The following is a 71,699-nucleotide window of genomic DNA, read 5'->3' as shown; positions in this document are numbered from 1 at the left end:
ACTTAATGGCACATTTGCGAGACATTTCGCCCAACTACATAGGAGAATTCAATTCCAGCAGCGCATTTCGATATAACCTTCAGCTAATACAGTGTTTGTGTTTGTCTAGATTTTTATGTGTGCTGCCTTTGTGTGTGTGTGTGTGAGGGTGTGTGGGTGTTTATCTTATTATTTATTCATTCGAATCTATGTCTACGTATATATCTCGGCGTACATATATCTTGCTATTTACGCTCTCAAATCTATTCACACATACGATCTAAATATGGCTGCCTTCTATGATATATACATATAGTATAGATATATCTATAAGTAATAATACTTATATGTGTGTATACCTGTGTGTATATAATAGACATAGCCTGTTTTACAAGTGTGTGCGAAAAATTCCACTGAAGCATGCTGAGGTCATTGCAAACGCCTACTTAAAAGATAATCAGATACATCTAGATGGATGCAGGCGCATGGCCAGAACTTTGGTAATTAAATGGAAATAAGGAAAAACATCTCTGGCATTTTGTAAGCAACACTTTTGTTGGCATCTTTATTTATTAATTTATTTGAAATGGCATAAAATGCAGGTGTGATACATCGCAAAATTATTGGCAATGGCCTGCAACAGCAGCAGACCAGACCCGCATTCTGAAACTGAATTTCACGCCCCCATTTAATTTGTTATGCAGCTGACAAATTCCTTAGCTTGCTTTTTGATTTATTTATCATAATTTTCAACTTTTGTTCGTCATTTTTTTCGCGTTTCACATTGTTGCATTGTATGTGTGGTAAATGAAAAATGTACTTAATTAGTTTTTGCTAATTGCGAGCGCGACTTTTCTAAATATAATTCGCTTAGTAATCAACATTTCCACAAATTGACTTGATTAAGTGAAAAAATATAGTTTATTTTTGGTGGGTTGACGAAAATAAAGTAGCTTGAAAGATATGTAAATGTTCTTCTTTACCAACTTTGATATATTTAATATTTAAATACAATTTAACATTCTTTTTTAATTAGCAATTCTTATATATTATTATTCCACCGGTTTTTCAGATCCATCTTAATTGTTCATTTCACTGACAAGCTATACTATACAGATACTATATTCTTTTACCAGTTACCCGTAGGGTAAAAGGGTATTAAATTTTGTGCCTCCAGGAAATGTATGAAGAAGCAGGCATTTCTGATCGATAAAGTATATAAGACGATTTAGCCATATCCATCTGTCCGTCTGTCTGTTTTGTATGAATTTTGTTGCGATCTAATAAAAATTGTTAAGAAAAACTGTTGTATGGCTGACAATCTGTTTTTTTTTTGTACTCTATAGTATATTTTGAAAGTAGTAAATATCAATATACCAAATATAGCTTTCGGCATATAATTTATTATATTGTAAGAATAATACCACATTGTTTTGCACTTATTCAAAATGGCTATCGGGTATCTCGCAGTCGAGCACACTCGACTTTAGCTTTCTTTCTTGTTTTTTAGTTGGCATGCCAAATTTAAGGCATCCGCCATCAAAACAAATGACAGAGGGACCGACGACAGAGACGACTCATTAATGGAGACAATTTGAACCGCATGAATTATAGGGTATATACTATATATTCACGATCAGGAAGATAGGCAGTGTTATTTTTGCTTGTCTATTTATATTACTCATGGGTTTATTTATATTATGCTATACTTATTTAATAACAATTCAATTTAATTATTTTATGAGCCGAACATCATGTTAATGCAGATATGAAAATAACTTTAAATTTTAATCAATATTAATCACACCATAATAAGATTTTTTGGTATGATATAATTCCATTTCGGAATTATAAATATTTATTAGACTGCGTAATAATATTGTGCGCGTGGCACCCTTTCAATTTGTTTACAACTTGATAATCATATTGTGCGCAATTGTTTACAAATTTCCAAGGCAGAAATGCACAAATATATATACGAAATTTAAAAATATTTCCCCTATGCCATGTATATGCATAATTTATATAAATAAAAATTAACAACGTATTTTCCTGCAATTAATTATGATAGTGTGTTAAATATATAACGGAAAGGAAAGACAAAACCGCTAACATTCGAATATTTATAAGCAAAAAAAGAAAAACAAACATAAAGTATTAAACTTGACACTGAAAATGTGGAGATATTTCTTGTTTGTTCATTAAAAGATTTGCTGTCCATTTCATGGCTAAATAGTAAGATATGTTATGTGTGTGTGTAGGTTGGTTTGATAAATAGCAAATCATAATTTTAATTTTCATTATTTATTTAGTTTTTTGTATTTTGTCATACTCAACATAATTAACTTTTTTTCTATACAGTTGACAATGAAAATAGAAATATTGCAATGCTTTTTTATTAGGTAATATAATTTTTTAAAAAATCTGTCACCAAATGTGGCTTGCTCTTCAGTTCTTTGTGCCTTGACATACTCATGACATTTTACGCCCAAGCAAATCTTTGTGCTTTAAAACTGATTGATGGCTTCGCAAACTTATGACATTGATTAATTTTTAATAAATATGAAAAGAAAAGCACATACCAAAGCACACAAACACACAATCTCGTAAAAAAAAATGGCTGGCAAATATTTTGTTAGGACACCAGGTGTCAGTTGATTTCCATAAAATGCTGCAATGCGCGCCGTAATTTGCATAAAATGTATAAACTTCAAATATGCGAACAGTTGCCAGACAAATACTTTTTTTTTTCAGCTTTGGCGCTATTAAAGTTATGACAACCACAAAAATGAAAGCGGTTGCAAAAACCAAAAATATAAGCTGGGCATTAATATTGACTGAGAGTAGTTGAATTTTAGCGCAGCTTAAAAGTATGCAACGAAATCAAAGCAAATATTTAAAGGTTGTATGAGCTGAGAGGCACTCTCAAAAGTAGGCAATGAAATCTAATCAAATATTTGAACTTTGGAGGAGCTACTCTGTGCTCGTTTAGTATTTTTAGCGTAGCCCTGAAAGAGGGCAACGAAACCAAAAAGCAAAGATGCCGTTAACAAGCCCACTTGCCGTCTTGAGTTTGCTTAAGTAAATGTAACTTATAAAATTCAATTAATCAGGCTGAGTGAGTATAGAAGATACTATTTTTTTGTTGTCTTTCGACGTTCGACTTTCGACTTCGACATTTCTGCATACCCATTAACCCTTTGTGTCTGGGCCAGGGTATATGAAGCGAGGCATCTAAATTGTATATTCTGTTAAATTATGCAGTAGCTTTTCATTTGAATTCGTTTCGTTTCGTCTCGTCACTTGGCTTTTTGATGTTTCTAACTTATGCAATGGAATATGTATTTGCTTTGTGCTGAAGTGGCAGGACATTCATCAGGGGAATCAATTTCAATCATCGCATTTTATTTTTGGGAATTCAGTTATGCTGCGTAAGCTTTAAAACTTTTCCCAGCTACTTAACGCCATAAGCCAAGACTGTTAAATATTTGCTTTTAATTTCGCCAAATGCTAAACCAATTTCTCGCCCACCTTTTCAGCTTCTCTTACTATGCTAATATCTTATATCAATTTTGAGTCCAGTTGCGTTTATTGCGCGTGAACTCGAAAGTGTTGGACAAATACTTATAAAAGCAGCGGCATTTTTGAATGGCTCTCCAGAAATGTTTTAGGAGTTCATTTGAGTGTTGAGTATGCCGTTCACGTTCCTCCTTATCATCAACGACGCCGAAGCGGATTAACTGGCATTTGCCTGGTGTTAGCCTGGTCAACAGCCGGCGTCTAGCCGGCAATCGCAGTTAATGCTCGCCAATCCATTCAATTTATACGCACTGTGGTACACACTTTGACTTGATGTTGACACAATTTAATTGCGCGCTGCGTCATTTGAAATAATAAACAATGTTTCATCATAGGTAAGCATAGAATTATTCACACGCACACACTTTTTGAGTTCATTTGAGTGTTTTCAGTTGTTGTTTTATTAGTGTGTCAGGTTTTTGCATACGTCTCGTCGATAATCACGCAAATTGCGCGTTCTGTTCAGTTGATCTTCGCTGATCTCACTTATCTGCCTTATCAATTTCGTAGAGAAACAGCTCAATTTGTATTTATTATGCAAGTCAAGTTGAAATTTGCACACACAGACTGCTAAGGCAGTGCCAGTAAATTGCGCATTCCGAAATAAGTATGAAGCAAAGATTGAGCAAACCAAATGCATACTTATTTTGGTCACGGCACTTTGTATACTCTTTCAATAGTATTGAGCAAAAGTACCAAAGAGAAAAATGTATACAGTAATTGTTTAAATTTGTCACACTGAAATAATCATAGAAATGATTGTTGATAAAGTGAGTGTACTTTTAGTTAGTGTATGTTGCAAATGATTTTGGGAAAACCTGCCAGCAAAGAGAGACTGAAATTCTCGATATGGATTCTCTTTGCGGCTTGAATCGGTTGTAGCTTTGCAACTCGCTAATCGATGACGCTTTAATTAGACTTGGGGCATTGTCAGCTGTGCTTTGATGTGCCTGTCATCAACCAATCGTAAGACTCTTCAGACTGATAATAAGTGATGTTTTCGTAAGAAACTGTAGACAGCGCTAGCAGTCAGTTCAAAAATACAATTCGCAGCGCGAGGTACACAATACAATACAGCAAGCACATCAAGGATGCGTTCATGGATCTTAATAGTTGCACTGGCAGCCGTAATGCTGAATGTGGCATTTACGCTGCCGGTGAATCTCGAGGATACCGAAGACACTAAAGTGAGCGACGAAGAGTTGCTCAAGCTGTTGGAAGGCCACAGCAATGAGATCGACACCGACACCGACAGCTCGGACCTCACACGTCGAAGGCGTTCAGCTAGCGATGGCTCAAACAGCAGTTCGGCTGAGAAAAAACAAGGAGCAGAAGAAGGAACACGATCCCAACGATACAAGCAGTGCATCAACTGAGGAGCACACCGACGAACCTGCAAAGGCCCATTCAGCGCGTCGCAAGCGTGCAGCCCCAGAAGGTGAAGAAGCTCTTGATGAAACTCTGGACACCAAGGACGCAAGCAATGTGGATGAGGCAGATGAGCTGCATGTGGAGAATCCGGAGGATTATGCCCAGGGCTGTGAGGTGCTCGAGGTGAATTCCAAAGAGGCCAACAACGAGACCTTCCTAGAATAGGGTTAGCCATAGCTTTAATGAATCCCTGAACACTAGCAATAATAAATAAAAATCTTAAAAAAAAAAAAAATAAAAACACAACTTTTCGTTATCTGCAAACATGAACAGAGCATCATCGTCTTCATTCTCGCCGTGACTTTTTATTTCCATTATCTGCATATTTGGGATGAAGAGAGAGGAGGGAATTGAATTCCAAACGACGTGTCCGGTCGATAAGGAGACACGCTGCAGATTTTTCACCTGCTCCTGGGGAATTGCCTTCGGCTTGAAGATAAATTTTCAAAGAACTCTTAAAGTTTATGCGCTCGGTAACCTTTTGTCTGACAACTGTCAAATATGGTGCACCTTCATCTTGCAGACATCAACGAGTCAAGGCAAAGTTTAAATAATGAAAGTGTCTTTCCTCTTAAAAAGATTATCGGCAAATTTAATTTCGAAATGTTTTTCAGAATTCACAATATTTCCACGAAAAGAAAAAAACATAAACAAATTTATAACCTTTTGACACCAAAGAGCGATAGGGGCGACACACTTATAAAGAAAACAAATTTTGAGTTCAAATTCGAAGAAAGACATTAATCAGCAGTAAACAACATGAATAATAATAGCAAATCACGTATTTTGCTGACAAGACAATTTACCTTTTCTAGCAAAATAGTTGCACTAACGCTTGCAATCTATTGATGGAATCTCCACGTTTTATTTGTGGATTTTCAAACATTTTCTAGGGGCAGCAACAATCTTCGCTGTCAGCTAAAAAAGCTGAGTAAAAAACGCAATATCAAAAATAGAAACTAACAAAAAAGTACAACAACAGCAACAATTTGTAGCCGGCAAAAAGTTTTCTGGACCTATCCCAATAGACAACACGACGATAACGCGACGAGAAACAGAATAAAAGGCCGAAAAAAGCATCAGGAAATGATGTGACGTGGGTAAGCGACTTTAATATACCCAACATACAAAAGCAGTGATCAAAATTTATAAGTACAATTGACAAAAAACTATTGAACAAAAACACAAAAAAAAAAGAAACTTATTAGCATAATAAACTAATCAGCTTTACTTAATTGATATGTCAATTAATTAATTTACAAAACTACAAATAGATTGTATATGTTTTAGAGTCTCTAGCAAAACATATATACCCTTTTTTGATCTAGGGTATTATAAAAGCAGCATCCGTCGCCGTGTGGCGACTATAAAAAAGCGAATGCACCACAAAGGCAAACTTCTCGAAATTATTTTAGCGCTTTGCCTTTTAGTTTTAGTTGCCCGAGTCGTGTGCAATCGTGTGGAAGCCAAAGAAAGAAGAAATATTCGTGGACAAACGCAAAGCTTCAAGCTAGATAGAAACTAAAGAAAAAATAAAGGGCGCACCCTCATTAAGTTTTTGCTTGATAATTAAGCAAATATAAAGTATAATAAACTACGAATGCTGTACTAATCGAATTGGAAATAAAAACCCGATAGTTTCATCGAAATTTTATTGCATTGTGCAATGCGTGAATGAGGATTATATAAGCCAGAGCGACAGTTGGCAATTGTTAGCAATTGTGGTAATGAGACTCGTGGCCAAATGCGATTGATTATGCTATTTGCCCAAAGTCATTGGCCAACAGCACGCTAAAAGCCGGCAAAATATAAATAAATATTGTTTTTTTTGCACGGGTTATTTTCTTTTTTGGCAAACTGAATTTTGACAGCACAAAAAAAAGAAAAGAAACGAGGAAAGAAAAACAACGAAGAAAAATATAAAAACTGTTGCAACCAAGAGAAAGAGAGAGAGAGAGGGAGAGAGACGAACAAAGAGCACGCGAGTGTGTGAGAGAGCGCAAAGATTTATAAATAAATCGAGCAGATACGCAAAATAAGAGCATACGCAAAACAAACCTCTACAATAAAACCGAAAAAAAGACAGAAAAAAACAGAAATATAAACAAACAAAAAGGAAAAGAGCAAAAGCAACGGCCATAACAATAACAACAACAAGAAAATTACAATATGCCGGAGCCAGTGGGAATTCTGTGGTCGATGCCAGAGACAAAGAAGAAGGCGCCCATTATCAAGGTATCCTGCGGCATTGGCGATACGGATGGCTTTCCCGCCTTTGACGTGGAGTCCGATGCCTATGACTCCAAAGATGACACGAAATGGGGTTTCCTGATAACCGGCGGCGCTGAATTTCATATGCCCTTAACTGTCTTTCAGGTGAGTGTTCCGTTATCTTCTGTGTTGTGTTCTGTTCTGTTCCTTACGCCCGGTTAACTATGCATAAGGCATCGTGTATTGGCACTCTGAGAGACCCAACAAACTGCCGCATCATGCGGCATGTGGCAATGTGGCAGCTGCAACGTTTGTTTCGTCATTGCTGTCGACTCTTTTGGTCGGTGGCCAAAAAGAACACGCATTTCGTTGTCGTATTTCAAATTATTCGGCTATGACGAAATCAACGAAATGAATATTTCACTTTACGCTGTCGCGCGCTGCTTGTTGGTCCGATGGGGCGTATGAGCGACAATTGTCAAATGGCAAGACAAATATAAAGACCCGGAGCGAGGCACAGAGCGTAGAGCGCCAAAGAAGCAGGAGAGAGACCGAATGACACTTTGTGCTCGATTCAATTGCCCCACACTTGAGCCGAGGGAATGTACAATATTTGGGTTAGCTCTATGTATTTCGCGTATTGCTATCCATTTTGACGTCTGTCTGCTTTTTTCAGTTCAGTTTTAAAACAGCAAAACGACAGAGCGGCGAAGAATACATAAATTGTTATTTTTCGTGGCGTGTGGCCTGCGCTACCATTAAGGCATAGATGACTTGACAGAACGCTGTAATGGGTCTTGTCATTGTAATTGTAATTGGTCTTGTAATTAATCAGTTTGCTATTAATTATTTAGGTGGGAAATTAATTAGCATTGAAGGAGCAAAGCTATTTAGTAATGTTTATGTATTGATTCCTTATATATTTGGAAGCTTACAGTACTTCTAATAGTACTATTAAAGTTGAAATTGTTCAGAGGCAATTAAGCTAAGAAAATTACTTTAAATGTATGACGAAAGTATTAAATTTGATTTTTATACTCGCTACCCATAGGGTAGAAGCTTATTATAACATTGTGCCCCTCGCCAATGTATGGTATATATTAAATATAATAGTATATTTATATACAAATATAGCGCTCCGTATTTTTCATTGTTAGCGGAAGAAGCGTTTTATAATTTTGTGCCTCTAGCAAATGTAACGTATATTCTGAATGTTATAGTATATCTATATACCAAATAAAGCCTCCAGAAAATATATGGTATTTTGTAAATATGATAATATATTTATATACCAAATACTGCCTTCAGCAAATTTTTTTTTATATAATAGTATACCAAATATAGCCTTCGGAATATTTCAATATTTTTTTAATATTTTATAAATTTTCAGAATACTACCTTAATCTATCGAGCAAAGATTAAAATACTTACAAGATTAGTTTTAAATTGGATTTCCAAATAACATATAGAAATATGTAAATACTTACGAAAAATATTGATTTTAAAACGTACATTTCATTAAATTAATTTTATTCATTCTACAGCCTATAATTATATTTATTTTTGAATTTTTGTACGATATATTATATACGTTTATATAGTCATTGCATGAGAAAAGTTAATATACTAAACACATATCTTTGGCAAAGTCAACTGCAGGGTACACATTAAAAGCAGACAGTTTTTGAAATACATAAAAGTATCTCATTGTGTTTTGGGAGCAAACTCTTGTATCTATAGGCGCACTCGCTATATCCATCTGTATCTGTCTGTCATATATCAGCGAGTGAGCGAGCGAGTATATAAGCATTTTGCTTGACCTAAACTCGAACTACGCAACATTCGCGATCAATTGCGCCTCGACTGTTGCCCCGTTCGGAGTAATCGACTGCGTTTGTTGGTGTCAGTAAAAGTGAAACTGAAAGTGTAAAACACAGCTGCATCATTAAGAATCTTAATTGTCTGCCTGCAGGTTACACCCGATGGTCTAGCTGACAAATCGGGGATACGTCTGGGCGATATCATACTCGAAATAAACGAAGAGGACGCATCGCAGCTGACACTGGCCCAGGCACACGAGCGCATCAACGCGACCCCAAAGAAAGTGCAGTTCCTAATGCGCAAGTAGGTCGACCCACTTAACAATTGCAGCGTGTGCACACAGCTAGCTCACAGAGCCTTCTCTTTCATTTTTGCTTATGTAATCTGGTGGCAGCATGGAGGAGGATGATCCCACTGGAATGTTTGAGGCCGGCGAGGAGAAGTCGATTGTGATGCGAGTGCCAAAGCCGATGCCACCGCCGAAAGGTTAGTTGTCAATGATCAAAATCAATTCAATTTTGCATGCGATAGATACGAAACACAAATGTATACACACCATAATACCCGGCATGAAATGTGTTGCATGAAACAAAAGAAAAACAAAAGAATTTAGCTGTATCTTTTTGTAGACTTCACCCCAACCCCATTGCTTGGCTCGCGTTGTTGGCATCCCATAATGTGGCAAGAGCCACCAGAGCCGCCCAAGCCCAAGAAAAAGAAAACCAAAACCCAAATCGATGAGGAGGGCAACGAGGTGATCATTGAATTGAGCGAGGACGAGTCCTCCGACGAAGAGGAGCAGGTGAATCTCTCTCACAATGCCAACAACATGTTGCAAAGCGATATTAACTGCATCTCTGTTCTCTCCCCCCAAACAAACAAAACTTGCCACACCTCACGCAGGAGTTGCCTCATCATCGCATTGTGCGGAACATTCGACGCTTCTTTGCGGAGGTCGGCGATAACAAGGAGCTGCGCAGCAGCACCATTGAGAACATGCTGCTGGCCCTGCCCACGGCATCGAAATCGAAGTGATGTCTCAACCATAGCCATAACCATAACTATAACCACAATCCCGCTACCACTTCTTCCCCCACCCCTTATAACCTTGTGCATCAGCAGTTAACCTCTTAATGCCCGCATCTATTTGCTATTTCTATTCTATATGTATGTGTATGTATTCGCCTTTGTGCCTGCGTGTGTGTTATTACAATAAAATCGTATTCTATCAACCATAAACACCTGTGTGAGAGTCCAATGTGCCAAATGCTTCTTCGTGCAGGCCGCGTGCTTCCCAGTTCCATTGAACTGCGTCTGCTGGAGATGCAACGCAAGCTCTCCGCTATTGCTGAAATACCCAAGATTCTCAGTTCCACGCTGGCAACGGTGTCGCAATCCTTTGACTCCTTGGAGGCCGAGGCGAGCTATAAGCGTAAATGTTCCTACGACGAGGATGCGCTCGACTATGAGTTACTCGAGCAGCCGGAAAGTGAGTGTGACAGTGAACTCGACGAGTCGGACGATGCTGAGGATGATGAGGAAGATGATCTGGTACAGGTGCAAGATGACGATGACGTTGAAGATGCTGTGCACAAATTCAAATCAGAGTCACTGAAGGATGCGACGCCGGAATCGGATTATGCATCGGAAGCCAATTATGCGTCAAATGAGACAAGTGATGAGCCACACAATGGCAACGACTACGAAGATGATGAGTTCGGTGATGATGAGAAGGCTGTTTTTTATCTGAAGCTGCCTGCAGGCGCAGACATCGACGCCGACACCGACAACACAACACGGCACACGGAAATAGCAGCAAGAGCAACAGCTCAACTCAGAGCAGATGCTGTGAAGAATATAAGTTCCGAGTGCGACAGCAGCGACCTGGATGAGGATGAGGATGAGGTTGCCAAGGATAATAATGACAGTGACTTCTTGAGCACCACTTATACGTGGAATCTGCGAAATGTGCCCAAGCAGCGCATAAACGATGCCGAGGGCGTATGTAATTTGACGCTACTGAGCCCGCAGCTGGAGCAGCACAATACGATTGACGACACTTCAAAGGTGCGAGCTGCGACACCAACGCCAACGCCAGCGTCAATGTCAACGTCACCGTCAACAACGGCGAGAACTTCAACGGAGGAGGCGGCACACTCGCAGTCACAAAAGGTAAGAAGCAATCAATGTGTCGCCTCATTAGGTACACACAATATTATCACATTGTCACATTCTGCAGCTGCTCTTCAAACTGGATAACCTCGAACGCTCCTGGCCCTGGGCAGATCGCGAGAAAATCATCTACAAGTGAGTCAAGTAAACAGCGACAACTGCCTGTTGATGTTGTTAATGTGTCTTTCGTATTTTGGCAGGCAATCAACCTGTCATCTGGTGCCACGCAAACCGCTGGGAATTGTTGGCCAACGCATTCAATTGCTCGCCAAACAGGAGTTGCAACGCAAGGACAAAACGCAATAGTCTAACGACGAGAAGAGCACAACTCCAACAAATATCAACTTTATTTTTTATTTTATTTTCCATATACATATTATATTCCCTTCTCGTCATTAGTGAGGTGTCGCCTCAGACTCGCAGACTCTGCGCTTGGCAGGCAACCGAACTTTTAATTGAGTTCATTATGCAATGCGTCAGCCGCACACTCCACTTAACAGACACAGGAACAAGTAGCCCGAGCGCACGCACACGCACACGCACAGGCACACGCACAACAGGGCGTATGCGCAACTTTATTTAAACTCATATAGGATGCAAGAGTAGTCTTCAACTTTGGCTCAACAAAAGCAGCACACACTTCTGCCGGCTGTTTTTAATTAAAAAAGTGCATCGCAAGTAAAGCCAAAATCTGTGGCCAACAATTGCCAAGATAATTTCACACACATTATCCTTTCAATTAAACTTTTTAATCAATTCATTATTGAATTGAATTGTAAATTATGAAATTTCAGCTTTCAAACGTTCATTTTCTATTTTTAAATACTAAATGTAGAATTAAATTGTGAACTGTTTAAGAAATATATAAATTTTATTTGAAATTTTATTCGAAGTAAGTGTTTTCGTTTTTTTTTTTTGTTACTCGTGAAGCATTTGCAGAAAATAGTTGAAATGCTTTGTGTCTCTCAAGTAGTGCCAAAGGTGTCCAGTTCAGGCCGCTTGAGTACGTTTTGAGTTCTTTTGTGATTGCTGCACTTGAGTTCTCAGGCAAAAGAAATGCGCTCTGAAAATGCTGCTGGCGCTTAAAGCTTGTCATGCACTTAACTTAGACACACCTCACAAAGGCGAACACACACTCTCTACATTCATATTTGCATTTTCCAACAGACACACACACGCACACGCACATAACAAACTTTCACACACACTCACTCAATTAAGCAGCTCATTTGCTTGCTTCCTGCACGTTTGATGAGTAAAGTTTTGCTTGTCGGCATATGTGGCGTATGAGTAATGCGACTGCCTTGCAGCAGAAGAACGCGGAACAATTTGTAAAATATGTAAACATCAGCAACGGTGCGTCGTGTAGCTCGACTTAACACATTTTGAGCAGCAATAAAAGGCCACTTATCGCGTAACTTTACACGCATAAAACATGCACGCCATAACCTAAAGGCCCATAAAATGTTGTGTAGCAGCTGCTGCATTTACTTGCAACTGGCAGCTGATAAACTGCGAACTGTGAACTGGCAACTGGCATGGCAACGCAGTTACATCATTAAAATCACATCAACGCGGTTGCCACGAGGCTGTCAAATGTCCGCTGGCTGTGTGCTGAAACAAAAGTCAACTTCAACAAATAAGTTTCAATAAATGTCAAACAAAAAGCAATGGTGGCTCTTATTTACCCTTTGTTGTTGTTGTTGTTGCCGCTGTTGTGGTTGGTTACTGTTGCGTTGCCGACAAAATTAGCGCGTTAATAAACAAAGCGGCAAGTCCAGCAGAATTTATCATTCTTAACAGCGACAGCGACAGAGTGGAAGCAGTCTGAAGTGAGCTCTCTTCAGCATTCATGAAACGAACACAAAACTTGGCTAATTAAATGTCGTTTTTGCCAGCCACCAGAATGGACAAAAACATGTTTATAATTCACATTTATATATAGTATATATATATAAGTATATATTTATTTTCTTTATGATATACACAGATTTGAAGCATACTCTTGTATAATGGCGATAAAACGATAAAGCGTTTGGTTTGGTTTTAAGTTTGTGTTTTTTTTGTTGAAAATGTTAGAAAGCTGAGCTTACCACATCGATTTAGCCAATTTTTCGTTTTTTTCTTTGTTTGTTTGTTCGTAGAGACATCTAACACTTAGGACAACAATGATATTTCATATCCACATAAATTCTTACATTCATATACATATACATATATATGTGTGTTGATAATAGTAATAATAATAATAATAATCATAATTAAATATGCATTAACTTAGTTCGTGCAAAGTTGACATTTCACACTAACACTAACACTGACAACAACAACTTTTGTGCAGCATACTTTCGGGCGGCATTCAAAATGCCAAAATGCATGCAGTTGAGAGCAACAACAAGACGTGAAGCGTGAGGTAAATAGCACATATTTTGGAATTTATCATCTTGATAGCGCTCCGACAAAGTATGCAAGCCCTTAAGTTGTGGCATTTCCCTGTGTTTTGTTTTCTGTCTGCTGCTGAAATGCAACTTTGCCATGATATTTGCTAGTTTTACTCCGTTCATCTCTGCCCTGGGAAAATCGTTGGTGGGGTGCTCTGTGTGTGTGTTTTTGTGTTTTGGTTTGTTTGGTTCTCTATTACATTTATCTAGTGGGCGGGTAACTACCATTCAGTAATCGTACTTAAAATTGTTTCGTTTTTGTTTTTTGCTTTGCTTAGATTATGAGATTTCGTTACAAGCTTTTGTGACTTCCTCAAAATGCGAGGAATGGGACTATTTTGCTGCCTCAGTTACGCTTAAAGTGCCTCATCTGCAATGTTCTGTTGGCCTCCATTCGCATCGGCATCCATGCTGACAATGACTACACCCCTGCCCATTCCCATACTCATTCCCATTCCCATGCCCATTGCCATGCTTCGGCCATTTCGTTGCTGGTCAGTTGCATCATTCATAGTAGTCGTCGTCGTTGTTGTTAGTGTTGTTGCTGTAGTTGCAGTTGCAGATGTTGCTGCTTCGGCGGTATCCTCCGCAATTGTCGTCATCAGTGTCGGTTTGGCTGCGGCCTCCGTTTCTGTGTCCGCCTCCGTCTCCGCTTCCACCTCAGTATTGGCTGCCAGTTTCAGTTGCATTGTATTGCCAGCTGTTTCCTCCATGAGCGGCTGTCGTTGGTGCGCATTATCGATAGTCTGGCGACGCAGGAAATGCATTTTATTGCGCCATCCATCGATAATACGCGACGATGTGGACGCTGAACCTGCCATTGCCATGCTTTGGCTACGTCCACGCTGATGCTCCTGCTGCTGTTGTTGTTGGTGTTGCTGTTGCTGCTGATGTTGTTGTTGTTGGTGTTGCCGATGAGGCGCTGAGGAGGCACGCCGCTTGGCCGATGACGACAAGTCCTTTAGTCATACCTTCTCCTCGCCAGGCATTGGCGGACCGCATCGTACGAACTACAATCAAAAGAACTGAGAATTTGCTATCATGATGGTTGGCAGGTTTGGAAACGGTGCGCTGCATTTGTTATCGATTTGGAAATTTTGATATCAATTTGTTTGGTCTATGTGGCGTATGCTTAACATGCGATTATAAGCCAGAACCATGTCGAGAAGCCAATTATAATGCTAATGTGCGTGTGTGTGTGAGTGTTTGCAGTTTTGCGTTATTGTGTGTGTGTGTGTGTGTGTGTCAGTATTATTGTTGTATATTGCAGTCATTAGCTTGCATTACTCATACGCGCCGTAACCCGTAATATAGGCAAAAAAATAACAGAGAAGAATAAAAGCATGTGAAGCTCATTACAAATCTTACCGAGACCTGAGTGGCTGTATAAGAGTTGGTTCGTGGCCGATTGCTAAAGCAGAGTGTCCGCCACTTGCGCTTCACTTGGGCAATCACCTCACCGTTGAAGAAGCAGAACAATGTCGCCACACACAAACCCTGCAAGACGAGTACAAACACAGTAAGGGAAAATTATTACTACAAGTATCCAGAAGACATCACAGTTGGAGACGCAACGCAGTGTGTCACAAGTGTCTCCTCCTTATTAGATTGCCAGCCAGCCGGCAAAAACGGTCCTAAAACCTAATGCAATTTTGTTTATTTGCTATTTCGGCAGGCTCAACAGTTTCCAATTCATTTTGCCTGTCTCATTTCGCTGGCATTACGAGATGGTCCCCCCTCTCCATTCTAAGTAGACAACGTGTTCTGTAAATGTAAATGTGTGTATTTGTATCTTTGTGTCTGTCAATGTATCGTTCGTTCGTTTCACTGTTGTCTGTTGTTGGCCACTTGAGTTGTTTTTGTCATTTGTCTTTTCTCTCTGTCTGTGTGTTTGAATCTGACTATGTGTATACGTATTTAATGCATAGTTGCGTACGTGCAGGATCTGTTGCCTGGATTTCATATTCACACATTGCCTGCATATAAATGAAATTGGTAAAAGGCTTCATTTGATTGCCAGTGCACACGTCGACACCCTCAGACACCATCATCATCATCATTGGCCAAAGACATACAAGTAGATTCGCAAATGTTCTACCGTAAATACTGAGAAAACTTTGTTATTCTTTTGTTATACTTTTCATACATATTGAATACGTTTTATGAATTTTCCAACCAACTTACAATCAATCTTTTACAAGCATTTGGAAAGCACACTCTTTTCTAAGAGCCTTGAGTATATATTGTATTAAGTCAACAGCTGTAACTAGTTGGCTACAATTTACATTTCTTTTAAAGCATTAAAGAAAATTGGTATATTTTGATTTTGTGCTTGCAGAAAATGACTTTAGCATGTAGAAGCAGATATCTCCGACCCCATAAAGTATATATATTTTTGATCACCGTCAGCAAGCGAGTCAATATGGCTTTATCTCTCTTTCTGTTTGTCCGCCAGTATGAATACTTAGATACTATAGCAATTTAAAACTGTACTTGTTATGTTTGCATGCAAATCCAATTTGTATTCAACATTTGCCACACCCATTTCCGCCTTTGAAAATCTAATCTAATATTGAATCTAGAGTCACAAATGTTTGGGACAAACAACAATAACTACAGTATTTATGGTATAAATACAGAATATAAAATGGTAGAAATTATTTTGGACAATGTGGTAAATTGTAGTACTCTATATTATATTTTGAGTATAATGCTTTATTTATATACCAAATAGACTTTGGCATATTTTTATATTTTACGTTATATTGGTTTTAAATTTTCTACGTTCACTAACTCATTTCATAAACAACAATTTAATGTTAAACATGAGTTTAATTTGGTGCTGTTTTTGGCTAACTTTAGTCGTAAATATAATTGAGAGCTTCTATCTACAAATCTCTGCAAAAAAAATAAAATGTAATGCACATTTTTATTAAAGCTTAAAGTGTCAAGATTACAGGGGTCAGAGTGCTTGAGCCACAGCGTAGCTTGGGGGTTTGTTTATTTGTATTTATTCGCATGCCTTTTTGTGGTGGTTGCGCATTTATAAAGCTTTTCTCCCCACTCGTTCGTGCTTTGCCGTTTTGCTTTTATCTGCTGACTTTAATTCAAATAATTCCAGCTGCTGTGTTTACAGAGCTCAACTTACATTAAGTTGAAGTGTATTTAGCTAGTTATTATTCAGCATGATGTTGGCCATCACTCAACTGACAACTGGCAGCTGGAAGCTTTGTAGCTGTAGCCTAGAACTAAAATCCTTATAATACCTGTAAGTAGAATCTGCTCGAGATTTGCATGACTTTGAGTTCTTAACACTTTTCACGAGAATGACTAGTTAATTATTTGAGTGAAGAGCGACAAAAATGCAAAACTGTTTGCAAAAGTAATTAGCTAAAGTATACAACCGAAATTCGAATCAAATGTATGAGGAGTTTACTCTCTAGAGATGTCAAAGTGCACAAAACTTGTGACGCATTCGTATACCAACTTTTGTGTCAAGTGCAACTTTTCAATTCAATTTTCACATTTGGAAAAAACAGAAAACAAAACAGCTGCTAGAATCGTGATGGAGTTTTCAAAAGTACTTTTGCCAAATATTTTTGCTTAAGCTTTATTAAAATTCCAACTGAAGAATGAAAAACACTCGCAAATGAAATGAAATTATTTCTCTAAGGAACTTTGGATCTAATTGCACTGCTGTCCATAGATATTATAAAGCAATGACGATGATTGCTGCCATTTGATGCGTGGGATTTCATATTTGTTGACATACAACAAATTCCAGCAACGTGGAAAGACAATGGCAGAAATAATGTTGAGAAGAATGAGAAATAAATGAATACTTAAAAAATAAAGTGAACTGTTATACCAAAGTTTGAGTTTAATAACTTAGTTTAATATTAAACTCATATGACTTTTGTTTTTTTGTGGTTTTCCAAATGACTTTCAACTGCATCAGCAAAATAAGTACATACACACTGTTTATATATTTTTGGGTTTTAATGCGAATACTAGATTAAATCATTTTATATGCTGCATTATCTATATACGAGTGTTTATACTTTATGACGCTCAAAAGTTGTGCCCCGTCTTTTATGACTCGCAATGCAGCTGACACAATAAATCCGAATTATATCCGTGCCAGTGAAAGTGGCTCTTGTAAGAACTTTGCAATTTGTGGAGCAGTAACGAAAATAACAAAAACAAAACAAAAACGAAAAAAAAAACAACATACAAAAAGTTGCGACTGGCTTTAAAAACATTCTGAAAAAGTATTTTGCTTTTGCATTTGTCACTTGCTTTTCATTTTGTGTGCCATTTTTTCTCTCCCTCTTTTGAGCTGCTATCGAATTAAGGAAAAACGTCGCAGATAAACAGAGCATTTTGTTTCAAATACCCTGCAGACAAGTAGATAAAAAGGTTTTGATGTCTGTATAAGGAGACCTTAGGCGAAACTCCATTCGAAAGATAAAAGCTACACTTTCTTTACTAATTGCTTTATTTTGTAATAATGAATTGATTTATTTTATGTTTGGTTAAAAATGAAATTTCACTTCGTGAGCAGGACATCTCGCAGTCGAATTGACTTTATTTACATTCAGTTGCTTTCGGATAAAGTCTTGTAAGTGTAATTCAACTGCAGCTTTAGGCCACGCCCCAAAGCGGCCACAAGACATGACAATTTAGATTTATATGTGAGGGAACCGCAGACATTGGAATTTAGCCTTTTTGCTCAAGCATTTGTTCAACAGCTTTTTATAGTTATTTGCACTAACACAAGCCAACAGCGAAAGGAACAGATGAAGACGAGATGTTGCTCGATTTGGTTTTATGGGTTTACGCGTCTTTGCACGCCTTTGGCTTTGGCTTTGGCTTTGGCTCTCCCCCCTTCCCACACTTTTACTTGTACTCTTAGTTTTAGTTTTAGTTTTTATTCTTATTTCGTATTCGTATCTATATTTTTATTTTTACTGACAATGCATTTTATGTTCGAGTCGCTTGTGGAGTTTTGTCTTCAGCTCTCTCTCTCTCGCTCTCTTGGCTGGAATCTCTGTTTCATCTAATTTAATATGCATGCTGATGAAAATATCTGACAAAATACCAAAGTACATTTTTGCATAACGCATTTGTTATATTGATTTTGCCATCGTCTCCCTTTAACTTTATTGTCTTCTCTCTTCTCGACAACGCATTTAGATAAGCTGCGGGGGAGTTTCTGAGCATGTGCCTGGCATTTTAATAATTTAGAACATTGGTTTTTTGCGGAATCAGAGAGAAAGAGAGAGAGAAATAATAAACAAGGTCACTGACAATGGATTTCGCTTATTTGCATAAATTATGGCAAATATCCGATGTTAAAATCGGCAAATTTTTAGCCAATTAAATGTGCATGTTTTGACCATAAAACACGTTCGACGCTCAGCTGCAGCAAAATGGAAGCTGAAAAAAAAAATTCCATGCTTGGGATTTAAGTTTAGCACGAAATGTGGGCAAAGCAGCTGAGAGAATTTACATAACTAACATCATAAAGTGTTCAACCTGTGCAGAGTCATAAAACAATATTAAAAGCAACAGGAAGTCAGCTGCAGCAGCATGACAGACTATCGGATGCTCTACGCTGCATAATGGGATATTAAAAAAAATAAATATAGAAAAAGAAGAAGTTTATAGTTAATTATCATATAATAGAAAAATCCCAAACACTTTAAATTAATTATTTGAAATTTGTTCTACTTCTCATGGAATTAAATTTGAAATATGGTCTTCACTAAACGATTAAAAATGCCGACAATAATAAGGCTTTTTACTGCTTGACCCGTGATTTACTAATGCTTCGAAGAAGAGTTCAACTTTGTGCAGGGTATAAAAATGGAAAAGGGAATTAAAAAAAAAAAAACCAGCAAAATGGAAAAGAGAGAAAAAGAATTACTTACTTGAAATGAGGCCGTAAACGCCGAGATGACTTGGTATGTAGTCTCCCAGGAATGTCCGGGGTCTGGGCGAAACGGTGTTAGCATATACTGGAGTCCAAGCAGCGGCACTAGCAACAGCGTCGCCCTGCAAAGGGCACCAGGAAGAGAACGGAAGAAGAAGAGAGCGGCATTGTAATAATACTTATACTTATGTATAATTCGTTCGTCGACGAGCGTATTAAAATGCAAGTCAACGCGGCGTATGCGTAATTTAAAATGTAAAATGAAGTAAACTTTCAAACGAAACGAAGCGATGTGTAACGAAACGATACCGAATAAAACAAAAACAGCAACAAAAAAAAAAAAAAAAAGCTCAGCAAAGAGAGAATGAAAGCAAACAAACAAGTTTATTACGCATACGCCCCGCGGATGCCAGCACTTAAGAGTGTGCTGTGACGTTCCAAAAAATTATTATTATTGAATTGAAGTTTGCTTTTAACTTGGCAACAACAAACGAACGAGCGAACGAGCGAACGAACGAACGAACGAAGCAAAAAAGAATTCGACAAACTTACCGAAATGCCTGAAGGACGGTTCGGGATGGGCCGCAGCTGCCTTGAATGCTGGCTGGGGCATTTAACTTGAGCAGCACGACGCGCACAATATTGCACAGGAACAACAGATTGAGGAATATCGAAATGCAGACGGGCACCATCAATATGTAGTTGAAGTCGTTGTCAACCATCCAGCAGCTGAGATAGACAACGAAGAGAGACAGAGTTGGGTAATGTCATCTAATGAATTGCAAACGAGCTCGTTCGCAATTGATTTGATTTGAGTTTGCGAATCATCATGCATGTGTGCGTGTGCACAATCAATTTAACCAGCCACATACACACACACACATACACAAGAGAGAGAGACACATACACAGTTGCACTTACTGTTGGTTTTGAATGTGGGTGCCAGTGAGGCCGCGTGCCAGGCCATAGATGCAGATGACAATAGCTGGCGAACCCCAGCCGAAGGCAATCAACCATTTGACCAGCTTTTTCTCCGAAATGAAAGCAGCCACCAGCACAGTATGCAGATAGAAGCCCTCGCACAGCATCCACGAGTAGTTGGTCAGCAGAAAATAGTGCAGTATTATGTGAAGTGCCACGCAATAGCCCTGCAAGCGATTCGATATATGTATGAATATAGAAGACAACAATTACAACTCTCGTGTGCTTACTTACCGGACTGCTTTGGACCATTTCGGCGTTGGCTATCACCACCAGATACCAAATGAGCCACAGCGAATTGTTGGCAGCAAATGAGCTAAACAGATGCATGTGCAGTGTGATGCGGGCGCATTTTAGCGATCTGCAAATGCGTTATGAATTTGTTTTGTATAAATGTTATTATTTGCTTTAGATTTTTCAAACAAAAGTTGTTGTCACAAACTGTTGACACACGTATTGCCAATACACACCCAGAGTGCCCGCCACAGAGGAATACGGGTTAGTGAGTGAGAGTTGGCAATTGGATATACATGAGGGGCATGTCAACGCCATCAACATTGGCCGCACGTACGCCTCTTTTCTCTTTTCTCTCTCTTCAAACTCTTCTTTCACTGATGTTCTATGTTATTCTTTTATCCATTCTCTGCCATTCTCTCTGTGCTGTTCAATTTGGCAACCGACCAAGGGGCAAGCTGCATATTAATGGAAACATGTTGGCTCTTTGCAAATTAATGCATGTCATGCAAATTGAGTTCGGCTTTTTCTGTTTGCACATTGCATAGTAGAAGTTCTTTTCAACTAGTATATATGTATATCGAATACATTCATTCAATGCGAGGACTGTCATCAGCTTTCAATGCACACACACACACACTGCCTGCCAGTAACTAGATTTAGATGGGTAAAGCCATTGTCTGATATTGAAAGCTACTCTCTCCCTCTATATCTGACAAAAGTATTAGTTTAGCTTTGTCTCGGTCGTGTTAGTTCGTAGAACGTTTTGAGCTATAAATGAATTTGAATTCATTCAAATGAAATTCCAATAGATAACTAAATCAATCAGTTTCGAATGCTAGTTAAAAGCAATGCCAAATAATATAAACTGAAAAGTTAAACAAAACAATAAATAGTTCTGGCTGCTATTATTTGTATACCCGATGCAAATAGGCTAGATGGGTAATATAACTTTGGGCATCAAGGAAATGTATGTATGTAACAGGCAGATGGAAGCATCTCTGACCCTATAAAGTACATATATAAATTCTTGATCAGCGTTAGCAGCCGAGTTGATATAGCCATGTCCGTCTGTTGGTCTGTCCGTCTGCCTGTCTGTTCGTATGTATGAACACCTACATAGATCTTAGACACTATATGAACAATTAATTTGAAATTTTCGGATAACAAGCTTAATTTTGATTTTTGTTACATACACAAATTACTATAATTTTTATGATTCCTAAAAATTTGATTTGTGATCATACAATAATTTTAGAAATGAATTAAGAAATACTTTTGTATGTCCAAAAACACCTACTTAGTTTTTTTGGCTGATAATTTTGAATATTTTGCTTTCTTTGGTATATTTTGGATATACCACACATAACTTTGGTTTTTTGCGATATATTTAGTTCTATATAAATATAGGAAATAGTATAATATATTTTTTAGTATTTTTGCGGTATAATAAGTAGGTATATGTATCTAAAAATTAATAATGAAACTTCCATTTATACACAATAGATCTCCCAGTCGAGCACACTCGACTGTATCTTCCTTACTTGTTCGAATTAAAAGTAAGAAAATTGATAGTTAATTGTAAGTGATTTTCAATTGATTTGTTTGCTTTTATCGTGCAACTTTACTGATACAATGTATGTATTGTCTGCACTGCTTGCAAGTACTGTTGATAGTCAATTGAAAATGACATTTAATTATCACTCTCTCAACGTGAAGTCGTTGCGAAAATAATCGAAATTCCAGAACACGCCGTGTCACGTTTTATTTGCCTTTTGCAACCAATTTAAAACGCTTTCACATTTTGTCTGTCTTTCTGTCACTCGTTCTCTCTGTGTGTGTGTCTGAGCTGATAATAAACAAGCCGAGAGCACTAATTGTGCTGCAGACAAGTGGAAATTAATCGATATCCTGCTTGAAGTAGACACACAATCTAATACTTAGTTGACGTGTGGCACTGGAAAGGCGTTGAGTTGAGTTGAGTTGAGGCGGCCAAGAAAGCAAATATTTTCTCATTTCCTACATCAAGTGTGTTGGATTAAATGAGCGTAAGTAAGTAAAAATGCAATGAGCATTTCAAGCAACAAAGATAAACAAACACACAAACACACACCACACACAAACATCCTTGGATAGGACCCAGGTTGGCAGTTGATTAGGCCATTGGCATCTTTGTTTAACAATAAAATTTGGCGCCAAGCGCACAGCGGTCATAACTGGCAAATAGCAAATGAAGCTCATTAGTTCTGAGTGGTTTTCCATGTGCGGCTTGTGCCAATTTGTGCCACACAGCAACATCCAGAACGATGGCATCATAAGATGGATTATCAGCTGTTGCTGCGAGGCTGCAACTAATTGATGCAGAGCCACTTAGCTTAAAGTGTGATGAAAAACTTACTTGAAGTACCCGAGAATGGCCAGCGAAAGCAGGATAGCCAGCAAGGAGATGCCATAGCCTACTTCATAGATCAGGGTTACATTGTGATTCCACTGGCAATTGAAAATAAAATCGTTAAAGTAAGCAATTAAGTACAATTACACCAAACGGAGCGCTGCACTCACGGCAAAATCGTCCATATTAATGCAGGTGGTGTAATTCGACCAGGTTTTGTTGGTCAGCGGGTGCTTGAACCATTCGCCATCCGCGTCACACTCTTTGTGCGCAGATCCTGCAAAATAGATAGAGCGAAAGAGAAAGAGAGAATCAAGTTTAATTGAAATTCATATCACAGTTCTTTGTTTGTTTAAGCTAAAACACGCTCTGTTTAGTTACTTCTTTCGCTAAGCTGTCAGTTAATTCCTTAATTGTAATATACCCATTCTCCTCAGTTCATAATAGGGTATCATTACATTGTAATTAATTTTTAGATAATTTCATATTTGCATATTCCATTAGCCAAACCAAGACAAATAATTGCATTAGCACCTGACTAAAAAGCTGATTGCGTATACGCCATGTAATCGATTTAACCGCAACTAATTGATTTGCTGTGGTCTATACTCTATTATGTAACTGCCTGGGATGTGCATATTTAATAATTGAAGTGCGGCCTCAATGGACGGCAATTGACCCGAGTTGATGTTTAAGTTTTTCGCTCATCGAAAGTTTTGCAGTGCTTTTGGCATTGTCAAAGTGCTTCGAGTTGAGTTATGAAGTTTTTGTGTGCCATTGTAATCGAAGTTGTTGAAACTACTGTTGCCAGACACTACGTCGATGACAAAGAGATGCCAGCGTAAGGAATCTTTTGCAGGTAACTTGTTTTCATGCAATTCTTTGCTGACTTCCATTCTCTATGCGGTTTTATGGCCTTTTGGCACGCAGAGTCGAAAAATCACGTATACGCGCTGCTGGGTGGCAGATAAGTAGACAGCACGACATCAGCAGTAATAGAAGCAAAAATCCGCAAAAAAAACATCGTTGCGTCTACTGTTCCTGTTCCTGTTGCTGTTGCTGCTGCTGCTGGCAACCACATCCGCCAAACGGAAGTGCCATAAAAGTTAATGGCGGCGCAGTGCAAAGCACATAATCTTGTACAAGCTGGCGACCCCGAGGCGCTGCCTCAGCCATGGGCAAGCACGGACACAAGTACAGGCACACACAGGCACACACGACACAGGCGACACAGACATAAGGCGGCGAGTTGAGCCATAACAGTCATAAGCCAAATGTAGTGAAAGCAACATTTGCTATTTCCCAACTCCAAACTCACTTTGCTGTTCCACCTCCTTTCTCTCTCGTTTTCCCTTCTTGGGCGTCTAAAAACTAGTGCTAGTCGCCTTGTCACATTTTTGGCGCAAACAACACACAAAAAAGTCATTCAACTTTTGCCATTCACGTGACGCCACTTTCACTGTGCTTCGCTGTGCGCCCTTGCATGGGCGTGGAGGCGTGGCATGCTCGATTAATGCAAATTGACAGGGCACATGATTTATGCCACGAAATTGCCACAAACAATTTTACACTTAATTATTATTATTTCATTTCAAGCATTTTGTTCTCGTTATACGCTGTTTGAATCGTGTTTGGGGATGTGCTAAACTGATGTAAATGATTTAAAAAAATAATAATATTTAAGCAAGCATTATTTTGGTTAAATTTAAGAAGACATTCCCATGACATGAGTTTAAGGTCTTTGTTATGGTAACAACAAATGAAGACATAAATCTAAATTTAATATGCTTTCTATTTAATTACTTTACAGGGTATATTCTCTGTTCACACTCGCAAATAGACAACATTTTTGTTTATTTGCTTTCTGTATTTTGCTTCGTTGCAATTGTTTGCTTTTCTGTATTTGCCAAACATACAAAAACAAATGCACACAATTTACATAATTCATAATTATTACGTGTGGATTTTTCAAATTTTACTTGATGGATGAACGTTGTTTTAGTTGTTGTAGCTGTTGTTCTGGCTGTTGTAGAATAAACAGCAAAAAGCCGCGAGCTAACGATGGCAATACATTTGGTTAATTCATGATGAGGCATCCTCCATGGTAAATGGATATGATATTCTATTTATTTGCGAATACCAATTCCATAAAATGGGAAAACCAGAAGGGGCGAAGGTGAAAGGGAAAATTGTGGTTTAACTGCAGAAAGGGTGCGGTTTTTGTGTTTTTGATAGCGTCAAAATACAATGGTGGCTAAATGCATAATTAAGCTGCGAACACTATATAATTAGTGGGTTATCAAGCGAACTGCTTGTTGGCGTTGATAAATAATTTACACACAAAATACTCCACGTAGCAAAACAAGATAGTTTGCTTTTAGCTGTTGGCTAAAAGCACATATATATTAATTAGTTGTTTAATGGGAGCTTTCTAAGTTAAATTGGATTTAAAATGAATGTATTTTCTTTTTATTACCAGCAAAACAAGCGATAAATGGCTTCCTATGACCTTTTGTTTTCGATGTTGTGTTGGGCAATATCAAAAAACAAAACTCAATTTAAGTTGCCAGTGATTCCAATGAACTTTGAACTTAAGTCTTTAAGTGAAAAAGTCAATTGTAAGGACTGTGTGTGTAATGTTGTTGTGGGTATTTGTATTCCTCTTTATTAATTTCGTTTGAGACATCTGCAGACATCGGTTATTGAATGGCACCTTGTAGAGTTCACAGGCAGCTCAGGTTGAAAACATATTTACATATTCATATTTGCCGAAGGAAGAAAAAGAAAACACGGACAAACCCAATAGGCAAATGAGCTCAAAAGTAAGAGTTGTGTATGTGTGTGTGAGTGTGTTCTGTGTACTTAAAATGAAATTCTTTGCGAAAAACATGAATTCAATTGATTTGACTGGCAAAGAGAAAAAGAAAATAACCCTCATACTTAAATGCTCGAAGAGCAGCAGCTTATGCGATGCGGGGACGCAGCCAATTAGGTTACCCACCTGGTTTGTGGTTTGTTTATGCATGACAGAGTGAGTGAATAAGTGTGAGTGAGAGTGAGTGAGAGTATGTGGGAGAGGGAGTGCGTGTGTATGCACGGTTGTTTGGCCTGCGGCGCTGAAACTGAGTCAACGTCGGCCTTCATTAGCCACTGCTTGACTGGGTGGATGGCTGGCTGGCTGACTACCGCATACCGTATACCTTATGTCATATACCATTTCCGTTTCCGCTGAAATATTGTGCCTGACATTTGACTGCGTCGTCGCCGGGTTTATTTATGTGCTTTGCTTGTTCGGTATTCAGATTGTCTGTGTTGTCAAATGCAGATCTTTATGCGCTGACCCCAAAGCTAAAGCCAAAGCCAAATGCCTTTCGCCTGAAGCGGATGCTGCTTTTGTGGAATTCAATAAACAACAAATTGCGTCACTCACGTGTTGGATCAAAGCCGGGTATGAAGTCTGGGCACGGCATCAAGGCCGATTCGCCGGGATCTGTGTCGGGCCAACAAAGCCAGCCATCAAAGGTTCCGGCACAGTGGGGGCCTGCAATCACGCATCACGGTACACAAATACGAGAATACAATATTACGATTAATAATGAAATTATTCGAGCATGTATGTGCAGTTACAGTACACAGTTGACACATTTCCTGTTGCAATCAACTTACCTTTCAGCTGTTGGCTACTGTTCGACAGCAACTTCTCGCAGGCTTCGCGGAGAGCACCGAAATCGGGTCCACTATCTGCAGAGCCGCTGCTGCTGCTATCGCCGCTGCTGTTGCTGCTCTGCTCGCCCATATTGAAGCGCTGTAAAACAAGGCGAAACATACATACATTGCAATTAGTTACGCGTATTTTTGGGCATGCTTGCACTGGGCTTTCAATTCGTTTGCCAAATGTCGAAATAGCTTTTAGTTCGCGCTTAAAACTAGGCAATATTTTCGCTGAATCTCACTAAATTCCATGCACGCTTCATTGCATTTTTGTGTGCAGATTTTTGTGTTTTACAGTTCGCTTGAGCCACAATTTAATTGGTTTTTCTGCCAGTTGAATGGTGTGTTGTCAGTGTGTGTGCGAGCGTGTTCATGTGAGTGCCTGCTCTACATATGCACAGTTTATTCAGTTCATGTTATTTTATTGCTTTTTTCCCCCATACAGCTGGAGGTCAACTTATTTAATGTGGCCGCCCAAAAGTATGCAACATTTTTTATGCACATATCTCCCATGTTCAAATGCAATGAAAATACATTTTATTGGCATTGTAATTGTCTGACGAATAAGTAATTATCGAAAGAGGTATTAAAAGGGCAATAAAAGCACAGTAAAAGAAACGCACAACAATATTATTATAACAAAGTTTACTGCCAGTCACCTCATTAGCTATGCATTTGATTTGCATTATTTTGTTGTAACGAATTGTAAATCAAATCGTTAGTCAAAATTAATTAGAGATTGAAGTGAAGTGAAATGTAATAGCATTGTGCCAAATCAAATATTCAAAATATTTATTTTGTGAACACATAACTTTCATCGACTGTCCAATATGTGATTTTCCAATAAAATTGAGAAATTCAAAATTCCGTCCACAATTGTCCATTTGCCATGCTACAAGCAAACACAAATACGACTATGAGAAGGACTCTGCAAATAAGTTGCTCGACAATGGCATTTCGACAGAAACATTCTCACATTTTCCGTGCTACGACCACTTAGTTGATCGTTTGCCTAGAGCTAAATCAACATTCGTACCACAGAAGTTTACAGGCAAGTGGTCGATAAGGATGCATCTGCATTCAGCTGGAAACTGGGGACGAGTCAAACACTCCGAAACAAAGCGAATCAATGGCAGCAACTGTCTAGAGTCGTCAGTCGACAGTTAACAGTCAACAGACACATGCAAGCTGGAAGCTAAACCATTTAGTCGACGCACCGCAGAAGCTTGTAGATTTCAGAAGCCACACTTCAAATTGCCAGAAGGACGAACCAACACTAAACACTAAACGGAACTGCAATCATGCGTGGCACAACGATAAGGTGTAGGTCACTCTCTCTCTCTCTCTCACTCTCTCTCGCTCTGTGATTTGTGGGAGTCACAAATGAATGCACTCATACGCACACACATACAAACACTCTTTGGCATGTTGTAATCTTCTTATTTAGGCAAATTGCAGCTAGCACTTAAAGGAACTGCAGGGAATGCATAAAAGCCGCAGTATAAACGCCAGATGAACGAATTGTGGGGGGAAACTGGCATTCATTCGGCCTTGGATTAGCCAAGGGATGTGAATGCTTTTGCTGTTGGTGTTGCTGTTGCAACAGTGCTGCTTGAAGCACTCTTAATGCATAAAATCGTAAGCGTTTTATGGCAACATCAATATCTGTTGTTGTACTTGTTGTTGTTGCTACTGCTCATCGCATTTATAAGGCAAATTACACGCCAAGAAGGAAAATGGTGGGCTGAGCTCAGCTGAGCTGAGCTCCAATTACGTTAAAGCTGAGCAGACAAATTTGGTTATTAACTGGCAATAGCCATACTCGTAAATTTGCTGTCGATTTGCACTGGGCGCGGGGCAAAACAAGACTGTTTAATTTTGAGCACGGGACCACTTAAATTTTATGACGGTGACGCGACAAACTTGCGCGCGAAGCCTTAAAGTACTTTGAACCACACACACTCACCCCATAACTTTGCACACACACTTGAGTGATGGCCAAGTAAAGAGGTGTCCGATGAATATTAATATAAAACTTGAGCTATCGATGAGGTAGGCATACATTAAATGCCATTGTATTAGTAATCAGTCAGCTCATGCACGGAAAAAAATTAGCAGAAATATGATAGGCTAAATAAAGCCGGAAGCGGTTTTAATATCTAGGCTGAAGTGAAAAATATTTTCTTTTTAACCAATTGTCGTATCAATTTTGTGTTTTTGTTTCATTTATTATATTAATCCATTTTAGATTACCAGATTTTCTTCTTCTGCTACCAACAATAACATAGCTTAAAATAAGTATAAATGGAACAAAATAAACAACGACTATTGCAAAACATAGTTGAATGATCCACATAACTAAAACTAAAACATTATACAAAAATGAACATAGATAATTCTATTCATACATACAATGTTGATATATAAATTATATTGAGTAATGTGATTAACGGGCTTTTAATATGATGAGGTGAAAGTTTAAATAGCATTTTGGATCTTTCACTAGATTTGTTATAGTCACTATTTAAATTGCTTAATGTATAATTCGATTAAGCTACCCTGCAGTCAAATACTAAGTTAATCAAAGGAAATACTATAAAACTAAAATAAATTAAAGCATTTCTTGGAAAAAAATGGCAGTGTAAATAGCATAGCATACTTTCTTGCGCCCATTAAGCTAGGTTGCACCATTTGGGTTGGGGGAAGTCCGGAAGATGGGGCGAATGCGATCGCATTGAGGGCGTGAGCGCCTTGTGATAATAAAAATATTTTTACGAGTGTACACAGGCCGCACGCAACGGGCAAAGCGTTTGGCAATAACAGAAATTAGCAATAAAAGACGCCTAGGCAAGTCAAGGCGTACTCTATATATAGTATATAGGTAGGTAGCTGGGAACTCTCATCAGCTCGGCATCCGCAACAAGCTTGGCGCAAATTACGTTTGCTGCAAGTGTGTGCGTGTAACAAATATGTGTGTGAGAGTGTGCGAGAGCGTGTGTGGAAATGGGGAGGACTCTGTGTAACTTCAATAAAAGCAGCAAGTCAACTCGACATAAAACAGCAAATGTACGAGAATTTCGCCATATATCTAAAACATCTATTCGTTTCGTCCCCCCACTCCACCAACGCAGGCTTCGATTACACGTAGCATAGTGAAAAACATTGTTAAAATCTTTTATGTGCCGCATGGAAATTGCAGAACATATTAAAAAACAAAAAGCTAGCCAGGCGCGTGAAATTCGTTGCCATTTGACCTGCATTCACATGTGCCACAAATACCCAAACATATACAAAAACTTCGATTTTTTCTGCTCTGCTCGCCTCGCCTCGACTTTTATGACAGCTCGCATTTCCGCCTGACGCCCATGTGACGTATGTGTAATGGAAATACCGCTAAAATCACACACAGATGCCAAAACATTTGAGTTGGAATTGCGGGCTGTGTCGGTGTTAGTTCTAGTGAGTTATTTCCAATTCGTTTGCTGTCAAAACTTTCAACATCAATACATAGTTTATGGCAAATCTTTCAAGTATTGTGCTTCTAGGATTTCCTTAGCTATAAATAAATCACTTTTATTTCAAATTTATTTGACGCATAAATCATAAATTATCGTAATGAATTTCCCACCACATTGAACAAAATCTCTTTTTAGTTGTCTGCCGATTGACTAAAAAATGTTCAATGGAAACTTAAATAAACAATTGATCTCTATTAACGCATCCATTAAATGCCATTAAAAATAACATTAAATCCATTGCTCATGTTTTCTTCAACAACAATCAGCGTTGAGTAGCTTCGAACTGGCCTTGAATTGAACATGAAAAGCGATAAAAACAAAACACATTGTATCTGATTCAACACGTTGTCATTTCGTGTTGTGTTTTTAATACCCTGTGAAGTCGTGAAAAAAGGGTATGCAATTGATCAAAATAAATCCATGATGTATACTTATTTTTATTAAAAGGGTATCTCATTGGCTGCCAATCATGACTTCGCAGTGTTAACAGCATGTTTTCAATTGTGCATTTGCATTTGTTTTGATAAAAGCCTTTTTTCCATTTGCCTGAAACTGAACATTGGCAATTGCTTTTTTTTTTTTTTTTTAAAGCATTGTCAACGCTGGGATTTGCTCAATGAAAATATTGCTCAATTGAATATTCGTATATGAGTGTTTTCAACGGAGATTTATTTTTATTTTCGATTGCAACTGGAAATATTGGTTGATACTTTCAAAGGGATTTACAGTGGAAATTGAACAATTGATGATGGCAATTGTTGTTGTTTTGCTTCGAATAACGTACTCTATATTCAGCTTATGAATTGCTGCAGTGCGACTTGGGGATTATAGTCGCAAAACTTTGCCAAAAACTTTTGTCAAACAATCGTATAACAAGTCCATTTATTTATTGCCTTTAAGTTGTAAAAATGCTATTGAGAAAGAACTTTAATTTTAAATTTTAGAACTTTTTTCGGAATGTGGAATTCTTTGAATTGTGGCTTTGGGGTATGCAGATAAATCAACCATAAATAACTCATGCCAGCTGCCAGGAAACTGTAAATATCAAGTATACGCAAGAGTGAGCAGGACTAAAGCGGCACACAAAACATTTAAATGCCATCAGACGCGTATCTATCAATCTATATATCATAAGAGATGCGATTATTTTCAAAGTAAAAGCCAAAACGAAACGTTTTGCGTTAAAACGGTTTTTAAAATGCGAAAACTCGTAACGAACATTAACTGACAGCTGCCATAGCAACAGTCCGTTGATTTATATATGTTTTGTGGTGTATGTTCGAGAGATATCAAGTGCACACAAAAGTAGCTAATATATCAAATAAATATGAAGAGCAAATATGAAATAACTCATAGCAGTTGACGGGCATTTACAGGATATACCCAGCAGCCCCAGCTCAATGTCAGAGCGGAGGAAAGCAAGGCAGCAAAAAACATTGTTACATCAAAATTACATATGCTCTTTATGTCTCGAGTCCAGAGTCCGGAATGCGCCTGAGGATTATGGCTGGCGGACAGCAAAAGCATGCGGAGCCAAATAGCTTGTAAAGAGCGAGTGAGCGAGCGTGCGAGAGATAGAGACAAAGTGGGACTCTGCGCTAAAGAGGAATAAAATATTGATAAAAATGCTGCTGCAGATTATAAAGAGCAAAAGCAATTTATTTATTTAGCACATGGTTTTCATTTCTCCATTTTTGTTTTCCTTCTGCTACTTTTAAATAAGCTGTCGACGCTGTGGCAAGCAGCATAAATAATTTATAAACCACAGCTAAGGTGCTCAAGTGCGCTTAACTAACCCAAGCAGAAGTTTAGCCGCAGTTTAAGGTGAACCTTAAAGCACATTGCAATGCAATGAAGACGGGCTACACCAACAAAAAAAATAGAATGTTTGTGCTGCGTTCAAAAGGTAAAGAAGCAGTACACGATGCGAGAGCAACATGCTGCAGGCTGCCTTGACTCGGCTGCAGTCTTGTGGTTTTTTGCTTTGTGCCGCATTCTGACTTTGTTGCCCACGTTCACGTCCACTGTCTCATTTTCTGAGCTTTACTGCCTGTGGCCAGAGTGTGGAAATTTCCTCATGAACTACGTGTCCCGCTTTGTGTCCGCCGCCGTATATACGTATATTTTTTTGCCTTTGCTTATGCTTCTCATCCGTGCGATGGCATTGTTACGCATACGTCAGGTTGGCCGGGCCCAAGGTTCATTGCTTCTCGCTTAACTAACCGACATTTTGCTTAGGGTTTTCGGTACGGTTTTAAAATGAAATACGTGCCACACGTGTTAAATGCGGCTTTTTACCTACAGTTTGTTATCCCGGGCAACAATTGCACAATTTGACAACACGCAGACTGAGGAAATTTGCATATGTTGTCCCACACACCCAAACACACACATGCACATAAAAAACTTGGCAACTTATGTATGTATGTGTGCGTTTGTGTGTTTGGATCGTTTGTAATGTGAGCTGTTCTTGTTTTGTTTTGCTTTGTTTACTTTGCTTTGGCTGTTTGTTCTTTTTAATTGTCTCGCGGTTGTAAAGTCGACCATCTTACAGATACGCACATGGATACACCTACAATTCAGATGCAAGATACAAGATACACCCGCCACATCCACCACAGCAACTGTTACAGCAACAGCTTAAGCAAAACAACAGCTGCTCAACACGTTTGTACTGCTCAAAGCCACATGCCAAGCATATCCTTTTCAAAGTGTATGACGTCCTTAGCTGAAAGCAGACTCACGCCCTTTCCTTTCCATTCCTTGCCATTCCTTTCCACTTTCCTTCGCTTCATGAATTTGCACTTCTCAGTTGAATTTTACTTTACTGTCACTTGGAAAAGAAAGTTAAAACTTGGCACCGAGCTTATTTGTACTTTATGTACTTTATATACTTTGATTTTCGACAACTTTTTTCAAGCAGGCTTTTGTCTGCTGGCAATTGTTTGTTGTTTTTGCGTTGGGCCTAGATAACGTTAAGATCTGGCCAAAGCCTTAGCAGCTCAACTAAAGCACTCACAACTTGGCCAGAGGCTTTTAGCCGCTGGTAAAGGGAAGTAAAGCAAATGCGAAAAACTCTAGCAGAAGAAAAGAAAAACAATTCGCAATTTGATTTGATTGTTACACAGAAAATTTGTAGCATTAAGATTAAATTCATTTGCATTTCGCATTTCTGGCGGATAACTCAATAATGTAGACAACAATTCACAGCAATTAATATGAATAATTTGTATGAATACATTTATTCTGTCGTTTTCTTTTTTGTGCACTTTGTGTGTTTATTTAGCCAACTCACGCGCCTGCACTTCCAGTTCCGATCAATGTCTAAATATCGCAGTCAATTCATAACAATAACATTTCTGCGGCACGTAAAATCGACAGTCTACTTACTGCTTTATATATATAAAACAACACCCTCACACTCATACACCCACACATTTAAACACCTACAGCACACGCACTTTCCCAGACATCAGCAATTTTCCGCACGTTTCACTGAGTTTTGTTTAAAATGTTTTTACAATTGACTTGCCCTCGCTTCACTTTGTGCGGAGGTTAAAAGGCGACTCACACTCACTCTCTCATTTATTCACTCACACTCGAGAGACACATTTAGTTGGCAATTGAGGCATCTTCTTTTTCCATCCCATGCTTCACCCTGACCCGGGTCACCCCATTCGGTTAATGTCAATGAAAGGCAGTTTGATTTTCATATTTCATTTCATTTCATTTCGTTTGCAATTTTCTTTTGCCTTTTTTTCCTTTTTAGACAATTGTTGCTCAATTCATATGGAAATGTAAGCTCCTCTTTCTTCGCTGCCTTCTCTGTTTCTTCGCATTTTGTTGCTGTTATTATTGTTGTCTGGTTGTCTGGGTGGCTGGGTTGCTGGCTATGTGTTGGCTTCCCCCTCTATTCCGTGTGTATCTGCATAATGAAGTGTTATGGCCTCAATAGCCGAACAATAGCCCAAGCTAACGCCACAGCCAAGGCACAGGCACAGCTGTCGTCTTCCATAATTCTCAATGATTTCGTTCTCTCTCGTGTCGACCTTTTGCAAGCGAGAGCCTAATAAATATTCTTTCTTTGTTGTTGCTGCTGGTTTACATGGAAAAGTTGAAGAAAAGTCAAAAAGTTGCTTGACTTGACCAGCATTTAGTTTATTTACTTGTTGCTTCAACTTTTTTATTGGCTTTTGTAAAATTTCAATTTATTTGTGATTTATGGCGATTTGATTTACTTGAAAACGCATCGAACAGATAATTGAGGTTGTATCCGCTGCCCATAATATTCTTCTTGAGCAACTAAACTAAGTGCATCAATTCAGTTAGCATTTATTATTCATAAACCGTTAAATTACTTAGAGCATATTCTTTTAGTGTTGTGACTTTCTCATTCTACTTGTGCATAGCAATTATTTGACTCTGGCAAATAACTCTTGTTGCTTGTTTTGCGCTCAGCAGTTAAACTATCAAATGGCCAGTAAGTGAAACATTTCAACTTTTGCTTCGGCTTGACATAAAATTCTTGTGTAATTTCTTTTTCGATTCGCAAAAAAACTTTTAATTAAACGCAAAAGTTGCACGTTGCATGCTGAAAGTCGAAGCGAAGCAGAATAAAACACCAGAACAACTGCAATTATAAAGGAGCGTAGCGAAAATCCAATCAAAATCAATAAGAAACTTCCAAGGGAGAGCGCGCTGTGCTGTCGGTCAGGTGTTCAGTGGAGCAGCAACGATTGATCAGATCGGCTTAAGACTTAATTAATTCCATCTACAGGTGTGTATCTGTGTGTGTGTGTGGGCAGTTCGTCGAGGGGCATAGATACATTAGTATCTTTTAGCTACACGGATACGCAACGCTTAAGCACGGCACGTGCTTAATCTTAAAGTTAACTGCGATGCACTTTCACGCCAAAAGTAAAGATGAAAACAGAAACTGAATAGAGAGATAACAAGAGAAGAGAAGACTTTCACTTAGTTGTTCATTGCACTATGTAAGAGCAGCAGCCGCAGCAGCAGTCTGTTGACTTATTTGATAAGCTCAAGAAGTCGCCAGCTAACTTTGTGGTAAGTGTATTTACCCAACCGCAACTTACAGCTGCAACTTGCTAATGAAGCGCCCCGTTCATTGGCTTAATTAATTCAGTTGTGTGCGGTCGTATTTTTGTGTTTTCCATACCCTCCTCGCAGCGCATTGGGAGACAAAATTACCATAGTAGGGTATATTGGTATGCAAGTATAATTATGTTATTGTACATTGTTGTTGAAATTAGTGGATTGTCCACATTAAGTTGAACTATAAAGTCATCCTTACATTTTGTTCATATTTCTTCTTTAGTTTGTTCTTGTTCAGTAGTTAAGTATTTATGCTTAGTCCATTCTTGTTTGGTTGTTCACTTTTGATATTTAGTTAGTTCTTGTTTTTAGGTTCCAATTTTAATTGGTAGTTTTTATGGTTTGTTGTCTTTCACTATCCTCAAAATATTTAAACTTGGTTGGAACCATTAAGTTTAGTAAATCTAAACACATAATTTTATTAAATTATTATTAATTATTACTAAAATTAGCGAACAAAGAACGTCGCAAAATACCCAAAGAGCGAAAACGATTTATGTACAAAAACAATCGATAAGCGAAATCTAACGATGAACGAAATCGAACGATGAACGATATCGAATGATGAACATAATCGAGCGACGAACCACATCAAACGAACGAATTGAATGATCTAGTTCACTGAATAATAATGAATGAGCGAACTTTGTTAGTCATTAGAGCGACACAACACTAATAGAAAGCGATCTTTCGGTTTGAATTGAAGCAATTACATTTATAAACCAAATATGCAATACAGTATTAAATCTAAATTAAAAAAAATTCCCTCTTAAATATATATACATACACAGGGTATCCCAAGGTTGTGCTGCATTCGCATTGACTTTTTAGGGGCCAGTTTTCTCAATGCTCTGTGCGGACATTTAATTAGTAAGTGCGCTCAACAACAACAAACAACAAACGGCAATAAGAGCAATGGCAAAAACAAAAAAAAACCCAAAAAACACAACAAGAATAACATGAGCATAAATCTGGATGCCAATACAAGCAAATGAGTGTGCATGTATGCATGTGTATATGTGTGTGAGTGAATAACACAAATGTATCTGTCGGATACAATCACAAGCTCATTACAAGGCGTGTGTTCTTTATTCGTTTGTTGTGATGCCTTGTTGTCTGTAGTATGCTTTTATATGTGAATGTATGTGTGTATGTGTATTTGTTGTGTGTTGTTGCCCTAAAACCAGTTGACTGTCTGCCGTGTCCAGCGGCACAACAAGCGGAACGCATTGTGCCTGCCATTTGGCTTTATCTGATTTGCCTTCTGCCTTCTGCTTTGTGCCCCATGTTGGCCCGTTTGGCCCGTTGGCCAATTGAATTCGAGTTTCCTTTTGTTGCTTTGAACCTTGTTGTGTGGGTCGCCTTGCGTGCTGTTATCTGAGGCAGATACATTCTGATATTTCTGATTGCTCGCCTGGCTGCCAATTAAAATGACGTTCACGATTTGGTTTGCAAGATTTCACGCAGTTACTTTCCCTCCCTCCGTCTCTCTGTCTCTCTTTATCTGCTTTACTGGCTGCCATTTCCGACTAATTCAATAAACTTGCAATAATTTATGTGCCATTAAGGCGAGAGTCCGGCCACTGTGTGTGTGTGTGGGGCACAAAGTTTTGCGCTCAACTAAAAACAAATCCGAGCTCAAAGCAGAAGATACACTCCAGCTCGTATAATTGAGCTAGTGTCTGGTCGGGTGTGCAGCATTTAGCAAATTATGGCCATTAAAGCAGTATGGCAAATGCACAAGAAAAACCACAACAATATGCGAAATGACTGCTCTCAGATCCATAGACCACAGCTCGTGCCGTTTCGATTCCCATTCCTATTTTGATTTCCATTCTGATTCCCAATCCCAATACAACCATATTGCCATGGCCATTTCCATTTCCATTCCCATTTTCATTTCCATTTCTTGTAGATAAGCACAACAATTTCAGTTGGCAGCTGCAAAATGCTTGTTTCTTTGTACGCTGTTTGCTGCATAATTTTGCATAGTTCATGTTGCATGCAATAAATGCGGCAAGCATGCATGCCACACAGCACTCAACTGGGTTAACCGAATGCAACATTTTTTGTTATGCATAACAAAATTTGATTGGTTCTTTCCTTCCTTTCTATACCAAACACAACCCACAAAGAAAACCAATTCAAAACTCTTTCCTAAGTTAGACTTAATGAACATTTTATTTTTGCTCAGTCATTTAATCTTCTCCTTTGATTATTCTTTTTGTTACTGTTGCAAAAGCCTAGAAAACGTTGCTGAATAGACTTTAGACTGATAATAAGATGCACAAATTTGCACAACTTCAATAACAAACGATTTTCAATTCATTTTCAATTTTCATGAAAGGATAAGCTGAAGGAGTAACACATTATTGATTATTCTATTATTATTTTTTTTATATTTATTTGCATATGCTGAGGTAGCTGCAGCTTCACATATGAGCTATAAATATTTATAATGATTTGGCTTAACTTAGGCAAGTGGAAACTCTTGACTCACAAACCTTTATTAACAAATTAAAGAAATGCTTTCATGTTGAAGATTCTTGGGCTCGCAGCTTAACTTGAAGCATTTCACACTCAATCGCCTAAGTTCTAGCCAAGGGTCTTCACAAAATTAAAAAATAAGCCTTCACGCACAATGGAAGACCATTTAGGTGGGCAAGGGACAAGAAGGACTCGAGCAGAGAACGGAATGCCCACTTAATGCCAGGCGAAGGCGTGAAAAGGAAGCATACCAAAAATGAAATTCAGACAGTGAATTATGTTGATGTTGGGGTTTTGTTCTATTTCACTGCGTGTACTTGTTGGGGGGTGTGAACGGGGTTTGAGGTGGGGGTAGCTTAATTACCTGCAATATTGCAGCCACAAAAAACGAAAAACGGCAAACGAAATGAGCCAAAAAGGGAACAAAAGGCTTGCGGCCAAGAGTGGCGAGCAAAGGCAAGGCAAAGCAACAACAACAAGTCAAAGGGACGAAGAACAACAACTTCAATTAAGCGTTTTAATTTCAGTGGCTGGCAACGGTTGCCATAGTCGGTTGGTTGTTGGTAAAAGGATATTCTTAATGCCATCGGATTTGCCTTTTGCCTTTCAACTTTTCTCTGCTCTGTTTGCACACTTACTCATCTTTCGCCTAGTTTGTTTTGGCCATAAAAGTCAGCAGAAACTGGCCGCAATACTCGTTGATATAATATGCAATAATTTAGCATAAATTACGTAGGCGTCGCGTCGCGTCGCGCAGCATCGCAGGATATATAGTATATAGATTATATCCGATGCGTTGCTCGCGCTTTTTACACTTCACTTAATTGCTTCTTATGCATATTTAATCAACTCAGAAGGCCAACAGCGCGATCCAATTAAAACTGCCCACAAAACCAAAAGAAAAAAAATTGTGTAAAAAAAAAAACGAGATTGAAGAATAGTCTTTGAATCAATGCATAAGTAGGCAATCTGATGCTGGGTCACGAACTTCAAATATTCTGCTTAAACTTAAATTAGTTTTGGTTCAATGAATGTTTTTTGCGTACTCGCACTCGCAGTTGAAGCAGGGCTTGGTAAACAGCATGAAGAAAACAAAAGCCAATTGTCGAGTCAGCCACCCAACTCTCAACCATAAATAATACGAGTAAACAAGGCTCTGATTTGATTGCCATTGCGTGCAGTTCCAGCCCAAAAGGATATCGACAGGATATCAATATCCTTGCCAACCACCATAAACACAAGGAATGTGGTAAGAAGGACTTTCTTGATATATACCGACCTGACAGTCATGTGAAGATGGACATTTGTTCAACCATTTACATTCACATTTACAAATGAACATTCACATGTTACACACGGCGTATGAGTGTTTCGGACTAGTTGCTCAATTTGCTGCCTGTCTCTCTGCGTGTCTGCCTGCCTGTCTGTCTGTCTGTCTGTCTGTCTGTCAAACTGCCAGCCGTCGCCCTTTAAGTGTAGTTATGAAACACTTTGCATTATTTATACTCAAAGTCCCACATTGTTAGTTCGAAACTCATTAGTCCGGACTCTGATATTGCCTACAGAATATGGACAAATTTCGGTAGCTTTTTTCAGTTTTGTCTTGTCAAAACTATGAGATACCCTTGAAAATGTCAAAGTATCAGATTTTTTTATGCTTGCGAGTTTAATAGACTTACTTATAAGGCATTGTAATAAACTGTAGAGCCTATTAAATGCATTGATTGCTATTCTTATCGTTATTTTTATAAGACCATCTAAATTTATGATCTAATTGACAACGGCATATAAGTAGTCGATATATTTTAAAATTTATGATCTAATTAACAATGTCTTATATAGAGATATAGTCTTTATATTATTGCAATTTTATAACTACCTAATTCGATTCGAATTCTAAAGAGTCTTTAATTTTTATGAAGGCCGTAAAACGTGATCAATAAATTTAGTTTCAAGTGATTAAACTATGCCATTTATAAACCCCTTTTGCGATTAATGTATACAGGGTATTTGTTAAAGCAGTTAGCCCATTAAGTGCAGCCGTTGTTGGCTTGAAAGTGCTTTAATTTGGCTTCTCCCTTTGAATCGTACAACTGGAGCCAGCAATGCGTTTAGAACTCTCTCTGACAGAGGCTAAGAGGATTTCCCTTGGTTACAGTTCCATCTGCATACGAATCCAATTGATTTGACGCTCACTTTCTGACCCGTAGCTTTCACCGGGGTTTGTCGCACAGTGGCATAAACAACAACAACTCCATCCCCTGACTTGGCCACAGCCACAGTCAGTGCCTCTGCCACTGCCCCTGACAAATGTGGCAAGTTCAGAGTGCTGCCAGCCACAAGCCAGAACTTTTTAGTTTGTCTAATTGAAAGAAAATGTGTAGCCAACGGTTTTTGTGGTTTTAATTAATGTTGCTACACATTTATTTTCAGCAGAGTTTTGGCATGTAGCAGCCATGAATAGGGGAATAAGGGGGATGGAGGAAAGAGGAAAAACACGAGAGGGGAGCAAACTAATTAGCGGCTGTCAGAATGTTTAACTCTCAGTTAGCAGTTGACACGAAGATTGCCCATTAAACAAACAAGTTAAAGTAAATTTGAACAAGCGGCAAACAAAGTGAAATGAAGTCGTGAATTTGGGAACATTTTAAATGATTGACACTCACTCACACTCACACTTGCCACAAGTGGCAAGTTGACACCGTGTGTCATTTCTTTGCACTCGTCTTCTTGTTGTCGGTGTCGTCGTATCTTTTTCATTTTTAATTAAATTATGTGCAGCATTTTAATTACTCATTACAGTTGAATGGGAACAAAGTCAGAGACGATGTGGGAGTGTCTCAATATATGTATGTGTGTATGTAAGTGTGTTAGTGCAACTCGCATACGCCCTACTCTCTAATGCAATTTTCATGTTGTCTGCCTTTGAGTTGCATGCTGAATCCGCAAGAAGCAGCTGCTGTTGCAGTGGCTTTTTCTGCGGCTACATAGCACCACACAAATGTGTTTATTTATGCCACGCGCCGACGTTGTCTCACTTGGAACGCTGCCACATGTGCCCAGGCGGGCAACGTCATATAAATATTACGCATACGCCAGGTTGCCAAAAGACTAACCTGATTTACGCATTAACATGCAGAAGATGCAACACTCTAATGCCATACATGCACATCGATTTATTTGGCTTTGGATTCCCAACAGCAGTGAAGCATGAGTTCAGCTTTATCGCATGCAAAATACCATAAATCGCAAGACATATGTCGCAACATCAGTTAAATTTCATGAATGAGTTCCAAATTATGGCAATTTTGTTCTGCAACTTTATGAAAGTTGATCAAGAGACATGTGTCGCAAAATCTGTTAAATTTCATGAACGATTCATGCTTAGCTAAATGAAGTTGTAAAAATTTGATTGCAGTTGCTGCTGAGCAATTTTAGACAGATTAAATTATGCAGAAAAATGCGAGCTGTTCGAGAAAGAGTAATTGATTGAATATGCAAAAACGACAACAAAGATAACTTTAAATTTTTTGAATATTTTTATATTTACATAGACAAGAACAAAGAAAGAAAGATATGGTCGAGTGTGCTCGCTTTTGAACAAAAGCAAAAGAGTGTGGTATTATTCTTAAAGTATACCAAATAATCTATATCGTTGTAGAACTACATTCGAAATATACTATAGAGGTTAAAATATACCAGATTTTTAACCAAATCACTTATGACCCGATTGTAGTATTCGTAATTTGTCGTACATGACTCTTGTGCTTTACAATTGCAGTAAAATATTCTCTGCTTTAATTTACTTGAAGTCATTGCCTGCTAAACGTTTCATAACTGTTTCGTTTATTTATTTAATTCTGTGGGAAAGTCATGTGCTATATCAATGACACACCCATGGAAGACACGCATCATTTAATTGCAATTACGCACGCCAAAAGATTGCTGAAATTCTGCATATTGCTGAAAATGTTGTTGCTGCTCAAGTTATCGCTGTTGTTGTTGTTGCTGTTGTTGTTGTTGCTGTTGTGGTCGCGGTGGTTTTCTGGAGCCGTGCCCAGAAGATTTTACAGTGAGTGTCTTAAATTTGAAATGTCATTTTGCTTGGCGTTGTTTTGATTTGCAGCTGTCGAATGGTGTTTGACATGCGACTTCCGGTTTTGTGGCTAGCGTACGCTTGATAAGACAGCGATTCGTATACGTAATACACATACGAGTACATATATGCGTGTGTGTGTTTGTATGTGTCACACTCTCAACGCTTGATGTGTCAATCAAGTGTGTGCTAAGTCAACGGCTTTGGGGCGGCAACAAATTTAGCGAATGTCGTGCGGGAGCTTAACGTATTTGCGGCGGCTTCTTCTTGCAGCTAATGGCAACAAGTGTCTCACAAGTGCGAAGAAGAAGAGTGTGAACGTGTGTGTCCCCAAGTGGGTGAGTGTGTGTGTGTGTGTGAGCTGTGTGTAGTTGGCAATTTGCGCGTGATTTATGTGCTTGACAGCGCGACATGTAAAACATTGTTGCTCAAGTGTCGACGAAAGTTGCACATTCTTCGACTGTTCTTGCTACACCTCACTCGCAGGCTTTCTCACCCTCTCTCACTCTCCCGTTCTCTCTCTCACACTTTTGTGTGTGTGGCAAGCAAGTCAAAGTTATCTTAAGAGCATATCGGTGTTCAGCCTTAAAAGACGCTGCAAATCATCTTTCGTATCGCAGCAACTGAAAAAACAAAAAAACGGAAGTGGCCACCAAAAGCGACAAAGTGCATACAACACATGGCAACAGGTGTTTGCCACACAGCTATCCCAGCTAGCTGCCACATCTTTAATTTATGACCAACTCTGGCCTCGCTGCTTCGTGCCGGGTCCTGCTGACCATTGCAATTGATTAATGTCAGCGACGCGGCGTGCGGCCCAAATTGAGCATGACTGGCCACTGACAGTGGCCAGAGTGGAGAGATGTTGCATGGGCACAGATGGGGGGGCACGGCCACAAAGAAGGCGCCCGCATCGTCCTCTACCTTGTATAGCGTGTATTCGTTTGCTTTTCAAACCAGTTGACTGCCTTTTGGTTTATCAAAAGATGCGGCACGTGTGACATGTGCATTTTTTTTCGTTCGTTCGTTTTCGTTTATTTTTCTTTTCATTTTGCTTGTTGCCTCTTTTGGTTTTCAGTTGCTGTTGGCTGCTGTTGCTGCTTCATTAGCGCTGACAGCGACACAAAAGGTGCGCTAACGCTGCGGCGTGAGCTGTCAGCAACATCTGTAGTGGCAGCATCAGCATCAGCAGTGGCTTGTGTCCCGAAAAAGCAAGCAAAGCCCCCATGTTGCCACGTTTTGCCCCCTTTGCGAATTGCCAGTTGCCAGTTGCCTGTCAAAGGCAGCAATATCAGCAGCACCACACTAAAGTAATCAAAAGTTAGATGGAAACTATTTTGCAACTTTAAACAAAATGTATTGTTCGCAATTAGATCGACCTACGCGTTGTTTCAATATTGGAATTTAACCAATGGAATTTTCATTCAAATTTTGTATTTAGAGATTCAAGAGAATATCAAAGTGAATTCTTGAGGTTTCACTTTTCAATTAAATATTTCAATTGCTCGCTTTTTGCAAATTTCAAGTATTCAAATTGTAGTCTTGTCACCTTTGCTGATTTTAATAAGAAATATTCAATATCTAAATTTGATTTATTCAGAAATGAAAGTGCATTTTTGATGTTTCACTTTTCAATTAAGTATTTTAATTTAAAATTGAATGGCAGTCCTTACATCTCTGCTAAATATTATTTTATATTTATAGCTTTCTATGGGGAATTTTGATAAATTATTTCAATTTCAGTAATTCACTTTTATACTATTTTAACTTTCATTAATTGTTTTCTCATTGCAATTTATTATTTTAATTGTGGTCTTGTTACTGCAAATTTTTCTTTTCTATTAAGAATTTTTATACGAATTTCGGAAATTAACTAATTCTGTTATTAATATTTGTAATATTTAAATCTTAATGAGATATGCGAAATTTATAATATGTGAGTTGTCTTGTTATCTTATTATTAACTATTTTCGTCTTTCTCTAAATATTCTATATTTAAGCAAAGATATAGCCATGTTCGTCTGTCCCTCTATTCTAGCTCTCAAAGACTATAAGAGAGAGAGAGAGAGAGAGAGAGAGAGAGAGAGAGAGAGAAAGAGAGAGAGAGCTATAACGGGATAAAAATTGTATAAGTTATTTAAAAAATACTTTTTATTTGGGGTCTAAGCTGACAATCTGGTATATTTTGACTTCTGTGGTATATTTCGAATGTACTTTAGTATTATTGAGGTATCTTAATTTGGTATATTTTAAGAATATACCGCACTGTTTTGTTCTTCTTCAAATTGGAAACGGGAATCTCACACTTGACTATAGCTTTCTTATTTGTTACTACTTAAAATTTCTGTGAAATATTTGCTTTTAACAATTCAAAATATTATGTGATTCTTGTGTATCTATATTCGATAAATATTTTAAATACTGGTTATATAAATTTCAATAATTCTTACAATTTACATTTATATAAATTGTACTCTTCATGAATTTTACAATATTTTACAAGTTTTCCTAAACTTTGCAATAAAAAGTTGTGTTTAATATTAATTTTGCAATTTGCAATTTGATTTGCTCAAATTTCTTTGAATTAAATGTGAATAGCAAACAAGTACTTTATCAAATAGTTCATTAAAATGCTGAGTGCAGTGTAATAAGTAGTTTGTTAAAAGTGCGACTTCACTGTTCGCTGAAGTACATAGTTCATTAAGTGCTTAAAGTAACTGCGCGCTGGAGGCGTAATTAGATGTCAAATTGCAAATGAAATTCGTTGACCCTCGTAATTTCTTTACAAATTATGCACGGTGCGCACATAAAGAGGCTAGACTGTAGCTGCAGGAGTGAAGAGACAATTGCATGCTCCGAGATGACTTGGATGGACAACAGTGGAATGCAGCGATGGACAATCACGACTCTGACTGCCGCTGGGAATGGGCATGCCATAGCCAGTTCTCTCTTGCTCTCTGTTTCTCTGCCTGTTTCTGCTTGGGATTGGGGACTGGCAAATGAAGTATGACATCTAGGGGCAGCGGGGGAAGGGGATAGGAGGAGATAGGCCTTCGCTATCAGTTGTGGCTGAAGCAGCTGCTTTGGATTTGAAATGTTTAGTCGAGGCAGACAAATAAGTTGATTGTTTTGTGTGTTTGCAGCCAGCACATAAATGATACTGACAGGCCCATGACGGTTGGATCTCAACGCCAATGGCTCGTCAAGTGGCAGCAACAGCAAAAGCAGCAGCAGCAGCATCAGATGAGACAAAACTTAATTTCTACATTTGCTGACACGATAACAACAACAACGACAACAACTAGAAGGAACAACAAGGCATATCAGAGTAAATTTAGTGCGGCGGTTGAGTGGGTAAACTGGTCAGTGAGAAGTAATCGAAGTGGCAAGCGGTGGTAAGTGGTAAGTGGTAAGCGGCAACAGTAGCACATCGATTGGGATAGCCAGCATTTTGTTTAGTTTAGCTCATCTCTGAGCGTCTATTCCATTAGACGCTTTTAGTGCTTGTTAAATTCCAATTAACAACTTTTTTCTACCAGCTTTTTGTTTTTGTCGATTAACGATTTGCTGCACGTTGCATGTTGCACGTTGCAGTATGGTGCAGGCTGCCATTTAAGGGAGAGTTGCCTCCTCAATCTCAATCTTAGTCGCTCAGTCTTGGCCTCAACTTGTTGCTGGCTGTCAGCAGCATCTTGCATCGCTCACGATGCCTTTGCGTTAATTGAACCCGCACACAGTTGGCCATGTTAGAGTCACATTAGTTGTGTAGTTTGTTTACCTGTCTGTTACTTTGTTTGTCTGCCTGTCACGCAACTGTTGCACGTTGCACGTTGTCCATTTCAAAAACCTGAACCCATCCGGATGAGTGAGTCAGTCACTCAGCTAGCATTTGTTGCTGTTTTTTTTTATTTCCTTTGCATTGTAATTCTTTATGGAGATCAATAACAATTAATTTTAATTCTAATTTCGACTTTTAGCCGTTTGAGTATTCAACTTATTAATGATTGACTATTCATGCCGAGTCGGATGCCGATGACGACCACGACGACGACGAGGCGATGAGGAAAACGATTTGAAGGCATAATGAAAATTAATTGATCCTATGCACAGTTCAGCGCACACAATTCAATTTCAATCATCAACAACTTTTGCGCGCCAAAATGTTTTGTTTTTTTTTATTCTCTCGTTTTTGTTCGCTAGCTTATACAATATTTTTTTTTTTTTGTTATTTGTTTAGATTTAGCAGACAAAATTTCAGCCCAGCCCAATTTTGATGGAAATGCGGTTTTGATGTTTTCAACCGAAAATAGATTTCGATTTCGATGGCGATTGCGATTGCAATTAATTAAAAATGCTTCGTGCAATAAACATTCTGTATGCGCGATGAGAAACGTCTAATGATAATCCACGCCAGTGAGAAAATTAATTGTTTAAATGTATCTTGGCTGTGGGCCAAAGTGAACAAGATTTACATCTCGTTCGTTGTGTTAGTTTTCTGCTGATAAATGAAGTTTAATGACCAACCAATAATCGAAACGGAAACATGAAAAGTCTACGAGCAATGTGCGGCGCATAGACTAAAATTTTATTTTTAAAAATGTGGCATATACTTCACTTTTTTTTTGTTTATTTTATATCGAATTTTACGACCACTGCAGGGGTTTTCATAACAAACATATTGGATAAAAAAAAAAACAGAATTTATATGATACAAGCAACCAATTTAAAATAATCGTGAGCGGGAAAATCGTATGGAAACAATTAAAATAGATCATTTTAAAAATAATGATTTATTTGTTTGTGCAGTTTGGCTGTGTTTATTTGTAATTATGTGGTAAATATTTGCACAAAGTGCAAAAACAGAATTAATAAATAACAGAAACAAACAGCAACAAAATACCTAAAGGCATTAAATTTGAAATTTAAATTAATAGGCAACAGACAACTATATTTTTATTTGATTTGAAATGTTTATTGTAACATATTCATAAATATGTAGATGTTCAAAATATTCTTATAGTGTACTTGGAAATCTATTTAAATTAATCAATAAACCATATTAAATTTTCAAGAAATATATTACAACTATGATATGGGTATTATAACTTTGTACTTTCAGGAAATTTATTTAATAAGCAAAAAAATGACAACATGGAATATTTTGAACTCAATGGTATATTTTAAATGCTTTAGTATTATTGTGGTATTAACTCAGTATATTTGAAGAATCATACCGCACTCGACTAAAGCTTTCTTACTTGTTAAATCGTTCGAAAGATATTTATAGCAATGAATATTCAGAGCTATCTTTTCCTATATTAATAGCGAATATACAAATGTATAAGCAGATATTGAAAATGTCCAAATATTGGTGCTTAGTATTCAATCATCGTCATCGTGCTTATGATCAGCTGAATTAGAATCGTCTGACTCAGTTTATTTGCTTTTTCAATTTAAGAGAAAAACATATATGTGACTATATGTATAATATGAACAATATGTACATATAGTATTTCCATTACTCGTGTACAGATTTCTTGGATATCTTGAAAGCGTCGCGTCGCCAATTCCCCAGCAAAAATCTGACTGTTTGCGTATGCGAATACTCGTATGATAAATAAATCTAGTGTCTGCCATTTTTTACTTATAGCGGTTGCATTAGCGACCACGTGCACTACAACAACAACACAGAGAACAACAACAAAGTTAAACAAAAGCCACCCACAAGCCCACAGCGATACACGGAATCGTTGTCGTCGTCATCGTCGTCGCATTTTGGCCAAAGAATCGTGTGCATTTTGCCTGCTGCCAAGTTTATTGTTTAAACTCAAATGCTGATAAATATGTAAGTAAAAGCCAACTGATAGTATAGTATGTAGCTATCACAACAAGTGGCGAGGGAGGAGGGAGGAGCGACAGCTAAGCGCCTAATGTCAAATAGACAATAAACGGCATGTTTCACTAGCAAAATTGTATTTGCTTTAGGATCGCTTCGCTCGTTAGGCTTTACTTGTGTTGTACGTAAGTAGTTTGTTTGGATTGGGGGGGAGGCAGGGGGAAAAGGAATGGGTGACAAATGGTTGCAGATACATCATGATCGTGCCACAATGATAGCACCACAGTCACAGTCAAACAGTCGCGCCGCATGAAATCATCGATTACGTTCGATAACGATTTCGATTTGTCTTCACTTTGATGCATTTGATTTGTATTGGTAAAGTTAACGCAGTTCAGAGACGAACAATTAAAGACATTTACCTTAAGCTGGCGCAAGATTTATGGCTTTGCAACGTGGGCGCATGTCAGCATTTGAATTGGGGGGGCGTGTCAAATGGCCAAAAGTCAAAAAGTTGGCTTTGATTTATGCAGCTGAGATTTTTCGGCGCATAGTAAAATAGAAGAAAAGGAGCCATGGAAAATTTGCATAAGCGCAACCCAAAAATGTTTTATATAGTCAGTCGTATAAAGTATGTAGTACATAGGTGAATTCCCAGCTAGAGCTTTAACAAAGACCTGGGCTAGGTGTTTTTCAATTTACAGTTTCATAATTGTGCCACGCCCCCAGCCCCGCATGCGAGAGTGTGTGTGGCAGGTGTGTGTGTGTGGATGTGTGGCTCTTTAGAAAAGCGGCCTTATTGTAAATCAACTTACCGGAATGCGGAAGGTGGCGTTGCCTCGTTATGTGAGTGGAAGGCGGTGGAGTGTGGTGTGGTGTGGAGGACGGGGCAGAGATGCCTCTAAGCAACTTGTCGCATATCCTGCAACAGTGCAGTGGCAGCTAGGAGAGCGTTGCCCGTTGCGCCCCTGGCTGCCTCGCTGCCTCGCTGCTTGCCTCGTCGTTGACGTTGTCAGCAGTTAATTGAATTAGTTGTTAATTTATGGCTATGTTTTCACTGGGAATTTTGTGAATGTGCGCGTTTGCTAACAATGAAGATCCACTCCAGGGGAAGCTCAAGCTAAAGCTGATGCTGAGGTTGAAGCTGAAGCTGAGGTTGCCTGTTGTTGCACGATACACTCAGCAAGCGGTAAGCGACACTCGGTGGCATGCGAAGGACGCCGCCGCGACGCTGCTGTTGCTGCTGGCTGCTTCTCTGTGACAATGCGGCAACTTGAGTTCACTTGATTAAATGCCTGCCACTTAAATTGGCTCTTAAGCGGCACGCACTGCAAGCGGCGATAACAAATCGTCAACCAGCAAAACGCGTATTTGTTTCGTTTCTTTTTTTGCCTTCTTGTTTTTTTTAATGGCCTTTTATGTCCACTTGCAGTACGTTTATAGAATATATACACAAACACTTGGCGCGTTGTTATTATTATTAGTATTGTTGTGTACTTCAATTTGATGTCACATTGAAATTCTCTTTGATATTTTCTTTTTGTTGCGCTTTTTTTTTATTTTATTTCATTGCCCGACACATTCTTCATTCTTCATTCATTCACAATATGCGATTTTTTTTAGTGCTCACAATAAAGTGAAGCGTTTAACTGTTGTTGAGTTTCGCAACATTTGTTTGAGTTGCGCGCCACAGAGAAATAATGTTGACATCCGCGTGGGACGTTCTGAATTCGCGGCAGTTGAACGGCAACTGAAAATCCGCATGCCGCAACATTCATTTCAAAGGCCACGCAACAATTGCGCCGGCCGGCTGCTTGGAGCTTTCTATACGCTGCTGTACTGCTGTGCTGCTTATGCCTCATTTCCTACTGGGTGTCTGCTTTCTTAACAGCGCGCTAACAGACTGCTGCTTCGCTTAACATTACCATTTCGAGTATAACATGCAAGATGTTGCCGCGCTTAGATTGCATTGTTTGAATTGATTATGTGGTAGCCAAAACAAACTAAATTAATGATAATTATGTAAAGTATTGTTTTTTTTTTTAATTCATTGAAATCTACATTGGTCTGCGCTGCGTGTGGCACAGATAGATTCCCGTCGGATCAGAGTGAGCATTCATTTGGGACTGAGTGCTGATAAGAAACCATACTATTGTCGTTATTCTTCAAGTATTGTGATTTATATACATTTTTTTGTTGTATTTTATTTGTCTGACGCAGTACGTAAATCACAATCTTTATGTATTCTAATTGTGCTCTAATTAAATTCTGCTGTGCTCGTAAATTTTCGGGAAATATAAATATTTAATAATCTATAAATAAACACTGAACGCTAAAAAGGGGCGCGTATTACGTAAATATTCTGATTAGTCTTTTGATTAATCAAAACATAGTAAAGCCCACACACTTGTTGTTCGGCCATGTGTTTGCATTCACAATAGACAGCTCAAGCTTAAGCAAAGCTCTGAAAAGCTCTTATACTCAGCTCTGTGTTAAGCTGTAAATTCAAATTACCTTTTGATGTGTCGTTTTCAAGTGTAGTCAGACAAGTTGACATACAAATTTGTAACGCTTCTTGAGATAGTCGCTTATCATGGCTGTAATTATCAGTGATAAGCATTGTCAAGTTGTCAACTCAAGTTGATGATTTCTGATAGTTGTGCAAATACATATATATCTAGAATTGATAGAGTCAGAGTCAGAGATACGATAGAACACAACAACAACAACACATCTTTCTAGATAGCAAAGTTATTTTCGTCAATAAATCAGTTAACAAGTTAAATGTTTATTTTAACCGCAGCTGCTGCACGCTCCCCTCGAAGCTTTTTATTGAACTGTATAAGTGAAAGCGAAGCCCTCGTCATGTGGTTCATAGATGCCATCGCTGTTGAAAAGCACAATCAAAGGACCTGGGTTATCGCCTGGAATAGAAAGAGAGATAGAGAGAGAGGGAGATATGTAGTAAAAGGAGCTTTTTGGACAAAAGCTACTTTGAACTTACTGGTTATGACCACATCGCCACTGGTGGCGCCACAGAAGTAGGTGGCGCGTTCGTTGTTCGCCACCAATGTGGCTTGTGGCACCATCAGAAAATCGGCATTCTGCACGCTGGAGCTGCCGCTGCGATAACACGAGCTATCGGTGAGCAAAGTGGTCGCTGCCGAAGTGGCACCCACATGGAAGAAGTACGAGCGAATGCTGTGGAAACATGAAGGTATCAATTCGAAATTCAATTCAATTTAAACCTCTTGCTTCAACTCACGTGAGTGCTGTCGTGGAAGTATCGCGACGGAAGCAGATGGCATAGTTCAAATGCGATGGATAAATACCGGCACCTTCGTTGTAGTTGAAGGACTTGACCACGCCTTTGGCATCTGGGAAATACTGCAGACAACCGGGTGGCGCCACTTGGAAGCCATCGGTGTAAGAGGTGGCACGCTGCTCAATCTCAAGCTCACGCACCGAAGCGCCGGCGGGACACTCCAATTGGCTCACCACCATGTTCCAGTCGGGTGTGGGCAGCGAAACACCGCCGGCACGATTCGCCAGAGCAATGAGCAGATCGATGCGTGAGACACCAGCGGTGGCATTGAAGGGCACATAGATGTGTTGCCAGACCTCGACACCGCACAGTCTCAGACCGTTGACCTCGAAGTAATCCTGATCGCACTCGGCCGTCTTCAGTCCTCCAGATTGTTCGTGCAACGTTGGCTGAGCGAGCGTCATGGCGAAATCAATGCGCAGCTGGCACACATATTTGCTGTATGCATTGATGTGGTACTCGCATTCTCTGGGCGGATTCGTTGGAATCACCAGATTGATGTCCTTGGAGGAGGTGGTGCCACCGCAAGTGGGTTTCGCCACCGAAGCAGCTTGAACGCTGACTCCAACTACGCCCACAATGAGCACGGCAATTGCAATGGAACTCTTCATATTCGGTTTTGAGTCTATGGCAAAGTGTTGCCTGCTTTTTATATTCGCTGGCTTCTGCTCCCCATTCCCTCCATTATCTGGCTGGCTGGCAAACTAATTACCCGTGTAAGGCGCCTCGATAACGAATCGATAATGTTATAGCACAGGTGCACAGGGGGTCTTCGATTCGATTCAATTCGATTCGAGAATTCCCATACTCCACTCCAATGTACAGCAATTCACTGACATTTCCAATTAAAATGCATGTAATTGCCTGGGAAGACAAGCCGCAAGCTTTATAAATAAACATAGTGCGATGGCGATGCGGCAATGGTTTTTGGGTTTGGGCAAAAAGTGAGATTAATTTATAAAGTATACAAAGTATTGATTAATTGTTTATTGTTCGTAATGAGACAGCGACCTAATAAATATTTACAAGCGCTTATGCTGCGGTCTTGATTTCCTCTGCTCACCGATGCATTCAACACGCATGTAAAGTTGCATTTTATGTACAAAAGGTTATGCAGTTTAAATTGCCGCATAATTTAATTGAGCAAATTTGTAATTAATTAAAAGGTGGTTACTTTCATCACATGTCATAAGTAAACATGAAAGCATTAAACAATCTAACTTCAGAGTAAGGCATCGATGAAAATACGGTTATAAAATTCATCAATTTAATTTATAAACTATTTATTTATGAATATTAGACACTTTTAAGTAGCGACCTCAATAATAATTATGTTGAGTTGGGAAAAATTAAACCCCAAAATTCTTCAGGGTAAATGGAAAAAGGCTATGTTAGAAAAGTTTAATTATTATTAAAATAAAAATAATCATAATAAATAAAAATCAACTTTTATTTTAAAAATCAAGCAAAATATTTATTTTTGATTTGTACTTTAAAAATTTTTTGTAGATTATACATAAATTAAACGGTATTTTCGGACTCGAAATTCGAAAAATAATCGAGTAATAAGCGTAATTTTGAAGCTGCAGTTGTAATTTTTTGGTACATATTTAAAAATTGTAGAAGTTACTTAAGAAATACATTTGTATGGCAAAACAAACAAGAAAATTACAGTAGGTCTTGTGTTTTTCGTACTCTTGGTATATTTTAAATGTAGTACTGGACAATTCGGTATATTTTGTAATCTATGGTATATTTTGAATGTAGTCGAACAGACTTATGTTATTTACTTGCTTTTCATCGACAAAATAAAAATAAACATATACATAAAGTTAAAATGAAGATGAATATTGCAACTAATTTATTTGATGCTTATAATTCTGAAATATGTACTTTAAAGATATAACTCTATAGTTCTAAATAAAGTAAAATAAATAAATAAAGTGAATTTAGCTCGTAATTTTTGCAAAATTTTAATTAATTCATACTTTCCTTCAATTTGAAAAGTTGGTAATTTTTATTACGTATCAAAAAAAGCATTATTGAATTAAAACATTTTTAAATTCAATTGTTTTTTTTTTTCCTTTTAAAGTTTAATTAATATTTTATATTTACTACAATACTACTACTTATAAATTAACAATGTTTACGAAAAGATAAAGATAAAAAAGCCTTCATCCTATAATTTTTTAATAATAAAATTAATTGATTTTCATACTCGAATCAAAATGTGTATTGAAGGCTATTTTTGGGTTGGGCATGTTGCATTTATCGTTCCCAAAATTGGCATTGTGCAATTGCTATTGCTTTTCTAGCTATCAGCAAATTGATTGATAATTTTTTCTGTCATATTCACACACCAATTTATCGGGCCAACAAAATGGGAGAAATGGGAGAGAATGAGAGAGAACGGAATGTGTAGCACCTTCTTTTCACTTTTTGACATCACATCTCATTCATATACCCGATACATACATACATACATACATATATACATAAATGATATGAAGTCAACGATGGAGACATTTTGACAGTGCAAACATAACCCAGTTTGTCACATTCAAGCAGAGCACGGATGATGTTGTTGATGATGGTTTAGTTTTTTTTTTTAGTAAAGGTTCAATGACTCGCTAACTTGTGGAGTGTCTTGGTTTGGCTTGGGTAGGCAAACAAATGGTATGGATGCCCCTGTTGAATATTCATACGAATAGTTTGTACTATTCACTGACCACATAATGATCGATCCCGGACTTGTGTCGCCTTTTAAATTCTACTTACTAAATATTGACATAAAGTGCTTCTAACACGAAAATCTCATCAATGCCGAGACGTCGCAGTCGACGTCGACGACGCAACTCTTCCGCTGCCACAGTCGCAGTCGACGCTGGCGTCGTATAAAAGCAGCAGCGCTGAAGAATCAAACGCTCATAGTAAATGTGAAAGTGTAGGCGTAAGCAACGTCAATCGAACATACTCAACAACAACTTCAATAAGGATTATGCAGACTCTCTTTTGGATCTTTACGCTGAGCTTTTGCGCCTGCGCGCTTGTGCAACATGTGGCAGCGCAACTCAATCAAACGGAGTCGCCGCCAACGCTTGCGGAGCCGGGCATGTGGCGACAGGCGCGTCGACGCAGCAATCTCGCCGATAGTTGCACCACAAATGGTGGCGCCACGGGCACCTGTCTCACGCGCTTCAAGTGCATGCGTCAAGGCGGCACCGTCAATGGCTATTGTGGCACCTACGGCGTCTGCTGTGAAAGTAGGTGCAACCAAGAGTGATTCTACTTGTTCTACTTACACAACACTTTCTTCTTTCCACAGCCAACATGGCGTGTGGCACAACGACACGCTTGAAGCGCACCATCATCAGGAATCCAGCAACATTTGCCAGCGACACTTGCCAATACACCATCGAGGCGTTCAGCGCGAATGTGCAACAGCTGCGCATTGATTTCGAGCAGTTCGAGTTGCCACAGCCGGTGGTAAGTACCACCGATGAACGTGTGATAGAGTGCCAGGATTACTTTGAGGCGGGCGCCTTTAAGCTGTGCGGCGTCAATGCCGGTCAGCATTTGTATTTGCCCTTCAATGTGGCCGCTGGCATCGATCAGATCACGCTGACGTTTGCGGTGCCAACGCGTTGGACTCAAACCAATTGGCGTCTGATTGTCACACAGCTGGAGGCGCCACAAACGTCAACGAAACATCGATCGACAACGTTGGGAAACTTTGGGGCAAGCACAAATAGTTTGCAGGATCTGCGCAACATATTCGCCTCACATCATGCCGACTATGAGCTTTTGGCGCCAGCTGGCTGCCAACAGTATTACACGGAGCTGACTGGCAACATACGTAGCTTCAACTATCAGCCAACGTTGAGTTATCCGTACATGCCGGAAACCAGCTACACCATCTGCATCAAGTCGACGCCGAGTGCCAGCATGATTGAGTGAGATTGAGTGGAGTGTGGAGTGAAGAGAGGTGACTTAATGCCACAATTTGTATTGCAGATACAGTTTCAGCAAGTTCAGCATGTCGGTGCAGACGGACGATGTGGAGGGCTACGATGAGGCATGCCACGCGACGGTGCATACGCAGGGCAGACAGGAGGATTATCTGCTGATACCGCAGTCCATACTGGCCAAGAATACGGCCTATCAGCCAACCTACTACTGTGGCACCAACGATAACCTAATAGTGTATGGTAAGTGCAACGTGCCTGCTCTTGATATTTTGGCTTTTCGCTTGACTTTCACCTTTCACCTTTCCCCCTTCGCAGCCCAACCGCCTTATATGATGCACTTCTCCAGCGATGATTTGACCCTCGATGCCACACAGGAGACAGGCTTCAGTATGACTTATCGCCTGCGAACATCAATTCTCTAAAGTGACAGTGGCAAGTTGTCCCAGTTAAGTGGCCATTAGATTAAGCAACACATTTTAGCCAGTGTGCATAGCATTTTAGCATTTACTCGTAATAAAGTCAAGTGAAAACAATTCTATAACCTCAACATCTTTCAATTCACATGTAATATATTAACTAGACTTAGTCACGACTGCCTTTTACTATGGCTGTGGCTATGTGCTGGCTAATACCAGTTTAAGTGAATCAGTTAGCACAATAAAGCACAAAGTAAACAAATGCCAAGCATAGACATTCAATATTTACAAACGTGGTCCAAATGAATATTAAAATACGAGTTTGTGGGTGTCTTAACATTGGACAAGAATTTGTCACGGCTATGGAAACCTTTTACACCTCAGCTCAAGCCAACACTCTCTCCCTTTGAAGGTGCTAGAAATTTAAATTAGTCACTGTTTGATTTGAGTAATGTATTTTAATTGCTAATGCATATGCCAAAATAACTATGCATCAAATTATTATGCTGTTGATATAAGTAATGAAGTCATAAACAGTTTCCTTTGTTTTTAAAAGACAAACTCGACTGTGAGATACCCATTTTTTAAAAAAGGAAATAAATCTAAATATATATCGATATTTCAAATAAATATACCCAAAAATTATAAAAATATACCGAATACTAGATTTAGTATATGAATATACTATTACGCTAAAGAATACAATAATTAACCGAAGCAGCTAAGACCCGACAGCAGAATTCTTTTTTCATATAACATTATTTCTTAAATAATTCTGCAATTTTTGACTTTAAGCTCTAAATTATTTTCTTACTGACTACAGAATGCTTCTAGATAATATTTAAAATTTGCTGGGGTTATCTTCTTATAATACAGTTATAACAAGTAAGAAAGTTACAGTCGAGTGTGCTCGACTGTGAGATACCCGCTACCCATTTTTAATAAAGGCAAAATATTGCGGTATCATTTTCAAAATATACCGAAAATACTAAAAAATACTAAAAATATACCAAATGGTATGTTTGGTATACCGATATAGTACACCATTCAAAATATACCAAAAACGGCACAATGTGCTAGATTGTCGGCCAAAGCAACTCAGACCCCTAGTAAGTAGGCGTTTTTGCCCATACAAAAGTATTTCTTTAATAACTTTATCTGATCGCAACCAAATTTTCAGGAATCATAACTACTACAGTAATTATTGTATACACCAAAATTTGTAGCTCTAGCTTTAAAATTACACTTGTTATTCAATTTTTTTGATTTGCGGGGGCGGAAGTGGGCGTGGTAAAAATTTGAAACAAACTTGATCTGCGTGCAAACATAACAAATGCTGTCGAAAAAAATTATAGCTCTATCTGTTATAGTCTCTGAGATCTAGGTGTTCATACGGACGGACGGACAGACGGACAGACGCACATGGCTATATCGTCTCGGCTGTTGACGCTGATCAAGAATATATATACTTTATAGGGTCGGAGATGCCTCCTTCTAACTGTTACATACATTTCCTGCCGGCACAAAGTTATAATACCCTTCTACCCTATGGGTAGCGGGTATAAAAATGTAAAATGATTTAAAACATAATGTTATTTTTTATGATTTTTATAAGTAACTTTTGACATTAATTGTAAATTACAAATGTCAAGAAAATGTATAAATAATTTAGTTACAATTTTAAATTATTAAAATGAATTCTTTTTGAATTTGTTTAAAATAGCAAACTTTTTATGCATGTAATTTATGAAGGGTTGTGTTTAATACCTTTTGTTTGTAATTTTAAAAGCACTAAGAGAAAAAAATAATACATGAAACATTGTATTATAAAAATGTGAATTCCATTTTTTTCTGCGTAATTCACATGCAATTCTTTTTGAATTTGCTAAAAATGTTAGCTTAAAGGGAAAGTTAATAAATAAAGTTAGTCAAATGATGATTGTTGGCCAAGTTACTTGTGCCCAATATTATGTCACGTGTGAGCCAAAAGTTGCACAACAAAAAGACTAAAACACTTTAGGGTTACACAAGCCAAAAAAAAAGAGAGAAAAGAATATGCGGGATAACGCATTAGGAAGCCGAATTTGAGCCATAAGCGTGCGTTAAAGCTAAAACCAAAAGTTGAAGCTAAAGCTGAACCTGAACTTGTTGCGGTCAGCGACACGAGTATCCTTTTAGCCATGTAATTAGTGTGATTAAAGTTAAGCAGCTTTCGGTCAAAGCGCCATGGGACGCCCCTAACAAACAGCAACAGCAGCAGAAACAGCGACAACAAATACAAATACAAACACAAACACGAATGCGAATGGGAATAGAAATGTTAATATCATACGGGGCGTATGAGCGATAAGTTAAGACATCAAATAAGAGAAGTTCAGTTGAGTTTGCTGTTGTTGCTGTTGCTGTTGCCGTTGCCGTTACTGTTTATTCAGTTACGCACTCACCCACTTTGGGAACTCTTTGCTTAAATGGATGCATAAAACGGGCAATTGACAGCATTAGGATGTTGCCCCACCCACCGCAAGAATCGCAGGTAGTATGACGACTCTCTTAGCTAGGGCCTTTCACTTTGACAAGGTGTTAGATTTTGGACACTGCGCTAATTGATACCGCTGAGCCGAGCAGCATATTTCTTTATCTTTTCTACGCTCATTATACTTCGTCTTTTTACTGGAATTTTTCACACTTAACGGCGGCAGCAAGTGCAAATAAATGTGTAAGTACAATCTAAGTCAAGCAGCAACAACAAACTATTTTAGATAAGCGAGAGAGAAAGAGAGAGAGAGAGATAGAGAGGCGCAGACACGTGTGTGGGGGACTTAGCACTTAATCTGCTGGTCAATATTGTTGATTGACTATTGGCCGAGCCATGACGAATGCTTTCGAGTCATATGGATTAACATGTTCTCCTCATCTTCTCTCACCTCAGTCATGTGGCAACCTCGTGTCGATTGGCCATTTAACAGCGACCGCCCACCAAATGTATATGCATATGTATGTGTGTGTGTTTGAGTAATCGTATGAATATTCATAATGGCAGCCAATTTGTGTTCGCTAATCTCTTAGGGCAATAAATGTGCGATTTATATGTTAAGCAGTCGCCATTCGTGTCTCAGGTACAAAATGCAAGCTCATAAATTAAGTGCCAACAAAACTGCAACAAGGTGCAAACAAAGTGCAGCACTCTCTGTCTTCCCCTCTCCGTCGTCGACTCCCTCTTTCTCCCCTCTTTGCTGTTGTATCTCTGTTTGCAACACATAAAGGATTGTGGCACCTTCTACCATGGCGTGTTGCCTGCCCCGTGCTGAGTGTGGCGCGACGCAGCTGCAGTGAAAATAACGAAAATGCATTTTAAAACTAGCCAAAAGCAAACGAGCCAAAAAGGCGAAGGGCGCCACTTGGCAGTTCACTGGACACTCGACACTTGCCGCATGCCACTGCTGCTGCCTTCGCCCACTCTCCACCCTCCTCGCACTCCTCGTGTATTTAAGTAATGATTTTGCAAAATATGCGCAAAAGTGCCAACAGCAACACCGCAATATGGTGCCCCTAAATGGACTGTAACCGGAAGTGCGAATAGCGCGCAGCTGGGACAAGGACGAGAGACAGAAGACAGAAGAAGGGGAGAGGGTCAGGGGACAGCAGTAGAGACAGAGTCGAAAGGCAGACAACGAAAGCAAGCTGGACCTAAAAGATGTTGCAACTTGCTGCCTGTCTAATAAAGTGTGACCAAAGGCACACAAACACACACATTCACACACTCAAACACACATTCAGTGTCACAGACAGGCTTGAGTATGGACAGAGTTCAACAAGCGGCAACTTGAAGGCTTTAAGGCTTTAAGCTTTTTGGCTAATAAGCATACACAACAATTTATCATGGCCATACACACAGACACGGTAGCACACACACACATACACAGAGACAGAGCCGACATGGCATTAAGTGCGCAAAATGTATGCAAAAGTGGATCACAACTGACAGCGGCCTCAATTTCGATGTGAAAGCGAGTGAACGGAGAGTGCAGAGTATGGGGAGAGTGGAGAGTGTGGAGAGTGGCGACTGGTCAACACCGGAAACGGAAATTGTAACGAGCATGTAAGGCGACTTGCTTGTGCTCCCCCTTTTGCTGCCCCATTTTATTTTTCGGGGGGCATTTTGTGTTGTCTTATCAACACATTGGGTCGTGAACAACGTTGAAAATGAAACGAAAATATTGCAACTGTCCCCTTGATGCTCTCTCGCTCTCTCTCTCTCGCTCTCCCACTCTTTTTGCGCCGTCTGTTTTTCAGCCTGTTTCCTTCTAAAGATACAAGCAATAAAATCGAAATACAATTGCAATGAGACACACATTCACATAGTTTCTCTCTTTCTGTCGTTCTTTTTTTTTGTTGTTGTTTTATTCTCTGGCATGGCATGCGGCGTGAGAATTTTACGATTGCTGCGAACTGAAAACTGCAAACTGAGGCTCATTCACGTGTATTTTGTGAGTGTTGCAAGTGCTCTCTGTGTGTGTATGTGTGTGTATCTGCTGGGCATGCATTTTTGTTGATTTTCATGGCATATTTTACAGTGCATGTAAATACACACACACACACATAGTATAGTGTATGTGTGTGTGTGTGTGTGTGGATCGGCAAGAAATAAAATTGAAATGAAATATGCAAACATGAAAAATATGCACGAGCCCGAAATATGCTTCGAAAAAATTGCCAATACTCAGCCACACACACTCAGGCATACACTGCAAACACACACACACACAGTTGCAATATACACCCACTGGCTGCGATTTATTGCATTATCAATAAAGTGAATAAATTTTGAGGTTATTGTGGCGTGATAACGGCCATTTTTCCTTTTTGTTGTGCCTTGCACTCTATGTGTGTATCATTGTGTGTGTGTGTGTGTCTGAATAAATGCCTGTGAGTGTGTGTTGTATTCATTTGTATGTGTATGTGTGTGTGTGTGCATGGTAATGCTGTGTAAATGGCGCTGTTAATTAAAAAATCCCTGGCAAACCCACTTGGCCATCTTGTTGCATGCCCCATGCCAAACAACAATTAACTGATTAAGTGTTTAAGCCACATGGCTTAAATCTCGTTACCCATTTAACGTTTTCCAATTCTCTGCCATATGTGTGTTGCAAACGTTTTTAAGTTTGCCAATAAACCGTCGAAGTCGGCTTATTTATTGGCCAGCTGAGCTGAGTACTGACTTCTTAAGTATTCACAAAAAAAAACTATACTATATAAATTATATCTGCAAAAACTTTTCATTCATATTGGAAGCAACTTTGTTAGACTTCTGGTTCATTAAAGTAACTCAATAATATTATCAATTCCTATTTATAATATTATAATTTATAATATATAAATTTAAAAATTTAAAATTTATAAAAATTACTAAAATTATAATATATTGAAAAATTAATTATTTCTGATCTTCTCCGCTTAATTATTAGCGCTTCATCGTTGTTTGTATACATAGCTATTAAAAACAATAAATAAATAATTTTGTGAAATTTTGGGCTGGACTTTTAGATTATTATTATATTTGGGGTAAAAACGTATTCATTCCGCTGAAAATGAATCATTTTAAAGCATTGCAAAACAAGCGTGATAAGAGAATAGCAATTATGATAAATTATGGCAACAAGATATACGACTGACAGCTCAAGTTCAAAGATAGCAATAATATAACAATATTTGCATTGGATAACGATTTATTATATTTCAATTATGATCGATTTACTAATTACATTCTATGAATATTCACCGGCAATTTTAATCAGAAATAATGATTGTTGACTGTTTTAATTTCTTTACGTAAGACTTAATCATTTTTAGACACAAATTTTAATTGAACGAAACATTTTGTAGATGCGTAATAATGATTCTCATTTTTTTCAAGTGGCATAAACTTGCAAATTTTTGAGTAAAATAAACAAAAATTTCGCCACTTAGAGCAGGCTTCTTTAGTGCTAGGTTGGCTTGACTTGACTTGACCCACATTTGCCAGTTAATTTAGAAAACGTTAAAATTGTCAACACACAGTCATAAAACACGCTAAGAGGCGTTCAACTGTAGCATTCTTTTGCGCGTTTGCTTATTTGGGAACACTTTTAAGGTGTTTGCCTGAGAACATTTGCATTGTCTTACCACCTGTAAATCGATTAACGCTTTACGCAAATTAGTTGACTCATCATTAGTTCGTTTCTATCTATCTATCTGTCGGTATACCTTTGTGTTGTTATTTGCTGTTCATCTTAAGTCAATACATTGGTATGCACATTATACATAGTAGCATATGGAGAAAACGATAATAGCGAATGTTGATCAACTTCCTCTCGCTCCGTGTCTCTTCCGACTATGCCAATACAACAATATATAGATTGTTTGAACTATGGAATTCTCATCAATAGAAATTTTCCCGAATTTATGCAAAACGTCGCTGATGCACACACACACAGACATACAAACTGGCAAACAAATAAATAAGCAAACAAAACAAAACACACATACATACACTCACACATATATTTTAACACCTTGAATGGATGAATGTGTGTGCGTGTTGTATGAGTTATAATATGTTAATAGCTGCCGTTTGCATGTTTGCATATTGAATAATTACCGTTATGCGTTTGCATGAGTTATTGTTTATACCCGCTACCCATAGGGTAGAAGGGTATTATAGCGTTGCGATTACGGGAAATGTATAGGACAGGCAAACGAAGGCATCGAGTAAATTCTTAATAAGTATGCATTTCTGTCTACATGAATCTCTCAATATTAGAGACTATAGGAGTTAGAGTTACTATTTTGATACCCGCTACCCATAGGGTAGAAGGGTATTATAACTTTGTGCCGGCAGGAAATGTATGTAACAGGTAGAAGGAGGCATCTCCGGCCCTATAAAGTATATATATTCTTGATCAGCGTCAACAGCCGAGACGATATAGCCATGTCCGTCTGCCCGTCTGTGTGTCTGTCCGTCTGTCCGTATGAACACCTAGATCTCAGAGACTATAAGAGATAGAGCTATAATTTTTTTTCGATAGCACTTCGCCCACTTCCGCCCCCGCAAATCAAAAAAAATTTAGTTGCGATCAGATAAAAATTGTGGAAGTTATTAAAGAAATACTTTTGTATGGGCAAAAACGCCTACTTACTAGGGCTTTTAGTTGTTTTGGGCGACAATCTGGTACATTGTGCCGTCTGTGGTATATTTTGAATGGTGTCCTGTATCGATATACCAAACATATCATTTGGTATATTTTTAGTATTTTTTTTAGTATTTTCGGTATATTTTGAAAATAATACCGCAATATTTGGCCCTTATTAAAAATGGGTAGCGGGTATCTCATAGTCGAGCACACTCGACTGTAACTGTCTTACTTGTTTTGACTTGTTATTGTTGAACGGAAATTAAGTTAGTTTTAGATTTTCCCACAGTAATAACATTACATACGTCAAAATTTGTTTGCGATCAGATAAAAGTGGTAAAAGTTGTTTAAGTTAATGGACAGTATTTATATGGTATATTTTGTAATCTATGGTATGTAATGTAATGTAATGGTATATAGGTATATTTCAGAATTTTTTCGGTATATTAGTTTTATATAGTCGAACAGTTAACAGTCGAACACACTTGACTGCAGTTTTCTTACTTGTTTGGTTAAATGTATTTATATGGTATATTTTGCATCTTATGGTATATTTTGAATGTAATAGTATAATGTAAAATTTCAATATTTTTATGGTATAATAGCGATATCGGGTATCTGACAGTCAAACGTACTCGATTGCAGTTGTTTTTACTTGTTTGGTTGACTGTATTTAAATGGCATATTTTTTACTCTGTGGTATATTTTGAATGTAATACTATATCGACATATTTAGGTATTTCTTTTGGTATATTAGTTTCATATAGAAGCATCAGGTATCTGACAGTCGAGCACACTTGACCGCGTTTCGCTGCTGTTGCTGTCGCTGTTAACATTGTAGTTGTAGTTGTTGTTGTTAATGTCAAATGAGGTAAATTATGTATGGCAGCATGTTTGAAATAACTGCGATTAGTTTGTTGCAATCAACTCACAGAACATTCTCATTATAATTCTTTTCATTCGTGGTTCACATTTTCATCATTGCAATGCGGCCACTTGCCCATTGAGAGAGGGTTAAGCTAAGGGTATGATGACATCAGCATCAGCAGTCGAAAAACACCTTTCGCATCATGCTCATGCCATTAAAAATCCACCCCAGAGCTGAGAATGGAGACGGAGTCATCGCACCCCACACAACGGGCAACCAAATGAGCGAGCTGAGCGAACGTTTTAATAAATTTGTAAACAGATTTGTTAATTTCAGCATTAAATTTTGATGAGAATTTGGCCATATTGTGCACGAAGCATTTCGTGTATGTCTATGTGTGTCTGTCAGTGTGTGTGTTTGTGTGTGTGCGTGTGTTTGCTGGCGTTGGTGTTAAGTATGCGTGTTCAACACAAATAACGATAAAAACACAAAGTTAACTGCAAACTTGGGAGCAGGGGAGAGCAACGACAGCCGAGGCCGAAGCAGAGTTAAAAATCCAACTCTCGCTTTGCTAGGCTATCTCCCTCACTGTCTCTCTCCCTCTCTTTCGCTCGCTCTCTCTTGCTCTCTCTGTCTGTCTCGGTATATGCTTAAAGGCATTATAAGCCAACCGACAACATTGTCGACAAAAGGCGTAAGAATTTAATGAAAATCATTAACAAAGTGTTGCCGAGAACTGGCTGGGAAAACTTTAAGATTGACGGGGGCGACAAGCTGAGGGGAAGTTGTAACCCAAGTTTATGATGAGCCACGAAAATTAAGACTACAAATGTTTGTTTGGCTTAAATGAGTTTGCCAGTCAGGTTGTTCTGTCTCTGTCTGTGTGTGTGTGTTTTTCTGCCTGCCTTTCAGGCCAACCAATAAAAATGGCACAAAACTGACGAAAAGTTTTCAAACTTGAAATGATGAAACTGTCACAAAGGGGGCGACGGAAGGGAAGCAACGGAGACGACACGCTGGGCGATTGGGAAGGGGAACTGCGGGATAGCTTACATAATGAATGAACTGTGCGGCCCGTGTGCTTTTTATGGCCATGTTAATTATTAGATTGAATTCCAAATGAGCCTTTTGACTTTTTGTTGATGTCCGCTTTAAATTTAAATGGTCAGCTCAAATGTCATTCACTCGCTCCATCTAACGCTTCTGTTTTGTGGGTCACAACACAAGGGCTGGCAAAACTAATAAGGATAATGCGCCGCAGTGCCAACGTTCGTCCTGTGCGGCGTGTCCTTGCCCTGGCAAATTGCCAGCAAAAATGCTTTAAAAAAAATATATGGCGAAAAAAAAATCGCATTTCTAATTGCATTTGCAACAATTTCGTGCTGCTGCCGCCGCTTGTGCTGTGGCTGCGGCTGCAATTAACGCGAATAGGCAAAAAAAGGAAGTACAATTTAGTCGCCTACTTTTAGAGGGGACTGTTGTCGACGTATCAACGCCTCTCGCTCTCGCTCAACGAGAATGCCTTCAACTTTGACTTTGTAATGCCAGCAATGGAAAGTGCTAAAATTAAACGCATCAACGGCAACATTTAATGGCATTAAGGCCAAAATACTTAAACGCATTTTGATTATTTGCGGTAGCAAAGCTTTGAGCTCAAAGAGATTTTGCAGCTTAAAGAAGAAATAGAAATGATGTCAAGCCTTTCTGCTCATCACATATCTCGTATACTAATTCACTTTTACTGAACTTTCAACTGTGAATTTAAAAAAGTTAAATACGAAGTTTTCATATGCAGTTTCCATCGAAGTGATTTATTTGATAATATTTCACATGCAGATTGACACATTTTATTTTAAAATGAATTTTATGCCAAATATCTATTGGTAAAATATTAAATCGAGCAAAAATATTGGTCAAGAATTAACTTCAAATGAATTTCGCTAAAATCTATCAGAAATTAATTTAATATAAATTTCAAACTAATGGAGTTTTAATTAGTAAAAACAAACATTAAAATATTTCATAAATTTCCCCTAAAATGACTATAAGAAAGTAAAAGTTGTATAAATAAATAATTTGTGATCCAAAGCTAAAATCAATCAATCGACTTTGAAAGTGAAAAATTGGAATACAAATTTGTACATCTAAGTGTTTTAATTTATATTCATCTTGAATCACTTTAAAATGAATTTAATATACAAAATCGATGGGTAAAATATTTAATTGAGTTAAAATTTTGCACAGTAATTATACTTAAATGCAATTCTAAAACATTTCAAAACAAAATCAATTAGAAATTGATTAGAAATATTTTCAAAGTTTTAATTTGTTAAAAATTGGCTAATGTTACTTAGCTGAATTTTAAAAATCTTTCATAAACACTTCACAAAAATAACTTAAAGTAAGTGAACGTTGGTTGAATAACCAAATTAATTATGTTACAAAACTAAAATCAATCAGAAATTTTACGCAAAGATTTTTAAACTAATGAAGTTTTAATTTGTTAAAAATCGGCTAAAGCTACATATCTGAATTTTTTAAATCTTTCATAAACTGTCAACAAAAGTGGCTTAGAGCAAGTAATCGTTGGCAAAATAAATAAATTATTTGTGCTGTTAAATCTATCCCCGGAATCTAAAGGAATCAACTTTTAGAAAAGAAAACGCGCGAGTCAATGCTTAAATAATTTATTTGCCACCATCTAATGCATCAGTTTCCCTCTCTCCCTCTCTCTCTCTCTCTCTGTCTTTGTCACAGCCTGTTGTCAGGCTGCTTCTCGTTCCCAACCGAAATTCCATGGTGTGTCTTTAGAGTTTGCGCTACAACCGCAAAAGTGCGGCATTTAGCTGCCACATTTTGTTGCGCGTTACGCTTTAAAATATATAATATCCCCCAAACGCGCGCTCGCGCTTAAAAGTAGGCAACACAATTTAAATAAATTTTCAGCTAATTTGTAAAATGAGCCCAGCGAAAAGTTTTGTGCTTATTTCGTTCTCTTTCACTCTCGCTCTGTCTGTCTCGCTTGGTGTGCTTTCGCTTTTTCTCTGCCTGCGATTTAAATATGCTGAGAGCTATTAAATGTATATACAGAAATTTATATCTATAACGGGGCGAGAACAGTGCGTGACAGGGGGAGACCGCCTCATTTCAATTTGTATGTCGTGCTGTTTGGCTTGTTAGCCGCCCGCTGGCAGACAGTGTCCTTAACACACAGGACCCTATGCATCAATTTTGACTGCCTGTGGTCGACTGTCAGCACTGACTGTTGTTGCTGTTTTTGTTGTTGTTGTTGTTGTGTTGCGTGTTTCCGCTTTTCGACAGAGATTAAAAAATTTTCAATTTTCCGTGGCATACTCATAGCGTTTTGTTTGCTTAGTTGGTGGTGGGGGTCACAAGGCCTCTTCGCTGCTTATGCAACGTGGAAGTTATTGTGTCGCCACTCACACACACACATATACACACATTATTTGTGACTTGGTGTGTGGACATTAGCTTAGCAGTTTTGTGGTTTTGTTGTTGTCCTTGGCCAATGGCAAACGGAGATTAATGTTTTCGCTAGTTGCCAATAAGGCCAACAAATGCGCAGGACACGCATTCACACACACACAGACAGACTCTCAGACAGACAGAATGTGACACAGTTTGTTTTGTTTTTAACAAGCTCAATCAAAGGCCAAAGCAAATGAGCCTCATGTACGCTCGCGCGTTTTTCAATTAACTTAATGTGCATAAAAACAACTGAAGCTCTGCACTCTCATACTCAAAAAGCACACTCACAAATATACTCCCACCCACACACACAAACACACACGCACACATTCAGAGAGTGTAACATGAGCAGCATAAAAAAAGGAGTAAAGCGTTGAAAATTTATGACATTTTGTTTTTTTATGGCCAAGAGCGTCGGTGTCGATATGCGATATGCGCTCGATTGGCCCACAGGTGCTGCAGGGACAGCACATTCAAATGTGTGTGCATGTGTGTGTGAGTGTTGCAGGTATGCGTGTGTGTGTGTGTGTGTGTGTGTGTGGGGCAACTGTAGGTTGTGCTGTCATTTCAATCAAATGCTTCATACATCAATGGACAGCGACAGCATTGCCTGCATATGTACCAAACACGTATGCAGATGTGGTTCAAAAGGGGTTGAGAAGGGGGTGGTGGAGGGGCAAGGCAACCCTGCTGGCAACCCTGCTGGCAACCCTTTGCAGCAACAACAACAACAGCATGTTGTAACATCATCTAGTACAACACTAACAAAACACGAACGATGCCACTAAGCGACAGTAAAGTGCAAAATTCTTTGCATGAAATGCCGATGAAATTCATAAAAACTGCTCACGTTTTATTGAAATAAAATATTTATGTAATGGACAGTGAACTGTTTGTTGTTGTTACGTTCACTTTTGCCGTTATTGTTGCCGGGACTAAAGGTTAACATGCGCTTAAAAGTGGGCGGAGGCAACGTCGGCGTCGGCTGCGACATGCAGATGGAGTAGCTACATATGTAACTGTATCTCTATCTAACGAATTCGTATAGAACCCTCACGCTTGTTCTTGTTGTAGTTGTTGTGGTTACATTTCAAGTCGTAAATTTGTCGCACGTAAAGGTTTAAGCAGCCATGTTATGAGTGCCCTTCCCTCTCGTCTCCTCCCCTCGCTTGCAGTCGTCTCGTCTTGCCTTCGTTTGCGTGACTAAAAGGTTCATCAGATAGCCCAGAAAATTATGTTTCAGCTTTCCACTGCTACCCCTCACACCCTACCTCCCTGCCGCATGCTGGCATCATCCTTGGTGAGGTAGACGCCGTGTGGCAGAGTCAAAAATTCATTGAATTGCGGCCGCTGCATTATTAATAAGCCCGAAAAATTGTTGTTGCCTGCTACTTGGGAACACTTCGTGGATGATGTGCTTTTTGGCTGGGCTTTGTGAGATTGAGAGTAGAGTAGAGCAGAGCGGGTGGTCGAGGGGGTGGTGGAAACTGCAAACGCAATTGAAACGTGCGACGGCAACTTTAACAGTCGTCTTGCATTTATTTCAATTTACCGTCTACGGTCTACGATTCCATACTGAACTTTGTTGCTGTTGCTGTCGTTGTTGCTTTGGTACTTTTTGTCCATGGAGCAGTCACAATTCTTTTGTCTTTTAACTGCCTTTTGGGGCTGTCGCACGTTTCTCTTTTTCTTTCTCTGCCTTGCTTTGCCTTGCCTTTCCTTTTCATCTCTCTCATCTCTATCTCTCTCTCTTGAATTTGCCTGCCACACGAAACGTTGCATAGTTTTAGGGGCTGTGCGATAAACAAAAGAAAGCCAGAACATGAAAAAGGTGGAAAAGGCTATGTGTGTGAGTGTGTGTGGGGCACACTCGGCAGCTCTGAGTTTTTGGCTTCTTTTGTGGGTTTTTGGCCTAAAGTGCCGCAGCAATTGAATCTGAGCAGCACTTGAGTGTGGCGATCAATAAACTGATATCAAATGCCCTTGACAAGTTTAGCGAAAATTTAACATTGTCAGTGGCAAATGAGCTCAAATTAATTTGTAGAACAATGCCCAAAAGTCCCTAAATACAATTGCCACTTAAGTGTATACAAGTAATTAAAGTATTCTTTTAGGCGCCTCATTTAATGTATAATGTTATCTTTAAGCCAGTTTTTCTTTACCTTTTAGTGAGCTTAATAAGGCTTTGATGTAATGATGGAAATTTAAAAATGTATTGTTTATTAAAAATGTATTGTTTATTTAATGTTTTGAATAGTATATCTTAATTTTAATTATTTTAACTTTTTAATTCATTTTATTGTTTGACAAAGTAAGAAGCAGTGTAGAATAATAAATTTATAAGCAATGTTTCGGTAAGCTTAGAATATTAGAGACGAGTCTTTTAACTAAGGTGAATTGAAGCATTTTATTGTCAAAAGAAACAATAAAATCGTTCATGCAGTTAAGTAACAGTAATATTAATGCTACAGGTATTTTCTAAAAATAATTAAAAAAAAAATAAATAATTAATTACAAATAAATAGTCAAGAGATCTTTTCAAAAAATGTTGATATCAAATGGACAAATCGAAAAGATTCTAAAACATTTTCAAGGTAATATGTGTTAATTATTTTAAGAGTTTTTTAGCCTAACATAAATATCTTATTTCAAGATTTTGCTTAAGATCCACAAGTTGTTAAATTAAAGTTTGCAATTTTCTTTTAAGTCTAAAATAAAACTTTCTTAAAGAACGATTTTAATCTTAAAATGAGATTTTTTTTTGTTAAAATGAAAATTAAGCATAAAAATGTTTTTTTTTTTTTAAATTTTTGCTACCTCATCATTTTTCAAGAATTTTTAATGACCGAAAAGTTTTTTAATTAAGTTTTGCAATATACTTTTCAATTTTCATTTTCTTCTGTGCATAATATATGGAAAATATTGAAGTATTTTTATGTTTTTATTAGTTTAATACAATGCGCATTGTTAAATTTAAAAGCAATGCTTTGAAGAGCTTAGAAAATTTGTGACTAGTCTCAAATGGTGAATTGTTAAAATTCATTAACCAATCAAACTATTAAATCTTTTATGTATGTTAGGTTAGTGATAGGTTAAAGTAAAAATAGTGCAAGAGAATAATTTAATAAATTTTAAAAATATCTTTTCAGAAAGTACAGATTAACAAACACCAAAGCATATGATAAATGACTTAAGCAACTATTTACATTTCTCAATACTTCTGCTGTTCATAAGCCTAAAAGCTTAATTTGTTGTCATTTGGCATACAGAAATGCCAAGGCTGCTGGATGAGTGCAAATGTTTTTCGCATTGATTGATTTTTCATTACATATGAGCGACATCCGCCAGAGAGAATGGAGCGAAGGCAGTGCAAAAGGTTCAGGACATGTCAGGCATGGCCACCATGGACTGTGTGTGAGTGTGTGTCTTTGCCTGAATGTTTACCACTTCCGGTTTCCGCAACAGCAACAGTCCAACCAATGGAATCGGCAACAATGCCAAACGGCAACTGCAACTGCAACTGCAACTGAAATTTGCTGAGGCAGAGACTGCAGCAGCAATTGTGACAATGAAACAACTGCATTTTTGGCAGCACACTCCCACACACACACACACACACACAAACACACACACACACACAGACGAGTGCAGCGGAAGAGAAAGAGAATCGTTTGTTTCACATTTCCGTCACACATGCGAACCGCCCACATGTGTCAATGTGGACAAGTTCAGTTTAAGCGAAGCTGCCATACGATTGCAAGCACCAGCATCAGCATCAGCATCAGAAGCCGGACAAAGGACTGAGACTGAGACTGGGCCTCGAAACTGGGCATTTAGCTGCCTTGAGAGTGAGCGAGAGCGAGAGAGAGACAGCACACAAAGGGGACCTTAGTAGGGAATTGACGATATCTTGGTGCCTCTGCCTCTGCTCTGCTCTTTGACACGCGCTCGATTGCAATTTCGTTTTTGCATGTGAAAATGTGTGTGCAATGCAACCAAAATGTATAAAATGACAGGCAGCAGCCCGCACAGCAGCATTGCCCATTGCTCTGCCTGTAGGTCTTGTGCCCCAAACGGGCCGAAAACAGAGTGTTGCACTGTGTGCCAAATTGCTCAAATGCCCTGCAAATGCTGTCCATGTGCCATTTGCGGCTCCCATTCGCTTTAAAGAAACATTTTTCATTTGCACCGACTGTGCGTCTATGTGTGTGCAGCATACATATGTGTGAGTGTGTGTGTGTGTGTGTGTGTGTTTGTGCAAATATGCAATATCCTGTGCGGCGACGACTTGGAGGCTTTGCCCTGTCGCTGTGCCACATCTCTGAATTGAGCGCAAGAGTGCCAATGTTTGTCATTTTGGAGGCCTGTTAATTTTGTACTAAAATCGATTTTTCATACGCCCCGCTGCTCTCCTTTCCATCGATCGTTCGTTCATTCGTTCGTTCGACTGTTTCTCAGACTGAGAATGTGGAAAATTTGCCGGAAAATATTGAATGTAGAGTCTGAGTCTGCATGCATGTGTCTG

At 38.5% G+C, this 71,699-nt stretch overlaps 5 protein-coding genes across 7 annotated transcripts; 3 read left to right on the top strand and 2 right to left on the bottom strand.

The window, feature by feature from the left end:
* Nucleotides 1-4,788: 4,788 nt before the first annotated feature.
* On the top strand, nt 4,789-5,154 carry LOC132788147 (uncharacterized). The gene has a single exon (XM_060795478.1). The coding sequence runs from the start codon at nt 4,789-4,791 to the stop codon at nt 5,152-5,154; it is 366 nt and encodes a 121-aa protein (XP_060651461.1).
* A 1,275-nt stretch (nt 5,155-6,429) lies between these two features.
* LOC132788621 (PDZ and LIM domain protein 7) lies at nt 6,430-12,014 on the top strand. Of its 3 annotated transcripts, none has more exons than XM_060796115.1 (6): nt 6,430-7,365; nt 9,173-9,324; nt 9,416-9,507; nt 10,304-11,193; nt 11,261-11,328; nt 11,394-12,010. In XM_060796115.1, exons 1-6 carry the CDS (start codon nt 7,159-7,161, stop codon nt 11,497-11,499), a joined length of 1,515 nt encoding a protein of 504 aa, XP_060652098.1. In that variant the 5' UTR covers nt 6,430-7,158; the 3' UTR covers nt 11,500-12,010. The 3 variants fall into 3 exon arrangements, with proteins under 3 accessions (XP_060652098.1, XP_060652100.1, XP_060652099.1); XM_060796116.1 differs by lacking the exon at nt 6,430-7,365 and adding an exon at nt 8,993-9,102 and having other exon boundaries at nt 11,394-12,014; XM_060796117.1 differs by lacking the exons at nt 10,304-11,193; nt 11,261-11,328; nt 11,394-12,010 and adding exons at nt 9,651-9,823; nt 9,925-10,277 and having other exon boundaries at nt 6,980-7,365.
* A 1,786-nt stretch (nt 12,015-13,800) lies between these two features.
* Nucleotides 13,801-49,708, bottom strand: LOC132790328 (calcitonin gene-related peptide type 1 receptor). The gene is given in 11 exon segments (XM_060798819.1): nt 13,801-14,644; nt 15,003-15,131; nt 19,568-19,691; nt 20,122-20,298; nt 20,491-20,717; nt 20,785-20,911; nt 23,183-23,274; nt 23,347-23,453; nt 26,607-26,717; nt 26,843-26,981; nt 48,755-49,708. Coding segments are annotated over 10 exon segments (1,878 nt in total). The 5' UTR covers nt 26,973-26,981; nt 48,755-49,708; the 3' UTR covers nt 13,801-13,990.
* A 964-nt stretch (nt 49,709-50,672) lies between these two features.
* LOC132790329 (uncharacterized) lies at nt 50,673-51,901 on the bottom strand. The gene is made up of 3 exons (XM_060798820.1): nt 51,205-51,901; nt 50,944-51,140; nt 50,673-50,863 (listed from the first exon to the last, which is right to left on the bottom strand). Exons 1-3 carry the CDS (start codon nt 51,873-51,875, stop codon nt 50,769-50,771), a joined length of 963 nt encoding a protein of 320 aa, XP_060654803.1. The 5' UTR covers nt 51,876-51,901; the 3' UTR covers nt 50,673-50,768.
* A 2,307-nt stretch (nt 51,902-54,208) lies between these two features.
* LOC132792220 (uncharacterized) lies at nt 54,209-55,752 on the top strand. Its single transcript, XM_060801481.1, has 4 exons — nt 54,209-54,527; nt 54,590-55,217; nt 55,279-55,472; nt 55,548-55,752. The coding sequence occupies exons 1-4, from the start codon at nt 54,263-54,265 to the stop codon at nt 55,652-55,654; spliced, it is 1,194 nt and encodes a 397-aa protein (XP_060657464.1). The 5' UTR covers nt 54,209-54,262; the 3' UTR covers nt 55,655-55,752.
* Nucleotides 55,753-71,699: the final 15,947 nt, after the last annotated feature.

Source organism: Drosophila nasuta, chromosome 3 (assembly GCF_023558535.2).
Source record: "Drosophila nasuta strain 15112-1781.00 chromosome 3, ASM2355853v1, whole genome shotgun sequence".
Classification (NCBI taxonomy): domain Eukaryota; kingdom Metazoa; phylum Arthropoda; class Insecta; order Diptera; family Drosophilidae; genus Drosophila; species Drosophila nasuta.
This window is presented reverse-complemented; position numbering and strand designations above follow the sequence as displayed.

What these genes read in the sequence shown, in the direction of transcription:
- LOC132788147 (XM_060795478.1), top strand. Translation starts at nt 4,789, where the DNA reads ATGAGATCGACACCGACACCGACAGCTCGGACCTCACACGTCGAAGGC.
- LOC132788621 (XM_060796115.1), top strand. Translation starts at nt 7,159, where the DNA reads ATGCCGGAGCCAGTGGGAATTCTGTGGTCGATGCCAGAGACAAAGAAG. An exon ending in GCCGATGCCACCGCCGAAAG is followed by an intron (nt 9,508 to 10,303) that starts GTTAGTTGTCAA and finishes TTCTTCGTGCAG; the next exon opens with GCCGCGTGCTTCCCAGTTCC. An exon ending in CACACTCGCAGTCACAAAAG is followed by an intron (nt 11,194 to 11,260) that starts GTAAGAAGCAAT and finishes CACATTCTGCAG; the next exon opens with CTGCTCTTCAAACTGGATAA.
- LOC132790329 (XM_060798820.1), bottom strand. Translation starts at nt 51,875, where the DNA reads ATGAAGAGTTCCATTGCAATTGCCGTGCTCATTGTGGGCGTAGTTGGA. An exon ending in ACTTCCACGACAGCACTCAC is followed by an intron (nt 51,141 to 51,204) that starts GTGAGTTGAAGC and finishes ATGTTTCCACAG; the next exon opens with CATTCGCTCGTACTTCTTCC. An exon ending in TGGCGATGTGGTCATAACCA is followed by an intron (nt 50,864 to 50,943) that starts GTAAGTTCAAAG and finishes TTTCTATTCCAG; the next exon opens with GCGATAACCCAGGTCCTTTG.
- LOC132792220 (XM_060801481.1), top strand. Translation starts at nt 54,263, where the DNA reads ATGCAGACTCTCTTTTGGATCTTTACGCTGAGCTTTTGCGCCTGCGCG. An exon ending in CTACGGCGTCTGCTGTGAAA is followed by an intron (nt 54,528 to 54,589) that starts GTAGGTGCAACC and finishes TTCTTTCCACAG; the next exon opens with CCAACATGGCGTGTGGCACA. An exon ending in CGATAACCTAATAGTGTATG is followed by an intron (nt 55,473 to 55,547) that starts GTAAGTGCAACG and finishes CCCCCTTCGCAG; the next exon opens with CCCAACCGCCTTATATGATG.